The sequence below is a fragment of the Buteo buteo genome, chromosome 23 (assembly GCF_964188355.1).
Source record: "Buteo buteo chromosome 23, bButBut1.hap1.1, whole genome shotgun sequence".
Taxonomy (NCBI): Eukaryota; Metazoa; Chordata; class Aves; order Accipitriformes; family Accipitridae; genus Buteo; species Buteo buteo.
This window is the reverse complement of record NC_134193.1, coordinates 13795738-13867826: the sequence shown is the minus strand read 5'-3', so window position 1 is coordinate 13867826 and position 72089 is coordinate 13795738. Positions and strand designations below refer to the sequence as shown.

General features: G+C 44.6%; 1 protein-coding gene across 1 annotated transcript; it reads left to right on the top strand.

The window, feature by feature from the left end:
- The first annotated feature begins 21578 nt into the window (after window positions 1–21578).
- On the top strand, window positions 21579–43742 carry TNFSF15 (TNF superfamily member 15). Its single transcript, XM_075055344.1, has 4 exons — window positions 21579–21991; window positions 28725–28776; window positions 29391–29438; window positions 35412–43742. Exons 1-4 carry the CDS (start codon window positions 21794–21796, stop codon window positions 35837–35839), a joined length of 726 nt encoding a protein of 241 aa, XP_074911445.1. The 5' UTR covers window positions 21579–21793; the 3' UTR covers window positions 35840–43742.
- The last annotated feature ends 28347 nt before the right edge of the window (window positions 43743–72089 follow it).

Below are 72089 nucleotides of genomic sequence, written 5' to 3'. Positions count from 1 at the left end.
CTGCATGTAGCAATGGGTCTCTGCAGGTCTGCTAGCAAGCTGTGCAGGCAGGGCTCCACTAAACCCATGTTTCTGGTGACTCACGGCAGCTGCTGTTACTCTTCCTTCTGCTTTCTCCACCTCTGCTTATGGTCGTCATTTCAGAATTAGAAAAATGAAACAATGACGTATATAATGTGGCGTGTTGCTGCCTACCCTGCCGACCAGTATTGCTTCATTCTCATCCTCGCTCTCTCTTAATGGCATGTGACCATCTCTCCTCTTACACTGAGCAATCATTATCATTGCAGCTGTATCTCAAAGACACCAAAACATCTCCCCAGAAAATCTCAGATAAAGCAAATTATCTGGTATATAAACTTTTATGCAGTGCTAACTGGACCCATCACAAATCAATAAACAGAACTGTGTGTTGAAAAAGTGTTGTTTTGCTGGTCACTTCTCAAAGTTAAGCTAAGCAAAGCTTAGCTCAGGAAATAGCAGGAATTTGACTACACAACCAAGGATTGTTTTTCACTTTGCACAATATCTGAGACATGAGCAACTTGGTACTACAACAATGCTATTTAAATGATTATTAGTAACATTATCCTCTTTAATTAATCTGAGTCCTTGGCTGAAAGAGTTGTTTATGTATCTGTATACTGGCTGAACCGGATCTTTGGGGATCTCTAGCTCACGCTCCTGCTCAAAGCGTGACTGTCACTGACACTATGTCATGCTGGCCATGGCTTTCTCTGGCCAAGCCTTGACAGCTTCCCAGGGAAGTTATTTAGGCACCTCTCCCATGGCCTGTTCCTGTGCTGTATCACACACTGAGTTAAAAAGGTCATCTTAACATCCATCATCAAGTTACTAAAATGCAGTTGATGGCTGTGAATAGCCCCTGGATATATTATCTGGCATTACCAAGGCTTTTTGGCTTCCCTTTGCCAAACTAAACCAGCCCAGCTTCCTCAACCTCTCCTCGCAGGTCGTGCTGCCTAGGACCCTGAGCCTCTTCGTAGTCCCCATAGGAAGTGGAGAGGGAGGTGGTGTTGTATTCTCCCTGGTATGCAGTGATAGAACATGTGGAAATGGTTCAAAGCTGTGTTGGGGGAGGTTTAGACCTGACATTAGGAAGCATTTCTTAACAGAGGGTGTGGTCAAACACTGGAACAGGCTTCCTAGAGAGGTGATTGATGCCCCATGCCTGTCAGTGTTTAAGAGGCAATGCCCTTCGCAATTTGTTTTAACTTTTGGTCAGTCCTGAAGTGGTCAGGCAGTTGGACTAGATGATCCTTGTAGGTCCCTTCCAATATTCCCCTAAAATATTCTATTCTATTCTATTCTATTCTATTCTATTCTATTCTATTCTATTCTATTCTATTCTATTCTATTCTATTCTATTCTATTCTATTCTCCTGAGCCAAAAATGGATACCATATTCCAGATACAGTGTCACTCTCACCAAATGGGGGGGTCTAACAACACCCCTTGGTCTGCTGGCCACTCTCCTCCCAACTTTTATGAAGATATAAAGAAAATGTCTTCTTTTGTCATCCACACCTAATTTCATGTAAAGAGGCCTAAGTCAAATCTTCATCAAAACTGTAGAACACCCTCCACTTATTTCACTGGATTGGGATCAGGCACTCATACTTTACTGGCATTACCACAAACCTGGTGACACTGCCAGCTGCCCACAGAGCATAAGTCTGAATTCCTCTTCCCTGGATATTGGTGTTTTCCCCTCGCTGGGCGAAATGAACAGTGTCACCCTGCTGGGATTATGGAGAATGTTATCTCTTGCTGCATCCCTTTCAAGTACAGGTATGTGGAAAGAAGTTTATTTTAAATCCCTTTTTCCTTTGGCAGCTACGAAGCTCCCTGCAGCTGCAACACCCACATCATTCCTTGGTGCCTTGTTTGTCAAGGAGATGCAGAGCAGTTTCTCTGCATGGAGGTGGCCTTTTCAGCCACCCCCAGACATGGTGGAGGAGAGGAAACACTTCACAGAGGGTGTGTTGAGGCAAGCGACAGGACTTTCATCCCATGTGGTCACATGCGTGGACTTCCAGATTTTTACTATTTTCTTTTTTTTTTCCCTGCTGCATCTTTGCACAAACCATATGTAGAGATGGAAGCAGGTATTTTTTCACTGGAAAGGTGAATAATAGTGAAAGAACATAAAGCTTTCCCATATTTCTGGAACTTTCCTCTCCTCCTCGGGAACTTTTCCATCATGGCTGAAGACCTTTTATGAATTAAACAGGGTTGCCCCTCCTTCCTAGGCTCTGCTCCATCAGCAAAGTAAGCAAACTGAATGTAGTCTTTCAACCAAAAGAAAAAATAAAATTTCAATTTTTTTTAAACATTTTCTGACTTAACCAATTCTCTGATACATGTTAACCATGGACCACGTCCTCACTAGGGGCCAGATGAAGTCCTAGCGCACTGTGCTCATCAGCTTTTTCCCCAGAGCGTTCCCTTCAGGAAATGTGCAACGGGTAGCTGTCATGAAGTGTCCTCCCTGTAAAGTTCAAGTTGCTCAAAGTGACCACAGGGACATTTCTGAAGCACTAATGTTTCTGATTCAGCTTAGACGTAACCCACCCTTCAGATGGTGCTGAATGGTGGGGGAGGAGTGTTGACGTGAACTCATGGCACCTGTACAGAGGCAGTTGAAGGGTGCTGTGATGCTGACTTGAAACACCATACCAAAGCCTCAAATGGTCTCAAAGCCGGAGTGACCAGATGTGACTTGCTTCAACGCAAGACTGCAACCAAGAGGTCTTGGCACTCCTGGGCTCCCTTAGGAGTGGCACAGGCTGCCAGCAGTGAAAGGGAGTCAATACCACATACAAGCAGAAAAAGACAGTTTTGTCTCTTAGATTTCTCAGCAAAAGCCCTGTTGAGGACAACTACACAAAGACCAACACCTATTGGTATCAGAGGCACTGAGAGAGCAAGTTGTGTGGCTCTCAGAGTGCAGACCTCAGGTCAGAAGGTTGTCCCCAGCTTTGTTTGATGCAAACATATACTGGAGGAGCCTTTGTGCTGTTATAGCTTGCCAAGGAGAGCAGATCTGATTGAAATGGTAGGGGGGAAGTAACAAAAGGTAAAGCAATCTACCTCTGCAAAATCTGACGTGTGTGAAGTATGCCTAAGCCTCATCCCAGACCCAAGCTTTCACATTTCTGCATTTAGTCATTTCTAATCTAGGCTTTTCTGGAAGAAGCAAATGGAAAGCCAGATGAGAAGTGGTTAATGATTAGAAGTTAAGGTGTTCACTGGGGTCTAGTCCAACTCTCTCTGGTAACCTCAGAGGACATCTGGAATAGCTCAGAATGACAAATATGAACTAAGATCCATAGAAAGAACAGCAACGTAGACAGGACTGTACCACTGGGTTCATCTCAAACATTCTGCTGATTGCACCATATTCATACCAAATTTATCGTGAAACACCTTAAAATTCTGCTTCTATTTTTAGCACATCCCTTTTTGAAATAAATAAGATAAATAACAATACTGCACAGGAAAATAATACAACTGTTTCTGACCAGTGAAATCAAGGCATAGTAGACAACTCTGGAAATGTGCTTGTGCATATTGTGCACAAAATACTGTTTGTATTACAAAAGCCACTCTTTTTCTCATGGGAACAGTCTCATGCTATGACACCCATAGGTTTTATTTTGTCACTGCTAAACTGAGACGATACTTGGAATTTCCTTTGTGTGGGCAGTGTTCAGAAGTTTCACTTTGTTTTCTTCCAGTACAGAATGAAAAGCTTTTTCCTCAATAGAATTCATTAATTTGTCTAAGATTTAACTTCAGAAGAGTCGAGGTACTTCTTTATAATTTTGACGAAGACAGGGAAAAAAAACTTGATTAAATAGTTTGAAATTAAGTCAAATTAGGTTGAAACGGGACAAAAAAACATCATTGAAATGAAACCTGTGGGTGATTTTTCTTGACAAAGGCAGTGCCATTCCTCCAAGAGTTTTCAGTTCATTCAAGCAAAATTTCCTTCCAGAGGAATAATATTTTTATCAGAAATATTCTGGTCAGATCTGACATGGCTCAAAGTGCAGTGTCAAGGGATGGATGTGCCCTGGGCTTGAAGTTTTGCATCTCACCTTCTTTACACTAATCTAGTTTAGCTCTCCGAACTATGTAACAGCAGGCTGTGCTGTGCCTCAGTCTTTGGTGTTCGTTTTCTCTGCCATTTCATGTTTTTTAATTGAGTGCCAGATGAGCTGATCATTCCAGCACATGGCAAAGGCAGCAAGTGGCCTGCCTGAAACTAGGCAGATTTCTCTATTAACTCCAGTGATGGGGTTTCCATCAGACCAGTAGAAGACACCCATGAGCTAATTGATCTTTAGTTGCAAGAAATTTCCCTTAGCATTGCCAGGCCAAGTTTCCTTTCAGTTACTACCACCCCTCTGTCCTAGACAGTCCTCCTTCCTTTCCATCCTGGCGCATTTTGTTATTTTCACATTATAATTGCACTGATCGTGGTATAACCCTTCGGTGCTGCATAATTCGTGTGCACAACTTGAAACAACCTCCATTCAAGTGGTCTTGCAATGGACCTGAGAGGTGATACATGAATTTTTCAAAGCTGAGCATTGAGGCAGAGACCATTGTGTGGCAGCTAGATTTTTAACAGTATTTCAGCACCTATTTCACTGATGGGAATCAAGCATAATTTCCAAAAGCAACTAAATATGCTACATAAGAACCATTCCAGATGAGTGTCACTGCATTAGCACCAAGGAGCAGTATCCCGTTACATCACGTTAACACGGCTGGTTTCCCAATAACGTGAAACAACGGTACAAAAAAAAAAAAAAAAAAAGTCCTCTAAAAAAGGTGTGTTGGTTCTCTTCTCCCCAGTCATTATGGTAGACAGCATAAATTTTGTGTTACATGACCTGGGAAGACTTAGAAAGTATTTCCACGCTACAGCTGCAACCTAGACAGTACAGAGATTAATGTAAACAACGTTGATATTACAGGTGAAAACATTATTAACATTTAAGAAATGCCTGTTACTGAAGAAGTCTACTTTAATAATAATAACAACAATAAAACAATAGGAATACTAGCAATAATAGTGATAACAATTTCTGATTAAATCCTCAAGCGCTTCACAGCTAAGAAGCCCAGTATCATAGCTCACATTTTCCTATTGTAAATTCAAAGCCCAGACAAGCAAAGCAACTGGCCAGTGCAGAATGCACATTTTTAAGCTGTAGGTCAGTGCGCTGTCCTTTTCCTCCTCTTGAGGGCATTTTACGTAGTAACAGTAAGCAGCTCTCAAAGTAGCCTGTAATAATCTTTTAGCCACACACTTCATCTGTGTTTATGCCTTATGCTGCTTGCATTCTCCACACCACTAGTAATCCTCACTGAGTTTTCCTGGAAACCCTTCAATTGGACATGCTGCTACAGAGATGCTAGAGACATACATACACGACAGCACTTTATTCTGTTATTTCAGACAGTCTTCTCCACAGGAGCTCAGTAAAAATCCTTCAAGACCAAGTGCTCAGCAGCCTTGAAACACACAGAGCTGTCTAACCACTTCTGAAAGTTTTTTCCAAAGATGGTGGAAATGACCATGCCCCAGCGTGGAGGTGAATTTTGGACCCCAAGTGACAGCATTAGGCCAGCTGGGGAGCCACAGCCATCCCAGCGTGGGAGGGCTGCCCTCAGCTTCCAGACTTGCTGAATAGCTGTGTCCTGGCACTTCAGCAAGAGGTGGCTCATGGCGCATCATTACGCGCTGTAGGTGCCAGGGATTGTGCAAGCAGTGGTGGTGACTTCCAGGAGCAAGATGACTTCCCCGCCATGAGAACAGCCACTACAATGAGAGCTAGTCACCCTGTTTATATTAGCTGGCTGCTGTGAGCAGTCAAGCAGAGTTCAAACCCATGAATGAGGAAAGGGATGGATTATTTGGTACCCACAAGAAGCCCACTTTGTACCACGGTGTTGGGACATGTAGCCAAGCAGAGGCAGAGTAGAGGTGCTGTAGCCTCCTGGATCATGCTTGTGGCAGCACAGTCTGAGAAAGGCATGGAGGAAAATGAAAGAACAAACCAGACCTAGATATGGAAGAAGCCTTTCTATCTTGACTTACTAGGTTTTTGTCTACCAAAGGTCTGTGATATCCATTAAAGACAGTAGTTACTCTTTCCTTGTACTGATAGCTTTTCACCCCTAATGCCCTTTCATTACTCATTCTAAAAACCAGTCCTAGATGATTCATCAAGGCAGATTTTTCCCTTGAATCCCCCCAAGCTACCATGCTTTAGGCAGCTCCGGCAAAATCCAGAGGGCACAGTGGTGAGACATCACCCTGGGAGTCTGGGATTGTCGACTGAAGGATAGAGGAAGAACATTCAGTGGTGTAAAAATATGTTACTGGAATGACCCAGAGGACAAGAAAGGAGGGAGGAACAGGGAAGGGAGGGATTTGGGAAGACAAGGGAAATGGTGTGATTCAAAAAACTAGGGGAAAGTTCAATGGAGAAGTGAAATAGAGGAGTCTGCTAGCCTAGGCAGGGAGACAGGAATAGCTTCATGATTTGAGCTCATTCCTTTCATCCCATGAGGTGGGGAAGGCTGCTTTGCTAAAGGCTCGATGGAATAAGATAAAGGAAACACAAGGGCAACTTTTGTCCAGCATCTGCACGAAATGAATGCACACAGACAGTTTATTTCCATTGATCAAGGTTGTTTTGCTGAAAACTGTAGAAGTCACTACAATGACCCTCCTTTGGTTTTCTACAGCTTCATTACCTTAAGACCATTCCTTTTCTCAACAAATGAGATGATTTAGGATGTTTTTCCCCAGTTGCTATATTTCACAATTTTAGATAACAGGTAAAGTTTCTGGGAATGACGTGGCAGCCTGCATGGTATTTTAGCAGATGGAAGAGTTTTATTACACATTACAGACAGATGTTAAAGTTTTCCACAATAATTCATGTTCCAGCAACTAAAGAAGAGAGTTTAATCAACAATAATTACAAAAAAATGGGCATTAGTCCTTTAGCTACAGCCAACACCACACAACTTGCACATGACAAAGAGACTAGAACACAGGGCAAGATTATTTTGCAGATTTGGGAGAAGCCATATTATTCTTGCTTGATCCACCTGTGATAGCATAAGGGAGGGAGAGAGGGTGTGATTTGTGTCAGTTCTCTCATTCAAAGTGGTTTAGTAAGCCTTACACAACAAATCCTTTCCAAGTAATTCAAACTGATGCCCTAAACCCGCATCATTCAGATTCTCCAGGTATTTCTGAAAGTCCTGGTCCACATTCTTCAACTTGGTAGTAGTGAGACTTAAGGACAGAAAAGAGGCTAAGGAAAAAAAGGCTAAAATCCTTCTGCCTCCATCTTGTTTAATTTCCCATGGCATGTCTACAGCCCTTTAGCAATCCATCTGCACTTCCCTCCAACCTTCCCTGTACCTGTTCCCTTCCCACTTGTGGAGCTAGATGTTAACAGGGCCCACTATGCAGCTGAAAGAGAAATATATGCCCTTGAGAAGTCACTTCTGTGTCTGGAGGAGCAGGACATGCTTGGGTCTCAGGTGCCTTCTGGAAGGCCACATCACTGCTGTCTTATAATATGGCCAGAACACTAGAGTATCCGTGCATAAGTTACAAGTTGTATGTAGCAAGGTGAAATTAGATGAGGAACATAAAATATTTCTATCGTTTCTTCCCTTGCACCCCAGGATATTTTGTCTAATAGAATTATTATTTCCTCCAGCCTACAGTCCCACCTTGCTTCTATTTTAAGATTACTAAGGCCAGAACTTTATTGATCAATGTGAAACCAGAATTGATTTGCCTTTAACAATTGAATGGGTGAGAGTATCAGGGAACAGACTTTCTTTATAAGACACCTGCATGCTACCAAGGTCATATCCACCTCCCCTCTGGCATGCCATCTGCAAGCCTTCTTTCTCTACACTTGTAAGACTCAAAAATTAAAAATTCTTCCTATTATCAACAGTAGTGTGTTAATTTATAGGCTTCAAATCCCATCATATCAGCTAATAAAACATTCCAAAGGCTGAATATTTTGGCAAGCATTATGGCATGACATCTATATGTAAGTAGCAATGACTTTAGATGAAAGTATAAAAACAAGCTGATGTTTAACCTGGGAAATGAGATGCACTTAGAGAAAGGAGCTATATGACTAGGTATAATTTTGTGATAATGCACAGACTGTGTCATTTGCAGCTGTTTCTCGGCATATTCCCCATATAATACCTTTAACATCAACTACTGTCCTTTTGTTTTGCCATACCAGAGACATTGTAAGTGGGAAAAAATAACAAGCTGTTAGTGAATTTTGCTTTTTCAAATAATTCTTTGATCCCAGTTTTAAAAAAATGTAACTTTTACTGCTTGATTTCTGTATAGGTTAACCTATAACTTCTAGCAACTATAGCTCAGAGTCCAGCTCTACATAAGTAATGAACTTTAATTAGATCCAATCAGTCTTATCAGGTAGTCAAAAAGTCAACATTTTGATTGTGGCATAGTCACATCCTGTGTCAAGAGACAGTGATCCTTCTAAGAGCCACCGCTGTACTCCAGTAACCCTACTATTTCATCCACCGGAAATCTCGGCTCCAATGCTCAGTGCAAATCATTTCTACTCTTTCCCAGAGGCTATTGACTCACTGGCTTTGCCCACACAACAGAACTGGGAGAAGTGGCTGTTGCATCACTCTTCCAGGCTCATGGACATACTGGAGCACATGATGGCTCTATCTGCCCATTTGCACTCCCATAATTGCACATCCCTGAGCATTCGGAGGATGGTGTGGTCCCGGCTCCTGCTCTGGCCTGCAATGTGGTCATGGACTGAAAGTACACCCACAAACCAGGAATGGTGCGTATAGCAGAGGGCTCCTCATCCCACAGGTGAGATTCTGCCAAGAGAGCCCAGGGGGAGATATGAAGGATACAGAACTGTTGACAAGTTTCAGGATTTGACTCATTGATTTCCTTGGCACTTGAGAAAGGCCCAATTAAGAAGCAGCAAACTTCTGACCTCAGAAAGCAGCCAGAAACATTAGCCCCACAGAGACTCCTACGGAGCCTGCATCTGGCTGTTCCAACAAGTCTCTTTCCTCACCCACTCAAGATGTAATTTAATGACAGAGTAATAATGCCTTTCAGTCAATTGCCTCACTAACCACACCCTGGCAGCCTTCGCTTGTGCCGAGACAACTCCTCTCAATGCTCTTCCACCATCCCAAACAGGTAGGTTTCAGAGGTGCAACTTCATCCTAATTACACCACTACTTTTACCAAAACCTGTGCAGTATCAGAGCACACTTTATCTGGGTGCATTCAAGCCTGCTGTAAGCCAGTTTCTTGGATGTGACAGACCCACTTTCCCACCTCAGGCCTCCTAAACCTAGATCCTAGGAGCTAACCAGTTACCAGCCTCCACCAGGTCCTTCTGCACAGATTGACCATGAGATTTGGCCATCATGTCTTCCACAGATCTAGACTTCCCAGACTGCTCTCTTGTCCTTCTGCCACACCTACCCACAATGCCAGATGCATTCATAGTTCAAGCCTGTCTCCTGTCCACCTTAAGCACTCTCCTCTTGTAATGGGAACCTCACTGATCAATTTGTACCAGCCCCAGGCCCTTATAGCCCCTCTACATAGTGACCCGGGAGTCAGGCACTTCCCTTGAGATGTCCCATCTTATTATTACTCCCTTTTTGGTAGTCTGCAGTTAGGTTTGGTGCAGACAGTTATTTTCCCCCTGGTGAGTATTTGGGCAGTCAACCCCCTGCAAGTGCCATGAGGTTGCGGCTGTATGTTGTCCCAGGTTAATAGCTAGCCAGTGTAAGCTGCAGGCATATTCTTGCAGCTTGATATACTCTTCCAAACAATCATGGAGGAAACTAATGCCCAGTTCCCCAAACAATTCCGTTTATGAGTCTCAAATCAAAATCTTAAATAAAAATATGAATCTCAAAGAAAAAACTCAAAGCAATTGCATTGGAAGGCATGTATGCAAACAAATAGATGTCCTGATAGGAGACTTCCCTCCACACAAACATCACCTCAAAAAAACAGGAGGAATTTCCCAGCTTTACTGCAGTCCAAATGGTGCATCTCATGAATGCACTGTTTTTTCTTTCTGGGGAAGCTATAGTTTTGCTCAACTATTTTGAGCATCAGTCCAAGAAATATAGGCCTAATCTGTCAAAGAAAAGCAGATCTCAGGAATTGTTCATATGATATCTGCATTTCACAGATGTTGAGAGGCCCGTTGAGTTTATACTGACAGAGCACTTAAGAGTCCTTCACAGTGAGAAGCCACATAAACACCTGTCATGGTTTAACCCCAGCCAGCAACTCAGCACCACGCAGCCACTCACTCACTCCCCTCCCACCCAGTGGGATGGGGGAGGGAATTGGAAAAAGCAGTAAAACACATGAGTTGAGATAAGAACAGTTTAATAGAAAAGAAGAAACTAATAATGATAATAATAACAATAATAAAATTGCAATAATAATAATTATAAAAGGATTGGAATATACGAGTGATGCACAATGCAATTGCTCACCACCCACTGACTGACACCCAGTTAGTCCCCAAGCAGCAGTTCCCCCAGTCCCACTCCCCCCAGTTTATATATGAGACATGATGTCGGATGGTATGGAATACCCCGTTGGCCACTTTGGGTCAGCTGTCCTGGCTGTGTCCCCTCCCAACTTGTCGTGCCCCTCCAGCCTTCTTGCTGGCTGGGCATGAGAAGCTGAAAAATCCTTGACTTTAGACTAAACATTACTTAGCAACAACTGAAAACATCAGTGTGCTATCAACATTCTTCTCATACTGAACTCAAAACATAGCACTGTACCAGCTACTAGGAAGACAATTAACTCTATCCCAGCCAAAACCAGGACAACACTCAAGATGAATGCTGCATAGAGCTAATCTTATTCTTCTGGTAATTCTATAAAATTCAGATGATTTTGCTCTTCTGTTCAGATCTTCATAGCTGTTTATATCATCCCTGAAACATGAATCTGTTCAGCATTAAATATAGCAAAGCTTAAGTGAGTGGAGTCTTGAGTCAGTCCTTCCTTGTCCACATTTGTGTCACTTCTGCATTTGAAGCCGTGACAACATATTTTGTGCAACATGAAAATAATACCCTCTCTCCCCTTGTAATTTCCTTTCCCTAGTCCCATCTCACCTGTCATCCTAGTATGAGGTCGTGGTTTTCTTTGCTTACCGTAAGTAGCATTTGTCCACTGACAGTAGAGGCTCATGACTGACACCTTACAGACCTTACATAGTGTCTCTTGTTTTGATTTGCATGTCTTGTATTCTGGGCTGAACCACCCTTATGAATCACAATGAACTTTATCGTATATTAATTCAACAGAGCAGCTTAGACATTGCAATTTCCATGGACAAAAATCAAGGTCAGCCCTTTATGGATAGATGGAAAACAACCTTAATGCTGGCTGACAGCTAGTCTCAAATCATACACCAGGTCATATAGGTTAAATTTAAGGATAGTTTTGCAAAAGGGAAACATCATCCTCCATGCATCCAAATACATATCTACATACCTATCAAAAGGCTGACCCTGAGAGGTCACTGTCCCCCCAGCAAGACTTGAACATCTCCTGTATGCCTGGCAACACTCCCAGTGTATACTAATTGCTCTTCAGGAAAAAGAGGGAGAAACAGAAAGCTCTGAAGCACAAAGAAATTTACTGCACTTTGCTGTACACCTAACAGTCTGGTGTTTCTCATCTTTACAAAGCAATATTTGGGCTCCACTACCATGAAAGACTTGCTTTCGTTAACAAATACCAATATTTTTTACAGGAGGAGAATCAGTAGACAATGAGCAATTAACCTACTGCAAGGTAAATTATATAAGCTCAAACCTGGCTGATATTAGTGCCTGCATCTTTTTTCAGTGTTAGAATAATAAACTACAATTGCTTATCTGTACTTCACATTCAATGAAAAAGTACCCATGGTGGGTTTGTAATCTCTGTGTCAATAGAAGTAAAATCCCTTTGTATTAATGAAGACCATAAGGTCATGCAGTCTCACACATGGCTTCTAAGAGAGGGGGGTTGAAACATTAAGATCAGCCTGAAAACAATGCCATGTACAACTTTCATGCCTTTTTCAGCCTGCTTTGTTTCTGAAACGTGCATTTGCTTCACAGATTTAGAAATGTAAAACTGGTCTTGGAGAACTTTCCCATGCTATTTCCACCTGGAACCCTGAAATTTCTCATGATACATCATGTTTCTGAGAACATTGGTTTGAAGATCAGCTCCTGAAGAACAGACATGCACAACCTTTAGAAAACTGACTCTCTGGACTCTGTTGAAGTGCATTTATTTCTTACTCCCTAATTTCATTTGAGGTAGGGTAAGAGTTTTGTGTGGGCAAGCAGGTTGTTCAGAATTGCATCCAACAGAAAGGGCGTGTTGGAGGGAGGTGAAGAGTGATATGAGCGAGGAATTTCCCATGCCAAGTGCACAAGACAGCTGCCAGCAACCCCTTGGGGATACTCTTCCACAACCCACCTGGGGAAACCATAGAGGTATTACTCAAATGACCAGGTTTCAGGAAAGGACAAGTAAGTGGGCTGAAAAGCTCGGATCCGGAAATGTGTAATTAATACTGATCAAAAGAAGGAAGCAGACTGAGCATCGCCTCCTTCAGTGTGGGCACCCATCCTCTGCTGGTCATAAAGGTGTAGCCACACCACTCTGCAGATATAGCCTCGAGACCTGGCACAGTAACTCCATCTATTTCCTCGTGTTGGAGCTGTGACAAGTCACCAGTATCAGGGACCCACAGTCGAGTCATTTCCAGAAGTGTCCCAGCCCTGCCTGCTGTCTGCTGCCTGCAGCTGGAGATCTACCACAAGGGCATTTCCACAGGCATGTCCCAAATCTCCCAGCCCTGGTGCAGATGAAGATGTACAGGGCAAACACATACAATGCTTCCCCAAAACATTCCCTCAGCTTCCAGCAATCGGAGGCCCAAGGACTTCCTGAGACATACAAATTCTGAGTATTTAGTTCCCACAGAGAACTCCTCTTCTACAAACATATCTAGTTTGTGCTTGAACCAATGTTAATTTTCAGCACCCACAATATCCTACAGAAAGGAATACTACAGCTTAGATGGGGGGGATGTTGGGGTTTTTTGACCTCTCTCTTGCTGGTTTAGATTTTCAGTAAGTGCTAGAACCCATCCTAGCATTAATTTAATTGGTTTAGGTGATGGTGGCCATAAAGACCTGGCAGTGAAGGCTGATCATAAAATTTATGTGCAGGTTCCTGTGATGTTCACAGAACCCAGGGTGAACCAAGCTGTAGACATTCACACCACTAATATCACTTGTAAAATTTTGGTCTGCTGAAGACTGGGCATCCTGCCCAAAACCAGAGAGAGAAGGAACTCACTGGGGTTTCTTCCTGTACAGTTATTATGTTCTCTCCAACCAAACAAGTGCTTTCTCGGTATCATGATGCTTGCTAACAACTTCCATATAGTGACAGGCCATGGGTCAACGCATCTCAAAACTCACAGGAGGTCAACTGCTTCTCCTGGGCAAGGAGAAACTCTGCTGGCTTTGGCAGAGTCCTTCCAGCCTCCCGGCACTGACACACATGCAGGTGGCTTTCCCCTCACCTCCTCTCCACCAGCCCTACAAAGCAGTGCCGCAGCCCCTGAGCCCTGGTGAGCCCACGCCACCTTCCAGCCAAGCTCCCAGCACGTCTCCAGTGGGGCCCCAAGGTGGCTGAGCTGTGCCAAAGGCAAGTCCTGCCACCGAGGTCAATGCTAAGGAGTGATGGTTCCATTGCATGTCTCATGTAAGGCTCTAATTGCTTCTCTTTTGCTCTCACACATCTCCTAGGACATGGATAGCCTAGGACATCCTAGGCTCACTGGCTGGGGAAGGAGAGCTCTGAAATAAGTGCAAGTGAAGGATACTGGCCCTGTGTTTATTTATTTACCTGATGGGAAATGATCCAAAAAGACTCTGCCAAAGCGAGCCATAAAGCTATTGGGGAATGGTGTGAAGGGCAAAATATTTAATAACAGAAGTGTGGCAGGAGGTGTGTAAATGAGGAATAAATATATTCCAGTGTTTATTTCAGGAGAAAACCAGGGTCAAATCAGCAGCAGGAGATTGTCAGCACATGGAGAGACATTAATTACTCTCAGATGCAAAAGCTAAAGTTCTATCCTACCACATGCACAGAAGGACATAGAGATCCTGAGGTCAGTTTGTGCCGATTTCTCTTTCCTGTCTCTGCCCTTAGCCAGGGCCTGATGCCTGGGATGAGGTTAAGTGTGACCATACTGACTTATGCAATGTGATACAATATCCCAAGTAGACTGATCCTTCCTTTTCATCACAGATAATGATCTGATCCCCAAAGCATAGGGATTAACAGCCTGGATTTAGTTTTCTCTGCACTTGCTCAGCCAGAGGGCTCTAACTTTTGCAGAGTTATTCCCTCTGTGGCTCTACAGCCATCTCTGTTTGCTGTACAACTGAGACAAGTCTGACATCAGAACCTTTTCCTTTGTGAATAGGTTTTTCAGCACTGGAGAAAGGCTGCAGCTAAATCACAAATACGGTGGAAAATATTTGGATCTGACACAAAACTTCCTTTACAAAATTCCTTACAGCACATCTAGAAGAGACCTCCCTAAATTCCTGCTTCATCATGCAAACAGCTCTTTCTCATTGAGCTTTGTCTGAAACCACCTGGGGTTTGCTTCCTAATTTTTCTGTCCTGTGAGAGTGCTCCTGCACGCTTTGGCGATGCCCCTGTGGTTCGGAGGAGCAGGAGCAAGGGCAGTAGTGCAAATGGCACCCTGGCTCTGCTCAGCTCTGGCTCAACTTGCCTGGCCGGCACACAGGCATGCCGCTTGGCACACCAGCAGCATCCTGCCCCCAGCATTTCAGCCATGCCTGGGGCTATTTTGGCAGACTTGCTGGCTATGGGAGCAGCAGGCCTTGTCTGAGGAAACATGGGTCACCCCTACCCGGAAAGAAGACAACTCCTACTTCCCAGGTTTTTATGGCATGCACTTCACGTGTCGATGGCAGCCTAAAACTTGAAGCCCTGTCTTAAGACTGAAACAGGAATCACTCAAAAGCATGCCTTGGCAGACTGAGCCTCAAGGGTTTGAGAGCATATTAGGGCAATATGGGCCAAGACCTTAAGCTGAGACTATGTCACCATTGCCCTGCTGAGGGAAATCTGGAGTTTGGAGCAAGTGAGCTGCAAGACCCCCTGATCCCATTGCTTACACTTGACAGTTTCTGGGCTGCATTGTTCCCAGAGAAGGCTATAGGAAAGGGAAAGTCCAGCTGTGCCCAGCTGTGACGTATGAAAGGAAAGTAATGGCAAAGTCATTATTCCCCAATGCATGCCATATAATCGTTTCTATAAAATAACCAGGAACTGCACTGTATAATCAGATTTTCTTCATTTGTTTGCATTTACCACATAGAAACATGCATCACTGATGCTGTTTCATGTATCCTCAGCAACCTCACGATGTTCAGACAACAATAGCTAGCTGTGGTTTGCTTCTGATTGATAGACTAACAGGCATGTACAGCAGGGAGGCTGGTGCAGAGCAAAGAGCTCTGCTTCATTGGACCATTTGCTAGGGACTGTCAACAGCAAGGAGAAAAACAAAGCCCCGGATCATGAAGGGAATACTTTACAGAGCCAGCTTCCTTGTATGCACTGAAACAGATGGGAAAATGTCCAACTAACGTATCCCTGACAATACAAATGCATTCTTGCAAAACCTGAGTAAGATGCCACTCCAGCAACAGACGGGAATGAGCAGTGTATCTGTAAATCTATCTTGTAGTCAGTCCAGGAGAAAAACCTTATACAGCTGACGATTATATTATTTCCGGCTGATACTGTCTGCTCCCTAAACAACCTCATGAATGAGGAACAGGGTTCAGACCTCGCACTCATGCACAGGTACGTGCATGAATCTCACCCGAACAACAGTGGGGAAGTCCACCCTCAACTGCTGTGCACTGGTTTCACTGACTGATTTCAACTTACCTGTACCCATGTGGTCAGAAGTAGAGCATCTTCCCCACAGTATCTTTTTGAAAACCTTGCCTGGAGTTTGGCTAAGAATACTTTTCTCAGCTCTGTAATCAGTTGGGCCTTAGCTATTGCGAATGTAAATGGTAAATGATCTTTTTGGTTGACAGAACAATGTTTTGGACTGGTCTTTTTTTTATCATGAACTTTCCTCCTTATCTCTGACTATTTTCTGACCCTGGGAAACTCATTGGGAGAAAAAGTATAAGGAAAAGCAGAGAGTGTTATGCCTAGGAAGGCACGAAGACAGTGAAATGGTTTCAGATCACCAGAAATTAACTTCCATGTGAATAAACCACCTTGTGTTGCTGAGCTGCAACAACTCCTAAGTACATGCTGGAAGCAAAAGACCTTGGTCAAATGCAGAGAGTTCTCCTAGATGAGACCTAGGGCGCCCTGTACCTGACCTCTTCTGGCTTCAAGAGAGATTTGAAGAGAGAGACTAAAGTGCTCCTGGTCTCTTGAAGACTAAGGTGCTCTTCCCTTGTTGCATTGGTTCTTCCCTGTGTCATGCCACAGTCTTATCCCTCAGTCATCTAAAAGCTGCACATGTTAGTCCCTCCTGTGCTCCAGTCTTGGGCAAACCAAATAGTCTCCCTGGTGAGAAATCTGTCCACAGAACAGAGGATGAGTTCTTCCAGGGTCTATGTCCCACAGGGACCATGCTGGATTTTGGTCTCTTTGCTCAATACATTGCATCTAAGTTATTCTAGGAGACCTTGTGTCCTTACACTCCACTTATGCCATCCAACTTTGCCCCAGTGCACTCAATACAGGAAGTCTGGTACAGCACAAAGCATTCTCTGTATTATTTGCCTTTCTCTCCTTGTAGTAAAGGCAGAGGGGTGAAGAAAGGTTACTTGCGCACCAGAAGAGACCAAAGCTCTGGTCTGTCTGTGTCTCACCTGGGGTCTTGCTGCTGGGAAAAAATCTCCTGGCAGCAGCAGTAGAAGGTGAAGCAGTTCATCACGACAACAAATGTGGTGCCCAGTGCATCCACTTTAAATTCAAGAAATTCCAGGTTGCCTACATCATGCTGACAAGCACTGTGGTTTGCCACAGCACACACAAAGGGATAGACCAGGATTTGCCCTGAAAGAGTCTCATGGGGTCCCTGGCATGGTGCAGCTCCAATCCCTCAGCCCCTGCTTCCTCCACAGCCATGTGCTGGAGCCAAGGATACAGGAGCAGCATCCCCTTGGGCCATGACCTTCCCACGGCTTCTGACACCACAGGAGTACCGCCCAGCTGATCGTCTCACTTAGCGTGCGTGGGAGGGAAATGTGCTTACAGGACGTGCACCGTAGGGCAGAAGGAGGATTGCAGCAGCAAAGAGGTGGGAGGTCGTGGCAGGGACACGGCGGCTGGAGGTGGGGAACCATCCTGCACCCTCCCACTCCTTCCCGTCACATGTCATCCCCTAGCAAGGGGCAGCTCAAGGAGCTGGTCCCCATCTCCTGTCTGGTGACAAACTCAGTCTAACAGGGTAACATTTCCACATAGTGCTCAGCTATGTCCTGCTTCTGCTTATTGGTGGTCAGGAGTTGTGTAAGAATAATGACTGACCTGAAAACCCCTCCTGACACATGTCCATACCTGGCCATGATTATGGCAAAATCCTCACACAACCTTGTGCACAAGGGAGGACACAATTCCTCTTCTAAAGCGGTGCTGGTCATGCTAAGATGAACCCTCATCCTTCTGCCTTCCCTCCAGTCCTACTGTCCTCCGCAATTGCAAGCAGCAGGGCTTAAATTTATTGGATGTCCATGGGTTGACCTTAGTGTAGTAGAAATTTCTGCACCACTAGCACTCCCTGCTTTCACTATTCCCCTTGCCTGGCCCAGGCCACGAGCTGGCAGAAGCAGGCACTGCCCATTGCTCCCCATGCAGCCCCAATGCTCAGCTGCAGTGAGCCGAGCGCTGGAGGGTGCAGGCCAGCCACAGCAAAGCACAACGGGGAACCACCACTGAGTACGTGCCAACAGCCACAGCAAAAGGGAAGGATGAAATACCAACCCGGGAATTCATGACCGGTGCGGGGAGTGCTCAGCACCAGGTAGAGTCTATCCATGCTGCGTTTCTGTACAGGATGTCTCTGGTGGGAGACTCCAGACGACCTAGCAAAACACTGAATAGGAAGGATATGGCAAGATCAAGAGAAGCAAGTATCACCAGCTGATTCCTCCTCTCCTCCCAGCTGAAGGATGCTCTGTGATTTGTCTTTCTAAGAGGAATCTCGCAGAATTCAGCTGGAAATGGTGCAGATAAAACATTAACCATTCTGAACACAGTGAACAAAAAGCACTTTGAAAACCCTTAGAAAATGTGTGAAATGGTCTTTGAATGCTCAATTACTCTTTCTCCATACTCACTGCAAGCTTAAAAACTAACAACACAGCCATTACCCGAGGTAGACAAAGAATGAATAAAGATGCAATATGCTAAGTATCTTCCGTGCTAAAGACAGAAATACCTGTAATACCATCCTTGTGTATACTACTTTATCCTCACTATATATATATGATTTAGCTTACCTGTCCTCAGACAAAATGCCCTCATACATGTCATGCACAAGCATGCAGAAAGGACAAAAAGCACTATAGGAGGAAGAGAAAACTCAGCAGCACAGAGGTGGCATACCCCAGTGACAGGCTGTTTCTTTGGATGCCTAAATCCTTTCATGCTTTTTCTTCTCTTTAAAACATTTATATGTCCCTTACGTGTAACTCTACAGTAAAACATCTGCCCTCTTTAAAGCCTGTTAAACAACAGAGGTGAGCTGGATTGGTAACCCCTGCAGATTCCTCTGATCAGTAGAAACTAGTCAAGGATCACAGGCTGGAACACATCTGAGATGAGCAGGAGAATTCACCCAACAGTCAGGGCTGAGAGCTCAGCTGGTGTCAAAGAGGGACCAGCAGGAGAAATTTGAAGATTGCCATGACGGATGGCCAAGCAGGACTGCCCCTGTCCGCATTCTGCCTGCACCAGCCCAGCTCCGTTCACGGGAAAGAGAAGACCATCGTGGTCACCAAAGGTCCCCATTCCCTCTTCTGCAGCCAGCGGGTGGCCGGGAAAGGCTCCAGGTCCACAGTGCAGCACAGCTGACATCTGCAGACCTGGGTTTGTTCTGGCTGCTCTGAAGCTGCCTCGTGGAGCCGTCTTGGGCGAATGACCTCCTGGCAAATAAAAGGCATGCTGTGTGCCAGCCACACTTGTGCTCTGGACAAGAAAAAGAAGTTTCTCCCTCCTTTCTTGTTTTTTTAAGAACAAATTCTCAGCTTTGCTTCATGAGCCAGGTGCAGAGCATGAACCTGTTCCTGTCTCATCTTAAGAGCCCAGCCCTCGCTCTCCAGGGCTGTGGCTACGCATCCTCTTCCAGCCGGTGGTTTGCAGGTCACACACCACTGCAAGAAGTGTCAGGCCAATAAAAGCTCTTACAAGCTGTTTTAACTCAGAACTGAGTCCACTGGAATTGCTTAGAAAACAAAAACAAACTCCAGAGGGTTTGCTGGCTTACAGATTGGGGATATCTGTGGCTGTCTGCTTGTAAGGAACATGCTTTTAATATATATTAAGCATTTTGTGGCACTCACAATGAAGAGAAAATTAACTTTGACACTCATGGCCAAAATATTAGTGTTAGTTTTCCAGTACTCTGCCCTAGAATAAGCAACTGGGACCCCAGGGAATAAAAAAATCAAATCACATGTCTACACAGCACTTCCACAGAAAAATGAGTTTTCTTTCTACTGAACTTAGCAGCACCTTCCCACCCATTCTCTTTTTAAAATTTATGATAAATAGAGCCACGCCTGCCCTGAAATCAGTTCTGGGTGCTGTAAAAACAGAGTAGTCCTTGTCCTCAAGGTTTAACAGCCTAAATGAAAACAAGCAATGAATTAAAGAAGGAAACAAAGTCAGTCACTAGCCTAAGGTCACAGAGGAATTATGTGGCTTGGCTCGGATTAGAGCACATATCCTTTGGTGCTTTACCAGCTCTCTTGTCCCATCTCCCTAACCCATACTGGGTTTCACTATTGCTTTCTCCTTCACATTTTCTCTTTCCCTGGCCTATTCCCTGTCCAGTCTGCTGGCAAGGATCCCCTTCCCTGTTGCTGACAGCTTCAGTCATCCTTGCTAAATTATACATTCTGCTCAAAGCATGACTTTTAGCTTTCTAGCATATCAAGAGGTGCACTGGACTATTGCAATAAGAAGATTTCTAGCAGCGTTATTGAAGTGCAAGTGATAAAAGCCGGCTGAATTTTTATTAGGTCGGGTGGGGTTGTAGACAGACTGAGACATGACAAAATATTTTTCATTCTTTGGTATTATTTTGTAATAACAAAAATCTGAAATGTTTTTTCATGGGGAGGTGGGGAAAACCAAACCTTGTTGCTCTCTCACTAAAAAATAAGTAAGCTTCTATCCTGTTTCTTTACCCAGGGAAAAAGAAGTTTCTGCACATCAGTGTGTGTGCATGTATAAATCAAAGACAGTTTCAGTTTTGATGAGAACAATGTTTTCCCAGGAAAAAAAATTCCAATTTCAACAATCTGGATAAATCTACATGGCAACATCTCCACTGACGGCTCCTGCCAAGCTCTTCCTAAACCCCACCAAGGCCAGTGGATGGAGGGTAGGCTGCTGCTGTGTGGCAGGGAGCAAAGCATGCAGCTAGCCTTCCCCAGGAGAAGGGAGCCCCATCAGACGCTGTCTGAGCTTGTTTCTCCTAAATCAGTTGCTGAGCAGCTCCTGAGGTTGCCAATAGGCAGCAGACCCTTTTAATCAGAGAGAGCAGCTATCAATAAAGTAAGGTGACATAAATTTTTAGCAAGTGCAATAAAGTCACAGCTTTTCCAAGTAATGATAACATGCTCCTGTGAAAGCACAATTAAGGTGAGTCTGGAGAAGAAGAACCCCACGGCAGCTAAACACTCTATTTTAGGCCTGACCCTGGACTGTTTGGTGCAAAAGGTACATTGAGCAACCTGCAGCCCGCTGCAAATTCTGCTAAAACGTAGGAATGAAGCAACATTTCAGAGAAACAGACCTCTTCTTGGGGTCATTTACGATACCCTCGCCTTCCCTAAAGACTCTTCCCTTTTCTCCCAGGGCTGCGTTGAAGCCGCTGGGCGCCGGGACGCTGCACATTGTCCGTTTGTCTCTGCCGCTCGCTCTTGCTCTCCCCCTGCTTCTCACTTTCACTCCCATTGGTTTCATGTTCCCTTTACCACGCGGAAAACCTTTCAAGCTTATCCAGCCCAGCAGCAGGGTTTATCCTGGTTCCACCCACTGGGACTTTCCTAGCTTCCTTCTGCACAGCGAGGGGGGAAAAAAGCCAGACAGAGGCAAGCAGTAGGCACCTCGGGGAGCTCGGGGAGCCGCGGTGCTCTCTTTCCCTAAGCTAGGTTTCTATTGTAGGCGGTGCATTCCTTGGGAGGGAGGGTGTGTGTGTGTCGGTGCCTTCCCACACTCGGGGCAGCTCTTATTTAATGGGGGTCTCCATGCAGGGCAGACGCCAGAAGAGATTTTGCCGTTCCCAGTTCCCATCCAGGAACGGCAGCAGCTCGCATACCGGGTGCCAGCATGGACCGCGTGGCCGAGATAACCCTGGAGGAGACGGCTCTCAGGACCAACCAAGCCTCCAGGATGCACCTCAGGGAGGATTTGAGAAGGATACGGTGCGCGGTGCTGCTCTGCCTGCTCTCCGTGCTGGTCCTGGCGCTGCCCACTGCCTACCTGTTGGTTGGAAACCTCAGAGCCCCCAGCTCCTGCAACGGCCAGGTAAGAGGCTGACGGCCAATTTCTGTCCTGCCACGCTGCGAGGAGGAGAGTGCCGCGTCCCGCGTCTCCAGGGCTGGATTTGTTTGGTTCTTTTCTTCTCTTTCTGAATTTCTCATGTTTAAGGGAACGTGAGAAACTCGCTGTTGCATTCCTTCTCCATTACGCAGTGCAAATCTGCCTGGGATAAATCTTATTATTGTTTGGTCTTTTTAACTAACCGTTTCTGTTCCTCTTGTTTTCATTTCACTAAGGTCACAGTACCATGCACAACTTTGAAACTTTTATTGACATGCCGCAGGAAATGCTTAAGAAAAATTGCTACTTGATGGAAATCAAGAATCAGTGTCTCTCCACTGATTTCACCCATATTTTGGCACTATGGCTCATTTTCTGCCCTTCTTTCGGGTTAACTCTGAGACTTCCCTTGCCAGTGTCCTATTTCAGCAAACATCTGCTGACCGTGCTGTTGATGTCAGTGGGTCAGTGCCTATTATCCACCACTGGGCAGACAGCTACAGCTCTCATATATTATTAATGCAAACTCCTGCAAAGATATGATTTGAGACAATTAAGGAGTCTGACCCTAAATTTCACATCCCTTTTTTTACTCCCCATCAAAACTTTCTCTGGATCCAGGGATCTTCTCAGCTCTTCTCCTTTGACAGACAGCTAAACTCACTTTCTCCTAGAAAGACAAGCTTGCTGGTGTGGCTGCTTCTAATGCTCTTCTGTGACGCCCCACTCCTTCTTGTGCCAGACTGCAAACAAGTGCCTATATTTCCACTCTAGACTATGAACTCAACAGGACTGCCCCATGCTAGAAGGATGCATATATGCATATAGGTCTGAAGATTTAAGGTTTTAATTTTTAGCTTCAGATATGAAATTCCCCAACTAATTAGCCTGCTTGTATTATGCTCACTTAGGAACAGCAAAGGAAAGCAGTGTTAGTAAGTGGCCTCGAAGGCAGATTTCTAACCCGCCACACATTTAGTCTATGGATGTTTAGAGAGTGTGACAGCTGTACCCATGGCTGCACATGGGCACGCTTTTGGCTGCACAGAGACGTGCTAGCCCCTGTTTGACCTCAAGTCTGCACAGCCGGTGTCTCGCGCCTAAGCAATGCCAGCTTCTGGGTGCAGCATCTTCAGCGTTATCAGCTTATACCTTTGTGCACTGCTGAAAAGGTGCAGCAGCCCTGCGCGGTACCTCAGGCTGTTAAATCTGCCAATTTCTTGCACACGTGAAAGTGCATGTTACTGTGCTGACCCTGTTACTGCTATTTAGGCCAGCTAGAGTGGATGCGCACGGGGTGAAGAGGCTCTTTGGACAGTCTCAGCTGCATTGCTCTTTTTTTTGCGTCCTGTGAGGTTGTACAGAGCAGAACAGTTCAGTTCTTGAAATGAGCTTAGAGTGAAATAATAATGTTAGCCTGTTTGATTGGAGTAATGTGTTCCTGGCTCTTGACCCTGTTGGCAGAGTTAGAGGAGAAAAGTATTTTTGTGAGTGGGTTTGGCTTCTTAAGAGAAAAAGCTCAATGTAAACCATTAGATTTTCAATAGCCTGGGCTATGCTAGTGTGTATTTCCATGCATACGCACTGAATTATTAGCGTGTAGTATTCCCACAATGATGTAATGAGGTGATCAGATGAGTTACAGCCTCTGCAAGTCTCAGTGAGGAAGAGAAAAATCATCGGGCTGGCCGGCTGCCCGCTGCCTTCGTGCCAAGCTCAGTGGGTGGAGCGGCCAGCTACAGTTCAACTGGATCCTGCATTTTCTGATTTTTTCATTCACTCTGCTGGTGACTAACTGTATCGCCAAGGTTATCCAGCAACAGAGTGCAGATGGGTGGTTCTGTCTGCCTGTGTAACTTGCTGCTAATTCCCCAGAGCCATGTCACAGGCTAGACACAGGCGCTCAGCCCTGCAGCTCGGCATGGCCGTAGGCTGTTTCAGTCCGTAGGAACGTTTCTGGGCATAACGGCTCTCGGAGAAAATGTCTTTTTGCATTTCCTTCTGCATTTGAAGTGTTAGAACTGAATTGCTAAACGATGCCTTCCTCGTGTGCTCGTATCCCATTGATAGCCCAAACCAGGAGGACTAGGCTGGGACCAGACGTGTGTGCCAGAGTTCTCTGTGGCACTGGTTTTGGGGCATGAATGCCCTGGGCATACTGGGAGCAAGTGGGCAGACCCAAGTTTGCACCAGATGCGTATTCGCTTGCTGACCCTTGCAGCAGCGAGCCCGTGGGAGGAGTCCTTTCGTTGCCTCAGGACCAAAGCTCAGCCCACACTTGCCAGATTATCAGCTTCTCGTGCATTGGGGACAGTCCTGGGAGGAGGGAGGGACTTGACAGCTGAGCAGGTGAGGCAGATGTAGTAAATTCCTGAACCCGTCCTTCCTGGAGCAAGGAGGAGGAGAAGGGGAGACGGGGAAGGTTTGCGCAACAGGGGTGTGCCTCTTTGATTTGCCTGCGGGGTGAGGCAGTTTATTCATCTCTGCTTCTGTGTGGGTGCACATAGTGTCACATTCTGCCTCTGAAGGGATACAAACTCACCTCTTCCTCTAGAAATGCCCCTTTCAGGAGAAAGCAGGGCAAGTTATGTCATTACAGCAACATGTGTGAGCCACTGGTTGTCTGTCATGGTATAACATCTTGCACGAATAATTCAAGTCTGGTGATGGTTTCCCTGGACGCCTTCCAGGCTCACTACCCTGCTTCCCTTTTGGAAATAGAAATCACTTTCTTTTGTGCTTCAAGACAGTGTGAGGTGAGGAAATAGGGTTCTTTAAGCAGTAACACATGGCTTGTGTTCTTAGCAGGAAATATAAAAGGCTCTAGTGGTGCCCTTCCAGAGGAGGGGCCAGGACTGCTGTGCATCATTCCCCAAAAGAAGCCAAGTTTCTCTCTGAGTTTGCAAATCTAGCAAGGAAATGGCACAGCAGCCAGGACAGCATCTCTGGCTACCTTAGCAACCCGCTCAGCTAGCCCAATACAGCAGATCGTCAAGTCCTGTGGCCTGGAGATGTTGGTACTTGGGCTTATTTTCATGGCATCCTTGGCATGGCAGGACCACAAGCAGCACAAGGGAAATTCCAAAACCTGTCCAAAGGATTGCACGCGAACCTGTGTGCCATGTCAGCCTTGCAATGGAAAAGGGAGCTGCTGCAGTACAGGAGGAACTTTAAAGTCCTAGCTGCTCCACCTGGATCCTGTGTGAAAGGATGAAGCCAGAAAGCTAGCAACAAAGCTCAGATAAGGACTGCCAGAACATGCAGACATACAGAGCCAGAAGCCCTAATGGCCTGCCCAAATGGGAAAGAGACCCTGAAATGGCTTCCCCATCTGTAGGGAAGGAGAAATGCCTGGGGAGAAGCACTGAGGTCCACATGTGTGGGATTCCCTTTCCAAAAGCCAGCAGCAGTAAAAGTCCTGACTGGCCATTGCTGCTTGATGCATATAGTCCTCATGGGCAAAGAAGCTAGTGAGCACATGCCCTGGGTACGTGCTTACACTGGGCACTATAGTCCAGCCAAAAGACTCCCCTGGAGGCCAGTTTTTACTGGTGCAGGACAGGCCTCTACCAAAAATGCCCAGTCCAGGCCATGCAGCATCTCTGGAGCTAGCAAAATTGTAGGTGTGTGAACCGTGTATGACCTGCAGAGACCCTGCCCATAAAATAGTGTCTTGTGCTAAAGATGGAGTGGATGGAGGTGCTGGGGATATTTTGCTCATTAGTCTCTCTGCCTGCAGTGCCAGGCTGCTTTTCCTATGCAGTTCTTTATCACATATCCCTGGCCCTTCCTGGAGGTGCAAGAGGCAAAGCATGTGACGGGGATGTTCAGCCCTTCTTCTTGGCTTTAGCAATATATGGATATAAATGCAGTTGAACATTCTTGTTATCAAAACAAAATAGAAGTGTTTTGCATACTGCAGTATTCAGGGTAATTAGAGCTGGGTGTCTGAGACGTCATTTGTCTGCAAGTCAGCTGTAAGGTGGGATTTTCAACATGACTCAGTGCTGGTTACAGTCTCTCCACTGTAACCAAAGGGAAAGTTGAAGCCATGCTGTGAACTTTTCAGAATCACAGCTAAGCATGAAAGGAAAAGAGAGAAGAACACTAATTGTGTAAATGGTCTCTCTATTGTCTCATGCTGCTCAGCTCTCCCTCGCCACCTCATCTACACCGTCAATGTACAACATCTGTGCCTATTTAGGACAAATATTACTAATAACTGGCCATTATGTAGCATTGACTATTACTAAAATATTTTCTATGGAAGGTTTAGATTTGTATCCTTATCAAACAGCACAGTTATGGGAAAAAAAGATCTCTTACCTTTGCCAAGCAACAGAATGATTTCACATCTAGCAGCACCCTGCTCTATCTACCACGCCACGTTGTCCTTTAGCATCTATGAATGCAGCTCCTGCACCTGGAGTTTCCATCTGGCCTTCTTTGGAAACAAGTAAATTGAGGTTACATAAAAAGCTTCTTCCCAGTTTTTAGTCAAAGTCATTTTGTTATTTTTTATAAAGAAGCAGAATTCTTCTTGATCTCTTTCCCTCTTTCCCATCACCTCTGTATTGCAATATCTGAGTTTATATGAAGTAGTTCAGCAGAAGTTAGGCTTTAAATATGTAAACAGTGCCACAGAAGTTACATGATTAAATGTAGGTTTGTGATTGATTTGTAGCTCATTGCAGTACTTAGCTTCATTAGAAAATATGTCACTTGATAAATATGTAGGAAGTGTCACATAAATAATGGTGTAGAACATACTCACATGCATATACGTCTGGCCAAAAGCAAGGGGAGTGTTTGAGGGAAATCCTCCACACCTATTTGTGCTTCCCACCGGGGGAAGGACAAAGTCACCTGGCTATGACTCTGTCATGTCAAAAAGTATAGTCATGCTTAGACACCACAGCAAGCAGATGGTACCTTGGAGAAAGTCATTAGTCATAATGAAAGGCCCAGATATCTCATTGACAGCGCAACACCATTTCTCTCTGTCAGCCACATACTGAGCTTTCGCACCACTGTCTCTTCTAGATGACATTTCCTGCAGAGCAGCAGACTGCTATGGCTGAGCTATATATGTGTATACAGGTGGGGAAGGGAGAAAAAAAAAAAAAGAGAGACTTCCTTGCAGTTTTCCTTCTCCATTTTTTTTCCATCACACTGGAGCCACTATTTTAGAAATCAGGTTTTCTGCAGGAGCACATGGATGTTTACTGCTAGTAAAACATTAAAACATCTTTGGGCTTACTGGAGTAGCTAGCAGTCCCCAAACCCAGGCAGCCTGACTCTTCTCCCCCAAACACTCTCCTTCCCTAGGCCAATATAAAGTATCTATTTTCTACTTCTCCTGCAGTATTTGAAGTGAGTATTTGTGAGACACAGCCACCAGGAGATAGCTTCAGCATCTACGTGCTAATACTATTTCAGCCTGTTTATTAAGCAGTGTGCATCAAATCCTTAGCTGCAAGCTGATCAGCGGCAGTTTATTCAATGTATTTATTGTAGCTGTCCATAAAACACACCATACCGCACCAGCATGCTCCTGACAAACATTGCATGATAGGGGTTCCTGACAGCTGTGATAGTCCACCCTGAGCTGGCTGGTGCCCTGGGGAAAGCATAAGGGATGCTCCTCACACCCCAGGGAGGCTGGATCCAGAGTCAGCATCCCGCAGCATCCTCCAGGTAGGACCCACGCTGCTTTGCAGGCTGCTGTAAGAGGACTGGCACCTGGCGAGAAGCCACCGGCCATGCCCAAGCGTGAGTCAGAAGGACCAGCCCTGGTAGGCGTGTGGCAGGCAGACAGCAGCTTCCCTTTGAACTGCTCAACCTAAATGTGAGAACCACTTGGTGTGGCCCAGGGCCATGCCCTGCTGCCATGCAATGCATGTTGGCACAGGGATGTGTTATGAGCGTGCTGCTGTTCGGCTCTAGAACAAAACATAAGGGTAAGCAAACGTGAATCACCCTGCCTTCCCTTGGTGGAGTGTTAGCGAGCCACAGAGCTCACCCTCTGCCAGCAGCACTCTGACCTGCTCAGCTCCTTTCCATCTTCCAACGAGGCAACCCGACATTCAAGACAGACCTAAGCAACAGACTAACAGTCTGAAATAACACAGATGCAGAAAGAAAAGCAGGTGGAACAGCAGTTCTGTAGCTGATACACGTCAGTTAGCCTTTTTGCTGGCATTATGGATTCATTGAGCGCCTGCAAAGGCTCAGACCTGCTGAGTCTTGAGACAGGGAAGAATCACTCGCGTCACTCTGCTTGCTCTGTTTGCTCTGCACAGACTGAGGGACAGGAGCATCTCCAAGCAGCAGAGGTGCTGGATAGAGGTACCGCCACAAAGGAGGGTTATCAAAGGCTAATTCACACTGGCCACTCCGCCAGTCCTCCCCGAGTTATGCCAAGGGCTTGTCCAGCCTCTGAACAATACTGGAGTTTAACGCAACCACCACCACAGGATCCCAGGTTCTGTCCCTGGCACCTTTTCTGAGATGCAGGCTGTTTCAAACAAACAGCAGAAAACTCTTGCAATGAAGCAAAGCCCTGTCAGGGCTTGTCCTTTTATGTAAAAGCTCTAGCTGAGGTTGATAATATTACTGTGGCATATTCCATTTTCTGGGATAATGCAAACCAGACCCTGTGTGGAGGTAGTGTACCCCCTGGAGCCCAGAGCTTACCACTTGCAAATCTCTCCTGCAGGTCACAGAAGAGAGGGACTCTCGCTTTCTGAAGCAACGGGCAGTAACTGCTGGTAAGTTTGCCAGTCCTTTCCCCCATCCCAAACACCTTTGTTTACTGAGATTTTGCAATCACTGCCACAGCACGCTGCTGGCAGATGCCTCCCCACCTGCCCTCCACTCTCACCACCCAAATCTTTCCCAAGCCAGCTGAGCCAGGGCAGACAGAGGCAAACCTGGGCAACAAGATGCAGGGAGACGACTGGGGCCGTAGCAAAAGTGCGAGCATTTCTAGCCCCAGGGCTAGAAGCTCGCTCCTTCTAGTGCAGGCACAGACCTCCCCAGCAGCTCTCTGAGATCGGTATAACTCCCTGAACATGCAAAAGCATGGATTCTGGAGCCCATGCACACCACACCTCCCTTCTGTTCACCCTCCAGCAATTTAAGACATAGCCATGATGTGTCCTGTCGACACCGCAGCAGGCCTGACAAGCTCAGTCATTTGCAAAGGGATTTTATTACCTCACTGGTGTCAATAAACAATCACAGTGAATAACTCCCAACTCAAACATATGCAGAAATGGAAAGGGGCTGGACATGTTTCCTCAGTGGCATTGATCACCACTCACATCTCATTGACTTGAATAGCAAACACCCTTACACATTGTTTTTTCTTTTTCCCCCTCAGGTACAGATACACTTTCCAGTACAGAAAAGCCAAGAGCGCACCTGACAGGTAATGCTTGTTCAAAAATGAAGCATTTCCCACAGGTATTACAGCAGATGTCGTGGTGCAATAATCTTGGTTTCTGTGGGCCTGATAGGATCAGGTGTTGCAGGAAACATGGGGAAAATAATCACAGCTTTGCCTTGTTGACCACAACAGATTTACTGCAGCCTGTGTTTGTAGAAAAGGGCCCGCAAAGGAGGTAGTTGACAGAAACTTTTCTTCTTGCCACTTTTCCAAGCCATTTATTTCATTGAATGAGCAGCTCTTGTAACCAAACTTAAATAGGTGCCTGGTATCTTAGTGATCTGCTGAATCCCCTAGAAAAGGCAGTGGAAAGAGCCCAAGTGAGCCCTCACAGAGCAGTGAGTTGGGAAAACTACCAGTTTTGGAGCAAAATCATGTCAAATAAGACCAGTTTTAGAGCCCTTATTTTTCTGCAAGTTCTGACTTGCAATCAAATAGCCTCCTGTTTTTACTGAGATCACCTCTGACTCACATTGGAGAAAGCAAGGGAAGAGTTATGTCCAGCTGAACCCCTCCAAGCCCTTATCTTGTGTTTGGAGGGTGCTATCGCAAAGCACTGTTGCAGGGTGGGCTGCCATACATTTCTGAGGGGCTGCCAGCATTTGCAAGGCCACCATCTGACCACCTCAGCCTTAAGTTGTAACTGTCATCACACCAAGGACACTGTCCTGAGCCTTGCCCCATCCTCGCCAACTCTAACCACCTGGAAAATTGAGGTATTACCAGAGAAAAGGAAAAAGTTCATGGCTGGTTTCCATGTGGATGGAGCTGAGTGCTGAAAGGCTCTCCAGCTGCTCTGACCTAAGGCAATTTATACCTCTCAAAAATGCAGCTCACTGCAGAGGCTTCCCCAACACCCTGTGTGTTGTCCCAGGGGAGCACTTTAGTAACTTGAAGCATGCAAGTGGCATGATGCTTCATGCAAATTCACCTACAGGGTTATTCAGGGCTGATTTCTTTCCCAGCCTAGTTTGCTTTCCCTAATCCACATGCTCCTTCTGAATGCACATCCTTGGTCCCATCCCCTTTTGCACACAGGTTGCTAGAGCTCCAAAACTGACCTGTCCTTGTTCAAAATCACGTATTTGCTTAAGTGCAAGTTTGCAAGAGCAAAATAACCACATCTGCTAGCGTAAGTCTCTCTGTTTCCCCTGAATCCTCCCATGGCAGAGAGACCCAGAGGCTCCCAGTGCAGCTGACTCAGAAGAGCAGCCAAAACACAGCTCTGCTAATGGGAACTTCCCTGGTTTGCACAAAAGTCCATTTGCCACAGGGAAGCACCCAACAGTTTTCTTCAAATTTCCTCAGGCCTCCCATTTGCAAAAATTTCTTTGCTGTCATTCCTGGGCAGTCTCCCTGGGATGGTGCCCATCCTCTTCAACCTGCTGGTTTGGGCCAGTCACTGCTGGCCATAGCAAGGAGGATGAAGAGGAAAAAGCTAAGGGGACTTTACTGCTCCTTATCTGTGCAAAAAGGCTACACCCAGGCTGCTGTGCTATGTAGCCATCAGGGAACCTAATTTCCATGAACTTACCTTTGACCTTTTTTTAGCCCAAGCATATTTTTGGTGCTGTACCCTGTGGCAAGGAATTCCCAAGCTTAACAGTACATCACAGTCAGAAAATATTTCCTGTTATTTTAAACTTGCTGCATAATAATTTCTTGACTGCCAGCCTGGTCTTCTCACAAACCATGACTTGTGCATAGAAAGTGAAAGAGGAATAATTACTCCTCAGATCTTTGTTACATTCCCCCACTTCAGGTACCTTTTTCAAAGTGAAGTTGGTAGACTACAAACTCGCACTTGTAGGAAATCTCTTCCAGATCTCTATTCTCTCTGTCTTTTTCTAGTTTTAGGCACATATACTCTGAAGGTGAGAGCAGAGGAGCAAGAGGAATAACTAGCCACAGTACTTTCACGGGAATGCACCACTGAATTAGCAGTAGCAGAATGACTCGATGTTTTGGTCCCTGTTCCTTTATGATGAATTTTCCACCTGCTCTTGGCCTTTTTAACATATAGTGAGCATTTTGAACTTATCCAAACTGGCATCAAGATCTCCTCTCTCAGGGTGGCTAAAGCTAGTGAAGAATGGGACAATCCATGGGAATACCTAGCTAGGACTTTTCTCCATCCCCAGTCTCTCCTGTGCACTAATGTATATTTGGTGCTGACTGCACCAGGCCATCATCCCCTCTTTGAGGTATTTGGTTGCACTTTGGGTCAAGATGCAGACCAATGCCTATTCCTTCTTGTCACCAGCCTGCGACACGGCTGGATGAACTATGTTGCAGAAACCCCATCAAATAGCTGGCTCGCACTTATCGTGCTGCAATGGTACCTAAGCCCCCCACTAAATCTGGGTAGAACATCACTTTCTGGTTCCACTTGATTGTTGGAAGTTATTAAACTCCCAGGGCACATTCTTGAGAAACAGAGACCCTGCAGCCACGGGACCCCACAGTGCATGCTGGACAAGGGCTTTACTACAACAGGAGACTCAGGCTCTACTCACTTGCTGAGACCAGGAGTCTGGCATCCAAGTACAGTGTTCAGTATCAGGCTCTCACACTGGTGAGGGCTAAGAGTTGTAGAAGCCCCACAAGTTCAGCAATATGCCACAAAATGTACCCCAAAACTGCCAAGCAACAGGGATTCTCCAGCAAGGGACTAAACCAAAAGAGATTTTGGGAAAGGAGAAGTAATTTCACATGTAAGGGATGCCGAAAATTTATATTGGATGCAAAAGTTGAAGGAACGGTAGCAATGAATCCTTTATTAAAAGCAGATTTTATTTACTTCAAGAGTTAGCATATGTCACAGTTTAACCCCAGCCAGCAACTAAGTACCACACAGCCACTCACTCACTCCCCCCCACCCAGTGGGATGAGGGAGAGAATTGGGAAAAAAAAAGGGTAAAACTCTTGGGTTGAGATTGTAACAGTTTAGTAGAACAGAAAGGAAGAAACTAATAATGATAATAACGACAATAATAAAATGACAATAAGAGTAATAAAAGGCTTGGAATATACAAAACAAGTAATGCACAATAGAATTGCTCACCACTCACCAACTGATGCCCAGTAGTTCCCAAGCTACCCCCCCAAGGGCAACTCCTGCCAGTTTATATACTGGGCATGACGTCCCATGGTATGAAATACCCCTTTGGCCACTTTGGGTCAGCTGTCCTGGCTGTGTCCCCTCCCAACTTCTTGTGCCTCTCCAGCCTTCTCGCTGTCTGGGCATGAGGAGCTGAAAAATCCTTGACTTTAGACTAAACATTACTTAGCAACAACTGAAAACATCAGTGTGTTATCAACATTCTTCTCATACCAAATCCAAAACATAGCACTGTACCAGCTACTAGGAAGAAAATTAACGCTATCCCAGCCGAAACCAGGACAGCATAATAGGTATATTTGCAGGAAGTAGAGCTCCATGTATTTATGAAATAAATAAATGACAAATACAAAGTACAAATGCTGCTAGAAAAGGAGCCGTACTGTATTCAAAGGCACTTGAACATGCATTTTTTCCTCTTGACCAGTATTGAAAGCATGGGGAAAATTAGTTAAGTTGAAAATAGAGACCATTAATAGAGTGAGCTTTATCCTAAAAGGGACATTATAGCTGTAAAACTTGGAGTTGCCTAATTCTAGAAGTTATGAAATCATGTACTTCACTTGAGATGCCTGTTGGTTACAAAAAACATTTAAGAATTGAGTGTCCTTGACATTTTAAATGCGTCATTCTACACAGAAAGAAATATTTCACATGCAGCTTCTCTTCAATTTTCCCCCCAATTTTCCAAGATGGAAAAGAGCCCAGGACATTTCCTGGAAATATTCTGATCTTTTCTGATCCTTCCCATCTCAAATAAGATTTCATCTGCTACCAGCTGATCTCTGAGAGGTATTACTCCAAGCTCTTGTAAGCCTTAGAGTGACCCAAATGCTACTTTAGTTTTTGCCAGGACTAAGGCCAATCCCTAGACACCTGAGAGGTAGACGAGGATGAAGGCAGACCATGAGTACTTTAATTTTCTTTTATCCCTCTCTCTCTGTATCAGGCAAAGCTCCGTTGGCTCTAAGCCTCGTAGTCTTCATAATACTTCTATAATTTAGCTTGGCTTGCTATCACAATCCCTGTCTACTGTTCTCCCACACAGAAATACTCTCCTCATGTACTTTGCCTCCTGGAGAAAGATCAGAAAGATTTGATACTTCAAGCAGCACTGACAGGCAGGCTGAAAAAAACCCTGTTATTTTGTTGTGCTACTCAGAGAATATGCAAGAAATTGCATTCCTAACACCTTCTTGTCTCCTTACGGATTATTTATTGCTAGAAAAGAGAGGGAAACGGATGCCACTGGGAGCTGAGCACATTAGTTTTTCTGAATCTTATTTCACCCAGGATAGACCTAATGGTTATTGCCAAGAGAATTTCAAAGCTTTCCTTTACCTGCATTCCATTTGCCTCCCTGCCCATGCACACACAGCCCTTCCCCAAATACTGAATCAAAATCAACTTTAATTAACTCAAGCTCATGAAAAAGGTCTACTTTCCTGGAAATCAGTCGCCTCAATCTTTCTCAGCATTTAGCATGAACTTTCCAGGTTCATTTTAATACCTGACAGAATCTTAATGGTATTTATCCACTTCCTTTTCACTGCCTCAGCTGCTGTTCTACCAGAACAATTTTATGTGGCAGTCAGTAAAGAACAGAGAAACATTTTGCTTCCTTGCATAAAAATGAGTAAGTGCTAGGGCTTATTCTCCTGGCTGGTGTGTGTGTGTGAGAGAAATTAAAATGGTGGAGGAGAGGCGAAGAGAGCAGGGCAACAGTTCCCCGAGCCTTCCCCTGAGACCTCTGCAGCCTGGGGATCATCCTTAGCTTGGATCAGACTGATGTTGGGGTCTGGATTAGAGCTCTGCTTGTAATCAGTTAACCACAAGACTGGGAAAAAGTCTGGAGGAAAGTGGAGGCTAACACCAAGCTTACCGTTTTGTTCTAGCAAAGCATTTATATTAAAAAAAAACCAACAAACAAACAAAAAAAACCAACCAAAAACTGAGAGAGAGAGAGAAAAATGGTTTTAAATACAACGTGTTGCTTTGGAATTGGGCCTCCTGAAGCATAGTGGGGTCTTTTGAGGTTTTGGTAGAATCAAATGACACTGGTAAGCCAAAAGCAATTCTACAGCAAAAGCTTTCATTGTGAACACTCAGGAAGAAAAGCTTGACACAGGGGCTGACAAACCGTAACATCCTTCAGAAGCAACCTGGCAGGAAGAGAAGTTCAGGTGTCTCAGTTCTTGGTGATAGATCATGCTGATCATTGTGAAACTTTTGCAAGCACGATAGTGTCTGTCTAAGAAACCTAACTGCAATCCATTGCTGCTGAAGAAAATGATGCTTTAGTATTATTACTGTCCTGAACCATCAGGTACAGGCATGGTACACATGTGTATACTGTCCCAGCACTGGTTTCACTTCAGGACAAGGTTTTTACTCTGTAAATAGGTAAGATAGCACCCCAGACCTGCAGGGTAAAACCATCTGTATTGCTCCACAGTGCCATGAGACTCAGTCTTTAGGAAGGACAGTCTCATCATTTGGGATCTGGCCCACAACAAGGCCATCCAGTCACAGCATACCCCTTCGGGCAGCCTGCGCTGGCCAAGGTCTTCCAAAAACATCCTGGGCTTTCACTCCTGATTGCTCAGATCTGGACACGCTATGGACACCCTTTAAAAATATCACTGGACAGTTGGCCTGCAGCCAATTCACCTCCGTTTTTGAACTGTAAAATAAGAACATTTCTGTCCTAGCATTTTGATTACCCTGTTTAAATTGCTTGCCCTTAGGAGTAGAGAACTCACATTATGTTCAGCAACATATCCCCAGCTGTAGCAAACTAACCCATCTCTTCTCCCTCTCTCTTCCTCCCACAGTGAAGAGACAAGATCTCGCTGACACCATGGGAAACCATCTGCCCATCCTGCAGTGGGAAGACAAGCGAGGCTTGGCTTTTACCAAGAACAACCTGAGTTATTCCAGCAACGCACTGGTGATACCTGTGTCTGGGGACTACTATGTCTATGCTCAGGTCACTTTCCGAGGGCCCATTGAAACATACAGTAAAACAAATTCTGTCACTGAGATCATCACCAAAGTCACTGACAGTTACCCTGAGCCCACCCAGCTGCTGACTGGCACCAAGACCCTCAGTGAAAAGGGAAACAGCTGGTTCCAGCCGATATATCTGGGCGCCGTGGTCTCCTTAGAAGTGGGAGACAAGCTAATGGTCAACGTTAGTGACATCAAGCTGGTGGATTACACTAAGGAGCACAAAACCTTCTTTGGTGCCTTTTTACTGTAGGTCCCTGGCAGCAGCTGGTGGGGGCTTCCCTTCAGGGCCCTGGTGTGACCTTGCAGGACCTTGGCTTTGTGGGCATGCATCAGGGTTCAATCTCTGTGCTGTTATCCTTCTTCTGTACTGTCACCCCCCTGCAGCTCCCTACAGCCTTAAATTAAGGGGTAGGGAAAGCTGAAGCCACAGGCTGAATTGAACACACCCCCCCCTAAAAAAAAAAAAAAATCAAACCAGAAGAATTAAGGTCAGACTGGAGACAAAAATATATTTTTGAAAGTAAAAACTGAGAGCTCTTTAAAATTTTGTAATCTAGGGAGGAACAGTTTATACCTGTGGGTAGGAATATTGATCTTGAATATTGCAGCTAAGCTACATCACTAATTCCTCCTCCAATGTACAATTTCCTCAACCCAAAAAAGTGTTCTGAACTTCCTCCAGTGCTTCCAGTATAGTTTTGCATGACCCTTCTTCAGATTCTCAGTTCTAAAAGGTAATTACTTTTCATCATTTCCTTACAAATAGATTTGCTCAGTACTTTGCACTAACATAAAGCTCAGATTAATCATTAACTGCTTAACTAACCCCTTCCAACTTTCCTGTAAAATAGATTAAAATTATATCTTGTGTTTTGTAGAAGCTACCTGAAACTTTTTTTCCCCCAAGAAATTGCTTACAGCTCTTTAAGTCAATATACAGCCTCAAAACTTTATGTAGAATTTCTAGGGAACACACACAAACACTTTCTGTTTCAGCATGAAAGTGGAATCTCCCCCCTAGGTCGTAACATTAGGAAAACAGAAAAGACAAGGCAGAGAGAGACATGCAGCAAAATTTTCCACAATTTAAATCAACCACTAAAATTTTGAGAGAAAACCTCTGCAATGTTTTGCTTTCCATTATGTTTAATGCAAAGCAAGCACAACTAAAGAAATCACTGTCTTGGTGCTCCCCCTTGCATCCATTGCCAATGCTGCAGCGGTCCCCCAACCACAAGGGACTCCCCAGCCTTTCCCTTGGTGAAGGCTGGCAAGCAGTAGTCCCTACACAAGGTCAAAAGATCCAAAGACACAATCTTGCCATGCCACGACCAGGTGCGGAGCTCAGGAATGTTTAGCTTCCCATGTTGCACTTCGCTATTTTCATTGACCTTACTGTCTCTCAGGGAAATTCCGCAGCTTTCCTTCTCCTCCCACAATAAATACATCACTGACAATGACTCAAGTCATGTTCTCGATTTGCACTTCACACTCTTAACTACCAGGAGGTCTCACACCTGAGCACCTACCATCCAGCCATTCTGCAACAACCAGGCTTCACTCTCTGCAACTCTTTCCTGCCTCACCTCATTGGATTTCCTCTATTTTCCACTTCTTGGCCAGAAGTGACAGCAAAGCTTGATTGCCTAGTTAACGTTTCCACTCAAAGCCATGGTGGGGCCCAAAAGCACACTGTTAGTGTCAGGGAGGTACTGAGGTTGGGGAATACGTAGCACTGGGACAGAGGGTTGTAGCTGAAGAGCTCAAATGGGCAGAGAAGTTCTCTGGTGGAGACAGTCCAACTACAAAAGACAGTGTGTGATATTGCAGCCCAACCAGCAGTGAGACCGGGCTGCTTTGTCCACAGAGAGCCTATTCCTAGCAGGAGACAATTTATTTCTATATAAAGATCTGTTTGAACTAACATGGAAAAGTCAGTAGCACAGCTGAAGCGTAGAGCGTAGAGGAAGGCCAAGGCAGATTGGGGGTAAAGGGAGGAGAGGAGCAGAGTAGGAGGTGGAAGATCCAGGCAACACCAGGATCTCTGCCTCTTCATGGCTTGGTGTCTTCATGCTGACAGCATGACTATACCTCTTAAACCTAGCAGGTCTTTTATGTAGTAAATCACCTCAGAAAAGAAGGCTTTTTGACCATCCTTCCCTCTTCTGCAGTGCCTGGGTCCCATAGTAGGTCTCAGTCCTTCACTGTTTTATCCACACTGAGACAGCATTAAACACATCGCAAAAGCTAGGAGATTGTTCTCTTGCTCTGGCCTTCTTTCCTCAGCAGGTGTCTGTCTTGCTTCCAGATTCTCCTTGAGTCTAGTCATTGGGTGTTGGTCCACTATACAACACTCTACAACAACATCTGGGAGACGTTGACAATGTCCCTGCATCAAAACCTCATGACAGTTTGGCTTCCCATCCTTTCTTTGACTTGTCCTTCATTTTCCCCACATCCACATCTCAACTGTCCTCTTGATCCCTTTCTCCCACAAGCACCTTCCTGCCAATCACCCCAGTGCACAGAGAAAACTTGACATCTGAAAATAGGTTAGGATGGCAGAAACTAAAGGTAATGATCCTGCTAGAAAGTGCAAACACTCTTGCCCAAAACATCCTTCAATGTCTTTATTAGCTAGATTCACTTCCGTCTTTAAGTCCTTTCTCCTATGTTTCATCCACTTGTTCAGCCTTTTCTTTTAAGCTGAAACTGGCTGAGACAGGAGCAGTTATTCCCCATGTATGCGTTCAGCACCCAGCACAGGCGACCTGGCCTCATTACTTCTCAGAAAGGGTGTCTGGTCATTCAGTTCCTTGGCAGTGCTGTTCTTACTGCTCAGAACCCCCCCACAGCACGGTAAAATCTGGTGAAATCTCACTCTTGGCAGTTCAAGACAAGGTTATTCTCTGAGAAACCCTAAGACTTCCCATATCTTAGATTTTCTAAAGTGTTCTCTCAACATCCCATGCTAAGTTCTTCTGAGCTTCTGATCCCTTAGTTGTGTGCCCAAAATAGGAACTGAACTCATGAAAAGATGAAATTTCCAGCTCTTGCAGACCACCACGTAAAGCACTTTAGGTGACTAGCACGTGAAACAACATGGTAAATCGTATAAAGGGAAGACTTAAAAGTCACCTGTCCAGGACAGGTGATTCTCAGCAACTAGGTAGGAATGCTTCTGTGAAGTGTTATATAGGATGAATTTGGTTTATCTGTGGAGAAAATTGAGTGCAAATTCTAGCTGTTCTGAGACAGTTACAGAAGTTCAGAAAGCTCTTCATTTCTACAAATGACATGATGTAGCATTCTTTCGAGGCCATAACACAATCCTGATTGATAGGCTTGTATAGCAGATTTTCATAAAAACTGTATCTAAAATCATCATCACTTAATGTCTGGTGTGCTGAATGATGGTAAATATGAGGTCTGAGGGAGAAGAGTGGTGAATGCAGTGTTTGGCATACAATAGGAGAGCCTTCTATGGGATATATATATGTAGACATACATATATATTTGTGTATATTTCATAGAAGTTCTAGGAAGCCCATTAGCAATAATGAGCCTTCTCTACCACAAGGCACATAATTTGTGTCCACTGTGCACTAACGATAAATTTGACAAGCAAAACATTTCCTGCTGCAGCTCCATTACAGGTGTGACTCTCTTGATCCATGGCACAAAAGTATTTATTTTAGTCCAGTTGAAGCAAGCTTTTGCACCCCATTACACACACCAGCTTCTAGCACATTTAGCGAACTAGCACATAAAGTGCTAGTGACATATGACAAAGAAATATATCTGGCATTACTTGTTTTAAAGTGGTGCAAGCATATTAATCCACACATCTACCCTAGTGGAAATTCTCTCTTTCTCCCTTTTTTCCCCCTCTCAGTGCTAATGTTTCTGTAACAGTGACCACCAAATATAGTAAGTTTGCAGGGACTGATTCTGACCCTGTTGTATATCAGATATTCCTCCACAAAAGTCAACGGCATGAAGTCAGAGTAAACCCACTTAAGCGAGAGAGAGGTCAAGCTTAAAGGGAAATATCTCAAACAGACTGAACCCAAGCTGTGGATTCTCCGATTTTTCCAGAGCTAAATAAGGACAGAGGTGTTCTCAGAAATTTGTGTTTATTGAATTAGAAAATTTTCTTTAATGTAAATAATTTCTGGAGATGTGAAAATGCATATGTATCAGCATTTTTCAGTTGAATGAGAAGATGATGAAATCTGGTCATGTGAACAAGTGACCTTTCAGTCTATGTTCAAACTGAAAATATGTTTTGGTTTGGGTGGATGTGAAACTAAAACAATTATAAGAAAAAATCCAAGCTTGAGAAAAAGGGTAAAATAGGCAGCTCATGCTAAATGAGTTAAAAATACATGATCTCAGGTTTTGACCCTTACATTTCTTATGGGAAAAAAAAAAAAAAAAAAAAAGCACTTTTCAGAACAAAGCCATTGAAAGAAAAAGTAACAGATTATTATTTAACAGATTATTATTTTTTTAATATGAAGTCTGATAAAAATATTTTAGTTCTTATTCTCTAATCTCTTTGATCCTCAAAAAACTAACACTAAATAGTACCCAAATTCCTAAAAAGATTCACTTACCTACTGCTTCCTTTCCCCTAAAAAGCTAAGTATTGGTAAATAAGCATTAACTCCATATAAATGCAGAAGTAATTTAAATCAAACTATAAGGATCACAGCTCCAATCTTACCAACATATACTTGTGGTGTACTTAGTCCTGAGCATGTGGCTAAATGGGTATTTTTGTAAAAGCAAGCTCAGTTTTCTTATTTGGTGTATGGGAGAAGTAAAATCTACATTTCTCAGACTAAAAGCAGATAAAATGTTTTATCTGTGTTTACCCTCAACTACATCATTATAGGAGCAACCCTCCAAATCAAGGAGCACTTACATGGAACATCTCCAGCACATGTATGTTGGCAGGATTGGGGTCTAGAGGTGAAAAGCTGAAGGTCATGTTCCTTCCTTAGCAAAACATAACCCAAATGATGAAAAGGATGCTGCTGAGATGATTTTGGACATAACAGTTCAGTGGATATCAGGATAAGCAGAACCCTGGTACTAAGGGACACTACCAGGCTATGCTGAACTGCAGCACAGACTGGAATGGATTAAAGTATTCACTTGTGATTTTCAACACGGATATTTCAGAATTTTGAAGGAATCTCATTTTTCACCTCTGTAAGGTATAACTGACCACACTGTGCTTTGTTTTATTAATCTCCTGAGTGGCCCATCATTTCAGATGAGAAATGAGGAGAAAATTCATTCTTTAGAAGAATCAGAAAATGTGAAGAATTTTTGCCCAAATCTGGGTATTAGACACCAGTATAGCATTTTGCTATTGTAAGGAATTTTATAGAAGTGATTGTATATTGTCTTGTGCTTCAGTACTGATGTGTGTCTTTACCAGAAGAACTGACTTAGCTTCTTGTTTCCAAGTTTTATAGTAATAAAAATGCAAGTTAACTAATGTGACAACTTCTGATCCTGGTCCCCTTCCAAAAACACTAACCAAATAGCATGCTTAAGAGCGATCAGCTAATACAGCCAGATAATGCTGATGTACAAGTAACCTATTTTGTTGTGTGTTAACATGTGAATGATTGTTATTTTATGCACGGTTAGAGGTCCCTCACCAGAGTGAGCTCGGATTCAGACTTTCCCCTGAGGGCTTATAGAGACTTGCATTTCAAAAGGCAAAACCATAAAGGTGGAGCAGATTTTCTTTCTCAGTCCCTTTTCCCCTTTGCAGAGTAAGGACCAGCTGGTTCCCTCTTTTTGTTATTTCTTAGTCTATTTTGAAAAAGCAAGTCCTACGGAAAAGCAGTGTTCATCAGAAACTGCATCATAGCTGTACTTGCAGCCTGCTGAGTCAGGGACTGATAGTCCCCACTGAGCACCCAAGGGAGACGGGAACCACGGTATCACCACCTGGCCAAAAAGCCAGGTTTGCCCTGGCTACAACCATACCTAAGAACACCTTGGCAGCTTGGGAATTGAATGTTTACAATTGCTCAGCTCCTGGCTGCTAGGCACAACCTTGCTAGGAAATTTCGGCCAGATGACGGTCAAAGTCTTGTTTGAATGCAGCAGAGCTCTGGGCACCCTTAGCCATGTTCTAGCTTGAGCTTTGCTGTCCTTACACTTTCAGCATAATACCAGCATCTACTGGATATGTATTTCTTACCCTGGGTGGTGTTATTTTCAATTCCTCTGCTGTCAAGAATGCAAATTCTTTCTTTCCACTAGCAGAATTGAGAAACATTCTCCCATTGGGCATATTATTTTGTATTTCCAAAATTTCTTTTGTTTTCCTGGCTTGAACTCAGAGTATTGTATTTAAATTCCTTCAGAAGAGGTTTCTGGCTAGGGGATCTATGCTCTGGCTTAAGGAAGGTTTTCACTTGAAAACTCTGATGGAGGACATATGTTTACCCTGGTTTCCATCCACTTGCAAATACCCAAGATACTTTGTTAGCAGCCTCTGTAGAACAGCCAAGAGTTAATTACAGTACTAATCAGACTGCTTTCTCCTGTAACACCAAAAAGATGTTTTGGTTGTTGTTTTTTTTTTTTTTAATCCAATAGCTACCTCATGTTTACAAGAATAGCAAGAGCGAATTATAATATTATTATTATCTGTTTTAACTTGAGCCAAGCAGAATTCACTTCTTTTATTGCCATTTTACTCCATGCTTTGCACATATAGGGTAATAGCTTGAGTTAACATCTTCTTTGTGGTCTAAATACACTGGCATATACAGTCCCTACCTGCGAGCATTGTGCTTCATTTTGCCTACCTTTAATCATACAGAAGGTGTCTATTCTCAATAAATTTCTAGGTTTCCTCTCTAGCAAGGTGGGGGGGGAAGAGATGCACATTTCTGAAAGGCTGCACATGCTAGGGAAGATGGGGATAATGGAGGTGCTTCTCTCCCAGGGCTGCAGAGGCATGTATATAGTGTTTTTCTAGCTAAATGCAAGTAAGATGACAGCAGCACTCAGTGAAAGTGATAACTGCATTGCACTCACTTTCTCAGACAGCTGGATAAATCCACGCAGCTACTGCCTGGGCATAATACCCATAGGGTTTAGTGTTAACAAATATATACGTGGATGTGAATCTTGAGGGAACGGAGAACACCACTTTCATACAATGAAGTTGTTACTCTGTGAAATTCATCCTGCAGAGTAGGACACTACCCATGAAAGTTTAACAGTCCCCACCCTCATCTGTTGGCCAAGATGCCCAACCACAGCTGGATCTGCTACTTGCCAGCTTTGTTTTTGAATGAAGACTCCTTTTCCAAGCTGGGGACAAGTTCAATGTCACAGTTAATATGTCCAGCTTTGGGGAAGAGCTTTGAGTTCACTCTGGCAGGGCATGGAGACTTTGTCTCCTTAGCGTCTCGCAGGATGGAGCATAAGCTGAGATGAAGTGGAAGTGGTCTGCACTCACAGGAAGGTCCTATGCTATAAAAATTTCAGCTCATGGACAGGCAGCTGAATAAGGGATGTGTTTTCTAACACACTCAGCATCTGTCATACAGGTTCTCAAAGGAAATGAGGACACTTTTTGGGACCTGGTGCCAAAGCTAGGTACGATTCTCTTCAAAAATGCAAAAACAGGAGCCAAGTTTGTCAACAGTCACAGCTCCAAATTCATTTTGCCTTATAAGTACAATTGCTAAATCCTTTGGAAAAGCATGAAAGACATTGCCTGAGAAGCTATAACCTGGCTTATTAAGCACCATAAGTCAGGAGCGTTTGGGGGTTTTGCTGAATTACGAGCTAAACCAGCTTTCCAGATGCTCTCATTCTTGCACAGATCAAGATATGTTCTTTCATTGATTGTGGAGTTTTATATTAAAATGACAAAAAGGCACTGAAAGTGTTTGCTGCATATTTATTGGTACTGTACATATAGATGTCTTAATTTTATGTAAGAGAAATTGTAAAAATCATGGTATAAAGTTTAGATCTCTTTTGTTAGCAGCTATTTCTTTTAGAAAATAGCTTTGACACCTTCTGACAATGAAGTTTATGAATAGTTCATTACAACGTGCTTTGTGTCTTAAATGAAAAAATAAAAGCATTTCATTTGATTCATATTTATTCCTGAGTCTTTCTTTATTCTAATAAGCACCCACCAAGTGCTCATATTTACAGGTGGGAAGGGCAAACATTTACCCATGCCAAAGTGGTTGAAGTCTGCTGTGTATTGTGTTACACATGTTTTCTCAGATGTGCAGGGTTTTTTTATATAAACTATTAATCACAAATAGAATACACATGCAGAAAATTATTAATCCTAACATTTCAAGAACAGTGAAATTAAGCCCTATTCATCTGAGGACAAGTTTCAGACATTTTCATGAACTTTTATTTTAAGGTCTTTAATTAGAGAATTTTGATCCAGTGGCATATGATTAAGTACTGGGACTGTAATTTTCAGTTCCACACAGATTTAATTTTTTTTCTCTAGACATAGCTGAATCTCACCTTCATTTTTAAGGGTGCCTAACTCTCACTGACAACACCCCCCCAAAAAAAAGAAAAAAAAGAGATCAGTGCATCCTAAAGATTACACACCTTGCTCTAGAATGAAAAACTCCAATTTAACTGCTTTCTGCTCAACAATAAGATTATTTTGTGAAACCTCACTGTGTTTTGAGATTTCTTTAGAATTTCAGAACGTTGGAGCAGAACAGCATTTATTATTCAGAAAACAGGACTTTGTGTGAATTAACTAAATTCCTAATTCTCGCAATAGGATCCCTTTGACCACCCCCATAAACTGCTATTTCTGTAAAAACACCAAGAGGAAAAAATAATTCTGTTTTCTACAGTAATGAATTTTGCTCATGGGTGTCAGCTAACATTACAAGGGGTGGCTCCAAACTGCAGTCTGCAAGTCAGGTGTTAGTCTGGCTTCTTCTAAAGTCTGACAGAGATGGGTTGACTCTTTCTCATGGGTCATCTCCCTTTAGCTGTTCATTCCAGAGAGCTTAGAAACATTTCAGCACAGCTGAAGTTAAGAGGTAGGAATCACACTCTGAACATCATTTCTGAGCTAAATGAGCGCCTGTTTGGGTGGGCAGCTCTGGGCCCCTCAGAAAAGGCAGCTCAGCATTTCCCAGCATCAGAGCCTGAGGTTGCCTACTGCACCAGCTCCTGTGGCTGTTCTTCAGCAATCAACATGACAGCAAAGCGCCTGGCTTTCTACCTTCTCTCTCTGCCTTATTTGATGAGAACAAACTTGGTAGTTACATATGAAAGCACTGTCCTGCATGCCAGGAGCAGAAGGGTTCAGCATTCCCTGCTGATGGTCCAGCCAATCGATGACTGTAAAGGCACACCGACAGTTCCCTGAGTTTTGAGTTAATCTTTGCAGACAGGATAGAGGCACATTTCTGCATGCAGAGACCAAAGAGGAAGAGATCTATTAAAACATCATCAAGCAAAAAGCTGCCAGGGCATGGTTATCTGTGAAATCACACAACATAGATGTCTGCTCACTACATTTCCCTTCTGTCAGTGCCTGAAAGCAAAGGATGAAAAATGACATCCTTTCAAAGAGATGTTAGCAGGGAGCGCTGCCCATGCCGTAGCCCTTAGCAAGACAACTTCACTTTTTGAAGAAAAGGAAGTGGGACATCTGTATGTAAATCAGGGGAATCTCTAGAATGAAAACAAGGAGATATGAAACAGCTTTTTGCTATACCAGTGGGACTGTTCCTCTTTGCTACTGAATTATCTGGTGAGAAGGTGGGAAAGATATTACAGCATATGGAAAACGCTGATATCTGTGTACAAATATCTAGGTTCACTGAAACTAGACAGTCCCTAGGGCTCTGCTACCACTACCTTATGCATGGCAGCATCTCATTAGTTTACCTTCAGAGGGCATCCCTTTATACTTCTTTGATAGAGGAGGAGACGTAAGGAGGATTGAAAAGGACCTTTTCTTTACCCATCGGCTGCAGCTGATTCTCACGTGGGCTAAAAGCATAGTACCGATCTCCTGCATATCACACTATTACTGACCCTCTACAGTCATAAACTAGACTTCGATGCTTATTCATTAGGCACATTCTGTTGAGCAAATCTGCTATTCCTTACCCAGCTTCTAAAGTACAATCCCAATTTCAAGAAGGCTTTTATGCACCCATTCAAAGCCAAGTGCGTAACCACAAACCATTTCTTTGGCAAGTATAGCTTGCTATGGGAGTATTTTTTTGCCTCAGCAGGGCACCATGGGGTCATGCTTTCAGGTTGTAATTTTAGCAATGACAACATAGTTCTTTAAAGAGGTTTTACTTTTACTTATTTATTCTTGTGGAAAGTTCCCAAGACGCAGCTGAGCAAAGCCACACTATTTTTAGGGCAACTATATTGGGTAAAGAAGAGTGTTGCCACAAGGAATTTTCATGTCACTTCTTCCCAGAAAAGTCTTCCTGCATCACAGGGTGGAACTCCTAAGTGATCAGGCAAACTATCGTGCTACACCAGGACCTGCTCGATACTTTCTGGACAATCCCGGAGGAAGGCACGCAGGCTATGAGCGCGGCTGGAGCGAGTTGGCTGTGGCAGCAGTGCCACCGATACCCTGCAGATAGGCAGCGAGGACTGCTGCTTCCACCTGCACTGTCTTTCTGTAACCCAAGCCAGGCCACCACACACCCAGGACAGGGGAAAGGGGGCACTGGGCAAGTTCCTGGGCCACCCCAAGCCCAGCGGTTCTGACCTATGTCATTTCTCCACCCTCCCTTTAAGTATGTACATTACCAGGACGCAAAGCTTCAAGTGCTAAAGCTAACTGTCTTGATTTCATAATTAATGGGTTTATGGCCACCTTCTGGTGGGCTAAGAAGCTAATTGGTAACTTCCTATGTTGGGGCTGTGGCACCTGAAGATGGTATCTGCTCTCTAACCCCTCTACTATCCTTTCAGAAGGAACTGTGTCCCCCAACTCCAAAGGTTCCCATGGTCCCTCTGCTCCCACACAGTACACCTTTCCCTTTGCAGTAGAGGATACAAATTAGACTATTTTACCTTCCTTGTATATTAAGGTTTATCTAATGTCAGAACTGGTGGAACCAAACCAAGACTCATTCATTTAGGTTTATGTTTACACAGCTTAGAAATCAGCAGAAGACTAACAACTTCAGCTCATGCTTCAAAAAACACTCTCCTAGTCCTCTCTGAAGGTCTCCAATAGCCTTTTTTGACCTTAGGAATTACTACCCCAGCATCTGGGAATATCCCACCTTCAGTGGCTTTCTCCAAGTGCTGGGTAAGCAACCCTCTGCCCCTCAGAGTCAAATCCCCCCCAAGAATATTTTAATCTTAATTACAAGTACAGTACTGGTAGCATGCAGTGCACTTCATTCAGCTTAGGGCTCATCTCCAGAAATACCACTTTGACAAAATAAGGGGTTTGTGTGAGGAGATAGCAGCTTCAGTGGAAGGTCTTGGAATTCAAACACTCAACAGCACTCAAATGTGAGATTTGTTTCCAACATCCCTGGGGACAGACAGGGTCCTCACAGTGCTGGTTCTTATGGCACAAGGATCCCCTCCCGAAAGTCCTAACCACGCTCCAGAGAGGCTCTCAGAGCCCCTGACCCTTCCTCCAAGGGTCGTGCCACTAGAAAGTGATTCTTCTGAGCTGGAGGTTTTCTACGTGACAGGAACTGCAGGAGCCAAGAGCATTGCTAAGTCTACAGACAACTGGTGAGCACCAGAGAGCACACATCAGAGTAAAAGCCAGGAAAGAACAACTTCACAGACCCGTCTCACCTCTCCCTTGGTCTCCAGGGGAAGGAAGTACATGCCAAGGGCACAGACAGGAACCACAGGGTGCTCTGCCCAGGCTCCCAAAGGGTGCACCATGTCTCCCTTTGCCAAGCAGTACAGATAGAGCCCATGCCTCCCAATAGGCCCATTTGGATTGATACAAGCCATGCTGCCAGTCAGTAATCCGGACAGAGCATTCTCCCAATAAATCAAAGGCTGAAGACCCTTCAAGACATAGGGAACATCCTATAATACCAGACCATCAATTCAATTGACAACCATTCTTGAACAACAGTGGCAGAAGATGGTCTTTAGGGAGAAGATAGATGGGCATGTTTCTTTTCCCTCCTATCCTGTTGCATCCACACTCACATCTGCCATAGCAGTGGTTTCAGAGGGTACATCCATACCTATTCCCTTTAGTATTAAACTCATAAATAACAGGTCCATGAACAGATTAATCACTTTCTAAACTATTTGGTATTATTAGTTCCTTCAGTTTCCTGTGGCAGATTCCTTAAATTTTTTGCCTGCTGCGTAAGAGCACTCTTACCTGTTTCAACCTGAAGATGAGAACAGCCCTTGAGCCTGCAGCTGTGGCACTCACCTGGAGCACAGGAGACATGAGATCAGTCTAGTCTGGGACAGGTTCTCCTTTTTGGCCGAAGCTTTGGAACATGACAGTTGTGTGTCAGCATTTATGTTTCCAGTTGTTTATCATACAGCAACCTGTACCACATGAAAGAAACCTCATCAGAAGCCATAATCACACCCTCTCTCCCTCCCATATGGATACAGTGGCCAACCTGCGTGTCTTCTTGGCTACCAGACCAGTCCTGGAGCCACAGGAATTAGCATGGATGCTAATAACTCGCAGACCGATTGCCTTATTGCACCATGTGAGGCCATCCTCCAGCGAGCAGAGAGGTCCCTACCAGGGCCCTGTGTCAAAGGGGCTACCAGGACATCTTTTGCCAAAGAGGTCGTGGCCAAGTGATAGCATCAGCTAGCTTCCAGACTCTGATAAAAAAATACTACTGAGCAAGTGTTATTTCTTTTTACCATGCCATCCCCCCATTCTTATATGTCATTAATCTCTGATCTGTGAGGCAGAAAGAAAATGGAGATCAGCCAGGACATAGCTGGCTTGTCACTATTTTCCCCTTTATGGGTTTTCCCATCTGGCTCTTCGGCAAAACCAAATATTTCTTATTTTATTTCCCTTTTTCCCCCCATTCACTTTGGGACAGGCAGTTACAGAACCAGGGAGAGCTGGGAGCCCACCCTGCAGTTCTTTGAGAGCCACGCTCCAGGTATTAGAGAGGAGCGTGGCAGAAGGCTTCTATCTGCTGCAGCAGCCTTCCTACACAGCAGGGATTTACAAGGAATTTTAGAAATCACACCAATAATCTCACACGGTAGAATGACATCTCCTCACTCACCCTGTAGTCATCACTGTTAGTTACTTCTGTGGATAAGGACCAGAGAAAGTCTTTGGCTGAAGAAGTAAAGCACTAACTCAACTCAGTCATATGCAGCAGGAAACATCAGATAAGCATGAGCCTGAACCATTGTGTTACTTGAGTGTTTTTCACTTGGGTACTTAAAGGAGTCCAAACTGACTAAGTAGCTAAAATAAACACGACCATAAGCAGTTGGGCTCCCTCAGCTTCCCTTACAACCACCCCAAATAATACATTATGCCTCAGTTTCCCTCCATACCCTCAGAGATCAGCACATCCAGACACCCGAGCCCCACTACACACCAAAGCACCTGCTGCAAACCTCTCTCCTAGTCTGCAACAGACCACCCCCAAAATAACCACCTTTCTTTCCCACTCCCCCTTTCATCTTCCTCTCCAAAGCACACACCTGCAGGAGCAGAGCAAGGCAGAGGCTAATGGAGTCAATTAGGTCTCATTAACACCTTCTTGACCAAAGCAGGTGTTAGGCACCCTGTTAGCCCACCTTCATGTGTCACTGCCCTGGGAGGAATTTACCAACTCAATACAGGTTCTGTCTGCATCTCTGTACTGCACTCTTCAGGAAAATACAACAGTTGACAAAACCACACCAAAATGCTTAAACACTGCCTTGGTGCTTTCCATAGCCTTCTGAGATGTCTAGGATCCCTCTCCCCGCCAACCTCCAAGCCACGACAGGTTCCTATTCCCACAATTACTTTTCTGCCTGCACGTTTGCTCTGATTTGGAGGTGGTGAAGAAGAACCTGTCATTAGACTTCTGCACCCTTCTTGCAAATGGCACCCTGATCCCCATCCACAGATATCAAAAGTCTCTCACTTCACAAGTGAACTCCTTGCTCTCAACAAGAATATTTACTGCTTGCATCAGAGAACATATTACTTGCAATTTACTCTTTGTTTTCTCTGTACTTACAGCCTTCCCTTTTTGCGTTCAAGAACTTAAAACAACACCCTGTAAAACAGCCAAACTACAATGTCCTATAAGTGACAAATGAAATTAGTTATCAAGGATGACTTCCAAACACCACCATGTGCTCTGATGCAGTCACTCAAAATATTACTTGTTTTCTTAGGAATAACTGATGCATTCCCAGAAAATCAGGACCTTTTCTAGCTGTTTACTCAGAGGAGGTACTGATTTAACTGGACTCAGTTGGTCTACATCAAGAGAGTATCCGAGGCTCATTAGCATACTTATCCTTGTATCATTCCTATGAGATAGGGAAAGTCCGTTTTTGCAAATGGGGAACCATGGAGACACTGAATGACTCGACCGGAGTAACACAGGAAATCTGTGGTGGGGAAAGAAAAGGGAATCGGATAGGTCTTCCAAGGTCCCCCACTTGTCCCCTTCACCTCTCCCCTGTCCCCTGTCCCCCGGTGTGGGGTTGTCAGTCAGGGGGTAGTGAGAGCCCCTGCCCGTGTAGCTGGTTTTGCAGCCACTCCGCAGACTTCCCCCTCCTATCCAGTCTGAGTCAGCGGTGGGCACCGCGGTCACCCTGCTCTGCAGCACGGGCTGCGCATCCACCCACCTCTAGTCACCAAAAAGCATCGCTTGAGTGAGAAGCAGGAGCAGGGGCAGGAGCCCAGGAAAACCAAGCCCAACCTCCTGCAGGGCCAGCACAGAGCCTGGACCTTCACTTGGGTTCCCTGATAGTCGGTTATCAGCAGTGGTAATACATTTGGAAATACAGAGTGGGAAATCTCCGGCCCAGCTCCCAGGCACCAGGATGGGGCTGGGACCAGCTGGCTCTGCGGCATGCACAGTCCTTACACCACATACCCTTGGGATTGCCTGTTGTTACTGGAAAATACTCTCTGCTGGGGGAATACGCTACACTCAGGAAAGCTGTCATACATCTCCCCACACTCCTGCCTGGATTGTTGGCTGTCTCCATGGGGAAACTGGGGACGATGTTGGCAATGTTCCTCTCTGGAGGAATGAATCCATCCCTTGCTGGAAATGTTGCATTAGAGGAAGAAAAAAAAGGAAACAAATGAGTTTCAAAAGCAATTTTTGCTAGCCACTAAATTCAGAGTCTAGAGGGTTTTACTTTGAATTAATATGGGCTGCCTCTGCTCTAGGGTTAAAGTTATTGATCCAGTTCTTGATTACTGTCATCCGTCTTTGTTCCCGGACTTATTATCATCCATGCAGGGCAAAAGTCTCTAATTAGGGACTGCAATTTACAGTCTTACTCCAGAGAGTCACCAGCAAGGAAGCCGTCGGCATGCCAGCTGGCTGCCATGTCTTCGGGCCAGCTCAAGTCAGCAGGGAGCAGTACCGCTCAGGAGCCCTCAGGTGGGGGCACATGGAGCCACCCAAAACCTGCAGGGAGGGAGAGCCTTTCAGAGGTCAGGGCTTCCCCGGCATTTCCTCCGGGCTTCCACAAAACCACTGGGGTCACAGGGGCAGCAATAAATTCCAGTTGCAGTTTCTCGGAGTAACAAATATCTGTCCCAGCTTCGAGATTTGTTGTGATGCGAGTGAACTTTTAAGAAGTATTTATTATCTAGCAACGTGGCTTGATTTACTTTTAGCAATCCACATTTACTCCTGGTTATCCACTGCCAGTCCCCGGGGCTGAGCCGGGAGTAGCACAGGGCCAAGGAGACATCAGACCATGTTGCCGCGCCATGGCAGGGCCTCCAAGGAGAAAACTACTGGCATGAACTACCTTCAACAACTGTTGTAACAAGTAGGAGAGATGTGCACCAGTGAGTAATTACCGGGGGTGTTCAGAAAAGCTGTGTAAAGTCCCCTAAATAACATTCCTATGAGTATTGTGGGTGCCTGCACGTCACTGACCCTTACCCAGAAGGGGCAGGCTGCCGGAGCCCACCCACACGCGTGGCCATCATGCAGAGAGAAGCCCCGATCCTCTCCCAGATCTCATGCAATCCCACTGGCGTCAGAGGAGGCTTTCACACTGATGCAGATGACTTTGTGTCAGCCTGTAGCTCCCCTCACCCGGCTCAGTAGGAAACGTAAAGTCCAGCTGTTGCTGCTGTCTGTCCTGAGCATCCAGATAGATACCTCATCCGAGGAAACCACAGTGGTTTTGAGGCAGTATTTGTTCTTAGCTGGACTTCACCTGGCTATGATGTCAAGGCATGACTGGGTTACATCCTTGGACCCGCTAATTAGACACAGCTTATGGGACAAGAAATGCTGTCACGCAGCAAAAGATCACTTCCTGTAAATATTCTGATGCAAGGGATGACTTGGCAACTGCTGCACTCAAGAGATCCGGGAGAAAAGCTGAATTAACACCCCAACTTCTGCGGTCTGTCAAACCAAACAGAAAAATCTGTGTTTAACTGTGCTTGCTCATAAACGCCATGCTCTTGCTCCCAGGAGAGCAGCCCCTGCAACAGGAGCCCCTGCAGCACCTCTGCTCCCGATATGCCATGGCCAGAGGAAGCATTTGCCTTCTTGGAGCACCTTCAGAGAGAGGAGAGGGAAAATCATTACAAAGGAGCCTGGTTTCAGGGCTGGGGCTTCTGGCAGGACAGACTGACCTCCTGTCCCCTGGGACATGCAGACTATGCTCTGATTTTTCTAAGTAATTTTTTTTTTTTATGGGAAGCTTCAGGATTAAGTGTCTGAAGTATTATTTTCCTTGGTGATCTCCTTTTATTTGCCCAATCTCCCTTAAAATAGAAAATGCCTGAACAAAGTCTGGCAGAGCCATAAATCCTGCACATATTCAGTACGATATTAGGGTTGTTATTCTTTTGGGAGTTTTGGACGTTGGACCGAAGCTCTATTTCTGGCAAGATTTGCATCAGAACAAACTGTCTACTACAGTGAGTAGAGCCTGGATGACTGCTGGAGGGCTGGCTGCACAACAGCATGACTGGTGGCTCTGGACCATGTAAAAAGCCACCTGCACTTTAGCATCTGCCCTGACCGCTGCACCACTGGCAGCTGGGGGAGATGCAAAATGGACCAACAGAGAAGGTCTATCCACTGAACACTGCTCTGAGGAGAACATTGCTGAGCCTCGACAGTAAAAATGACATGCAAAAAGTGGCAGGCAATTGACAGGCTCAGCAGAGCACTGATCATGCTATGAGACATGAGGATGCGGGAAGGATTCCCATTTTCCATCTGCTTTTAGCCTAAACTGACCAAATGTTCACAAACAGAGGTTCTTATATAAGATCTCTTCTTGAGCAGCTCCTTGCTATCATTTTTGTCCTCAATTTTTTTTTTAATAGGATAAAATATTTCAAGGCATGCATCTGTAGGATGTTTGGGTTTTGACTCAGAGCTGTTAAACAAACAAAGCATGCTGAGAAAACTCAAAAAATCAAGGACATGAAAACTCTGGGGCCCTGTCTGTCCATCTCCTATGCACAGACAGCCAGGCTCCCTGCAGTTACCCCAAAGACTGAGCACCATAGACATCCCCAGGACCTCTCATCCAGGACCCCTGTGCATCCTTTCAAATACTCCCTTCCCTAAAGTGTCTTAAGCAAAATTAAGGACTTGTTTGTTAAAGTTGGAGCTAAGACAACTACACAAAGGGATGCGTTGACCATGGCAAAGAAGGACAAGAGATGAGGTTAAGCACAGCACAGAAATGCATGGAAATGGGTGGGAGAAAGGAAATGGGGCACCCAGTGGGGAGGATATGGGTGCTGAAGTCCAGAGTGATTAAAGCTGCTTCCACTCTGCAAAATAAACATGAAGCAAAACCAGGAGTTGAATCTGAGTTCATGCTCCTCCTTCAAGACCAGTGTCCCTGAGCAAAGTGTGATTTTCATTTTGGTATGTCTGTTTTGGGGTTTGTTGGGGTTTATCCTAGAATGGTTTGGGTTGGAAGGGACCTTAAAGATCCTCTAGTTCCACCCCCCCTGCCATGGGCAGGGACACCTTCCACTAGACCAGGTTGCTCAAAGCCCCATCCAACCTGGCCTTGAACACTGCCAGGGACGGGGCACCCACAACCTCCCTGGGAAAGCTCTTCCAGTGCCTCACCACCCTCACAGTGAAGAACTTCCTTACATCTAATATAAATCTAACGTCTTTCAGTTTAAAGCCATTACCCCTTGTCCTATCACTACACGCCCTTGTAAAAAGTCCCTCTTCAGCTTTCTTGTAGGCCCCTTTAGGTACTGCTTGTCCTCTTTCAAACCCAATTTTGCAAAATACATGGGGAAAAAAAATCTAAAGTATATGCTTCTTTCTGTATTTACTCTTCAGGTAAAAGTCCTCACAGCTTTGAAATGTTTAACCTTCAAACATGCTAAACTATTTAAGCAAGGAGGGAATGATGGGTTGAATTCTTACGAAGTAAGGGGTTTTTTCTAAGCAAGTTTAATGAGCAGGACACCAAGAAACTTGTGGCCTTAAAGTCCTGGTCTATCACACTCGAAAACACATCTTGCACCCCAGGGTAATTTCTGACATTTGATTTATCTATCTTAAAGTGGGATGAAAAATAATAATATAGAAGTTCACTGAATAAAGACACCCTGTAATTTTTTCTTTGAAAAAGGTGAAACAAAAACTTCTGTAGTTTCTAAAGAAATATATTTCCTTTCCAATGTTGATGTTTCAAAATGCCTCCCCCACAAATATTTCCTTATCTTAAAATGAGAAGTTTTACTCTGAAACATGATGCTTCCATGAAAAAAACCCAATTCAGTGTATTACAATGTTTCATCAGGATTATTGTTCTAGGTGAAAAGGTTTTATTCAACACAGAATTCAACATTAGATTCTGAACCCTAGTTGGTGGCTTTCTTTTAATACACATGTTCAAACCACTGCACAGAAGCACCTCACATGCCACAGAGAAACAAAATTTATAATTATAAGGAATTTAGTACACTCAAAACATGTCTGTATTTTGGTACCACCCCATCCAGTGCATACTGAATAACAAACAAACATTGCAAACCTCGAAGGAAAAGATATTACACCGTGTAGGAGGTATTCGTTAGCTTTATGCATACTTTTGCCACTGACAAGAAGCCAGAAAATGACTCACATTATTTGTCAGAGGAAGAAGCGTACAACTGAGACCCCTGAATGTATAAAAAATGAAGTGAGAAAATGAGAAAGAATTGAGAAATATATCAGCAAACAAATTTAAAAGACAAAAACTTTTGAATTTTACAAGGTCGTTTCCCCCAGAATATATTTTAGGACACCAAAAAGGAAAAAAAAGGTAGAGAAACCTTTGGTGAATGGGCAGAGGGGAAAGCCATACACAAAATTACCTATTTTCTCTTTCTGGTTGTTTTGCATTAAGCAACATACCAACTCACAACTGTAAATATACCACAGTGTGAAAATTTCATTAAAGCAATGAGGCAAGTGTAGCCAAAACGTGCAAAAACTGACAATTGGATCAATTCCAACCTCAGCAAATTACTGACATTGGCTGTAAAGTTGGGAGCGTTTTCCCCTGCTTTTTGAACAGCAATATTAATGTCTGCTTTGACCTTTAACAAATAACATCTCCAGCAGCCTGCTAATCTGCAGGGACCACCAAGTGTCACAACCAGATTTATCTTCTTTCTTTACTGTGTTCATTTGAAGCCTGTAAGATAGAGCTACTCCATGGCCTGGAGCCTCTACACAACCATAAGTAATTCCCTTGTCTCATGTTGCATTTACCAAACCTAATTGTCTTCGGCTTGCGAAGGACATGATATTCATTTCATTATTCCTGGTTGAGTTTTTTTGCTCAGTGTGCTGCTGCGAGATGTTTCTGTGGAAACACTGCTGTAGGAAAGGAAACCTTTGGGGAAACCTGGGAAGTTTGGGGTTTTTTGCTATTTACTCTTATCCTTGTCTTACATCATCAATGAAAAGGAGCAGGATGGTGTATTTATAGTTCATGAAGACAAGAAAACAGCTCTGAGATGGTTTTCACCAGTGGGTTTGCCTAGCAGAAACACAAGAGTCTGGCAGACTCCTCCAGCCACTGACGGGTGTCACACGATGTCAGAACACACCAGGGGAGCCCTGCATCAGTAGGAGCTGAAGTCAAGGCCACATGCAGAAATGGAGAAGTGGGATGTCTCAGCCAGCGACGGGCAGGATACCAGCCAGCACAAGGCATGGAAGTGCCAAGCTGAAACCTCACGGTCAGTAGACAGAGGAGAACAGTGTCACCTCAGACTACTTCTTCAAAAAGAAGAGTTTCATTAAAAAAAAAAAATAAAATCATGAGATTACAAATTTGTCTCATAACGTTAACCAGAGATAAGAAGTGAAGTGTTTTTATTTTTTTACTTTCTTTTTTTTCCCCCCTCCGTTTCAGTGAAAGCAAAGACTAAGGCATGCGGTACGTGATCTGAGTCCTGCCAAGGACACGTATGCCCCCACACGCCCTGCAGCACCCCTCACCAGGCAGGGTGTAGCTCCAGCACAGGGACTTGGAGGCACAGGGCTGTGAGCAACCCTGGACACGTGCTCAGCTTGGGTTTTGCTCCTGCAGCTTCAGCCAGCGAGACAGCAGCTTCAGTGACGCAACACCAGACAGGGTCCTGAGCCACGGAGTAGCACCAGCAAGCTCCCCAAGGACAGTCAGAGGAAAGCTGACAGGGATATTTGCCCGGGCAGTGCGTTTCTCGGGAGGCACGGCCAGAGGAATACAGACCTGTCCTTTGCCCTGTAGAACCCTAAGGAGGGCTGAGAGGTGGACCTGCCTGCTCTCCCTTGGGGTGAGTCACTGGAGACTGAGCACATGCTTTCACTGTGCGAACAACAGAGAAAAGGTGTTGGTTGGTTTTTTAATTATTATTGCTGTTGTTTACAGCAGCTCTTGTGGGTTTCCACTGAGTTCAATGCTACAACAAATACCAGAGAGTTGATTACCCTTAAGAGCTTGGAAAACCAACCCACGACTTAAGATTCTGCCAGTGCTGCATGCCAAATCTGTGGCACCTCTGTAGACATCTGGTTTTAAGAAGCTAAACATCCAACTCTTGCTTACCTTCAGCCACTTTTACAGGGCCTGGCGAGCTCCTTCACTAATCGCTAGTGACTTGTTCACAGCCTCAGAAGTCAAAAAGGTAAGAAACAACCAAACCAGAAGCAAAGAAGATGGTCACAGAATGCACCCATGCCAAAGCTGGATTGGCAATGAGGGCTCATGACTTGCAGGTCTAGTTTCCAGTGTCACTTTCCATTTTTTCAACCCTTGTGCTGCCTTTCTGCAGCTGGTCCTGAACTCCACCATCCTCAGCAGCGAGCCATGCTTCCTAAAGCGGATGCCGTCATGAAAAAGCAGTGCAAAAGTCTCCCAAGAAGACTCGATAGAGATGAGTAAGAGCAAGCAGCTTTGACCAGCTTCAGGAAGCTTTATTGCTTCAGGAGTGTTGCAAAATATGAGCAGCTTTGGCCTAGAGTGAAGAGGCAGGGAATAAGAAAATCACATGTACACATGGAAACACAACAACCCATAAAGCAAATCTCTCTCTCTCAGGAGTGTAGAAAACAAACACAAATGTCTTCTTGGCTAGGAGAAGCTAAAACAACTCTGCAACAGCCCTTCCGGAACAGTTCATAACACTGTATTAAAAGTCACGCAAACCTGTTGTTACACTGGCAGCACTTAGAAGTAAACAGGAGGATGCTGGCTGTGGTTTAGGTCAAAATCTTCCCAGAACAAAACTGAGTCTACCAAGAGAGCACGAAGTGCCTCTTAACGTCTGTCCTGGTTTCAGCTGGGATACAGTTAGTTGTCTTCCTAGTAGCTGGTAAAGTGCTATGGTTTGGGTTCAGTATGAGAAGAATGTTGATAACACTGATGTTTTCAGTTGTTGCTAAGTAATGTTTAGTCTAAAGTCAAGGATTTTTCAGCTCCTCATGCCCAGCCAGTGAGAAAGCTGGAGGGGCACGACAAGTTGGGAGGGACACAGCCAGGACAGCTGACCCAAAGTGGCCAACGGGGTATTCCATACCATCCGACATCACGTCTAGTATATAAGCCGGGGGGAGTGGGGCTGGGGGGATCACTGCTTAGGGAATAACTGGGTGTCAGTCAGCAGGTGGTGAGCAGTTGCACAGTACATCACTAGTATATTCCAATCCTTTTATTATTACTATTGTCATTTTATTATTGTTATTATTATCATTATTATTTTCTTCCTTTCTGTTCTATTAAACTGTTCTTATCTCAACCCACAAGTTTTACTTTTTTTTTCCCCAGTTGTCTCCCCCATCCCACTGGGTGCGGGGGAGCGAGTGAGCGGCTGCGTGGTGCTTAGTTGCTGGTTGGGGTTAAACCACGACAATGTCATAGTGTTTGTGCCTTTGACTGGGGCTACTGAAGGATGCCAGAGCCAGAACAACCCGCTCTCCTGTCCGCCAGACAAAGCCCCTGGATGCACAGGGGTATGACAGTCCCCAGCGCCTGTTGTCATTCCATTTCTACTGAGAGGCTCCCTGTCAGGCACAGAACAATGTTTTCAAGGAGCCAAGTACTTGGTCAGTCCAATCTGATTCTTAGGGAGGTTGGACTGAGTTGAATCTTCCAGCCATGGAGTTCAGGCTGCCTGAGAAAGCTAACCAAAAGAGCCATGGTCTTCTGTGACACAATGAGAAAATCTTTCTTAGATAGCATATTGCCTTCCATTTCTCGTAGATGCCACCAAGTGATCACCAGAGGCTGTTCTTATCTTTGGTCAGAGGCCAGCGATGGATGATGCGCAATGTTCCTCCATGAGTTCCAAGAAGAGACTGGTTTTCCCTCAAGTGTTCTGTTAAAAATTAGATGGGAGTAGGTGACCCAATGTTCTAATTGCTAAGAAACCTAATGCAATTTCCAGTTTAAATGCCAGGAAAATCAATCCCTTTCCCTCTTGATTCAAAGGCCTTACCTATCTTCAAAATGAACATCTTGCACTGCTGGTTACTGAGTATTCTCCTGCAGAACCGACAACGTGATTTCAGAGACACACTAACCGGCTTCAGAAACAACAAAAAAATATAGTGTCATTTATAAATTGCTTATTTAAATGACCCCACTATAAATACTGTCGTGCAGGTAGCAGCAAGCACACCTTGCCCTGTGGGCCATCCTGTTTCCTCAACAATGTAAACGATTTCAGACAAATTACACACAGAAACTTTAAAATGAAACTTGCCCTATTCAACAGTACAATGTTTGCAGTCAATAGACTACATAGCCTCTCCCTTCCTGTTGCAAGCAGCATCCCACATAGGGATTAATCATTCCTCAGAAATAGTACAACCAATTGCAGAGTTATTGGCACCTCTCCCATCTCATCAAAAACAGGGCTCTTGACATAGCTTGAGTCATCTTCCTAGTAGTTCTTTTCAAGCCTATACTCATCGGCTTCCAGGTGAGTGGACTTCTGATTTTCAGCTAACTATGACTTTGACCTCTCCAGTTTTGGCCAAACCAAGTAGCCTGCAAAGGAGGAAAATAGCTGGCTGTGATTTAGTGCAAGCCTCACTCCACTCCAATCAGCACAGCTGATCAGGGCACAGCAAAACAAATTGATTTGCCTTGATTTGCTTTAATAGAAGATTTTATTTGTTTTCATATTCTCTGGAATTTAGCAGTATTAGTCAGTGTTTAAGAGAAAGAATACTAAAACCAGAAACAGAATAAACAACAAAATCAGATCACTGATTGAACTGACATTCATTTTTTAGCACAAAATCTCCTTTCTGAGAAGTCACCTATTAAAGAAAATAATTTTCTGGCCTGTCTGTCCATTTTGGATATGCACTTACATGCAGGGAAGTAGCAAAATGCCACAGCTGAAGCAATGGCACTGTCATGGTCCTTGTCCAGGAGCTGCATTCCACGCTTCTCAGATGCAAGGCAGGTCAGGCCAAAAATTATTTAAAAAAGAACACATTTACAATGAAAAGGGCATAACTTCACTACCTATTTTCTTTTTCCAGTTGCAAAATTGCTTTTTTACTTGCATCCTACCAAGATTTGGCTTTGTGCAAAAGAACGGAAACCATAGTCAAATGAAAGGGAGGAATAAGAGAATGAAATAGGGTTTCAGCAGTGCATTGAGCTGCCTGACCTTAAACACATGACTGCTAAAAACACTCTCCTGAGCAGAATTATACCAGGAACTGAGATCTAAACCAAGTCTAAACCCAAATATCATACAGTTGTGTATGTCCTGTTCAAAAAATAAGGATGGATGGGCAGATGGACATACCTTTGCTCAATAACTTATACCCAAGCCTTACACAAGCTAGATATTCCCAACAGCCTCTTGCAGCAAGCTAAATGCCCTTACAAGTCTCCAGATCAATGGCACTGAAACAAAACATGTGGGACTTTTCCATCAGGGTCAAGTAAAAGCAACTGCACAGTTGAAATTAGATCCAGAGCATCTATGAACATGAAGTTTAGGTGAGAATACAAATTTGAATACTGTTCTCAATGAAGCTCTGTCAATGATTCACCTATGAAAGGGAGTCAAAGGCACAAAGACCAGAAATAGGGATTCAGGTCAGGGACCCAAAGCCAAGTTCTACTCACATCCATAACAAAATTCAGGATTTATCATAAAGAAAGCTCTTGCTGATGCCATTTCTCATTTCCAAGAGAGGTGGTAATTTGGAAAACTATGTTGTACAACCAAGAATTTCTCAAAACAAGTTCGTGTCTACTCATCCCTAGTGTTCACTTACATTAAGTAAGCAGTTTCCCTTGGCTTGGTCTGGCTCTTGCATTACTGCTATTACGTATGAGGCAACAGCTTGAATCTCTTCCAGATGAAATTACAGAAAGCTATGTATAATGAAATTTCTACCAACACTGAAGCAAAGGATTTAGTTTTTATTATACCTGCAGTGACTTGAAGCTCTTTACTGAAACTTTGAGAAGGGAGAGAGATGGGTAGAAAAAACTTCTTATCAACTTGAATATGTTTCTACTCAGTGTGGAAAAATGCTTGTGTGCTACTCTAGAACACACCAAATAAAGTTCACCATTCTGAAGTAATAAATACTTTTATTTTAGAGCATAAGTCTACAGTTCAGGAGCATACATGATCTCATTAGGATTTCCATCTATTCTTGCCTGCACAAGGTCCCGTCATTTGCTTGACTCCACAGTTCTAGCAGGGCTCTGCAGCACTGCTTGAGTCTGACGTGTTTTAGGATGAGGATGTCTCAGAAGATCAGTACATGCAGTTTTCCAGTCCCAAACTGAGAGGTTTTGTGGTTTCTTTAATGGTAAGTATATTACTAATAACGGGATTTTCACACATGTAGTAACCAAAAGAAAGGATGCCAGTTTACGGGACCAGAGGATTTCTACCCTATTATATGCCTTTAGGTCTAACATCAGACACTCTGTGGCACACATTTCTTTTTAAATTCAGTGCCAAAGGCACACTTAATTTTCCTAAAGCTATTAATTACAATTGCATAGATTTAAAATATCCTACAATGATATAATGGTGGACTAGAACAAATGAGCAATTAAAATGTACAGCATTGTATGTTACAGCATTAATTGTTCCAACATCATTAAAGACCTGCACTGTCCTTTTAAAGGGGTAAAGATTTCCAATGGCAGATGGAAGAATTGAAACAATTCTATACTCTCTTAAAAAGTTATTGGGCTTTGAAAATCCAATTAATTAAGTGCTGATTTAGAATTTTTTTTTTCAACTTTTGTTACTTTTAAATCTTGCAACTATTAATTCCACTCTGCTGGAGAATTTCAAAGAAATCTGCTTTTCTTTTGTGGAAATTTGCATGTAGCCAGTGGGTTTTCTTTAACAGAAACTAGGAAAACTCTGCATGCAGTAAGTGAAATTCACTCAAAAGGAGTCTAACACCCACCCCAGGATGGACCAGGCAGAGGACCACTGGCTCATGGACTCGATTCCTTGAGGCACTGCCCTGTGGCTATTCCTCCCTGTGCTGGTTATGGGCTCAGACTCGGTTCTGCTTTGGCATAAAGGTGGAAAACCACATTTCTCATACTCCTTAGGGAACGTCTCCATAATGAAATGAAAAGAAGCACCAAATAACCAAGCATGTGTCTCGTATCAGTTCTTTTATCATTAAGACAGCTGTTCCTCTTTCAGTCCTGTAGTAAAAAGGAAGTCAAGCTCCACTCAGTTATTGTTCTCTAAATGCTTTACAAATGCCAACAGATGTCAATGAAAAGCTTCATGGATCCTTCCTTGGGGTCCCCTTTCTAAACAGCTTCTGGGAGGAATTCAGACATGAGAAAAGCAGCGCTGCTGGGAATCCCTATATCAGATGAAGCCCAGTGGCTCTTCCCCAGCAGAGAGGAGGTGTAGGAAGGAAGGAGGGACACGTGCCTTTGGGCTGATAGGAAGCCAGGTCGACCTTCCCAGAAACACTTTCCACAGAGGGACAATAGGGGGAAGGGGAGGCAGAGAGACAGGTCCAGGGAGGAAAGAGAGATGCAAAGGGTGAACAGAGAAGCCTGCATTGGTGAGAGAGCTGACTATGTTGTAATCAAAAAGCTGCCTTGCCCCTTGCTGACCTTGCCCCAGTGGCATTCATACCCAGTGGTGTAATTTCCATATTCCTTTCAAATCAAGCAGTGACTTAGATCCCCAGGGTTGAGTTTGCAGGAGAAAGCTCATGGAAAATTTTAGATTCTTGCCCATAAGTAAAAAACCAGACTTGTTTAGGGAAGGAGGGTGGGAACCAGGTAAGCATGCCCAAAGCAATAAGTGATAAAGAGAATATGAAGAGACAAATATTTTGAGCATCTCCAACAGCAAAAACAGAGGAAAGTCTGAAGGAAAATGATATATTTAAAATTAGGAGGTGTTCTAGTGTGCCATTTAAATTATTATCACAAGATACATAGTGCACTGAAGTGATATTCTCTGAAGTGATACGCTAAGTCAGAAATTGTATGTTTTGTTCCATCTGCCATAGAGAAACTATGAAACAACAGTATTTGTCCGGGTCTCAGCCTTTGTTTGTTGCCATGTGGAATCAGGGTCCATTATCAAAAGTGATGAAGAGATATGAAAACACTGAGAAGATGCAAAATCGGTGCCTTCTAAACCACAATCATTAAAGACAGTGTGGTGCTGGGCCAGAGCCACACGCTGTCTCTCTGGAATAACGCCTTTCCATCCTTTGGGGCCAAGGACCCCAGATTTCCGTGGGGGATGGGAAGACCTGGCTGAGTGTGGCCCCCGTCAACCAGACCCAGTCTCTCCTGCCCCCTCTGCCCTAACTGCACAAGTATATCCACAGAACAAGCACCACACCTTTGGTGCAAAAGATGAATATACCATGGGAAAAGAACAGGGGAGATCAAGGATGCCTCTAACACTCTGAGTCCCCAAGTGACTTGTGCAGATCTCTCAGCAAGACTGAGCTTCTGAGACCCATCTAGTGCCTTAATCCTCAGAACAGTGTCCCTCTAAGTACTGATGTCTGCACTGATGTTGGATACGTGACAACAGCTTGCATTACCAGTATGGTCAAACATCCACTGCTACACAGACCCTGGGAAGCCGGGGTTTGCAGGCACTGTGCCCACATGCCTGCCGGTCTCTGGAGTCCCCAGGCAGCAGGACATGGGCTGGTCCTTTCCCAGGGGTGTATGCCAAGACATCAAATGTGCCCTCTACAGCTAGTGAAGTCCAGGCTCCTGAGCTGTCCACCAGACCAGTGAATGAAGTATCATGTCATCCTTTGTCCTGGTTTCAGCTGGGACAGAGTTAATTTTCATCCTAGCAGCTGGTACAGTGCTGTATTTTGGATTTAGTATGAGAATAATGTTGATAACACACTGATGTTTTAGTGGTTGCTAAGTAGTTCTTACTCTAAGTCAAGGATTTTTCGGTTTCCCATGCTCTGCATCAAGGAGGTGCACAAGAAGGTGGGAGGGATCATGGCCAGGACAGCTGACCCAAACTAGCCAAAGGCATATGCCATACCATAGAACATCATGCTCAGCATATAACTGGGGGGAGTTGGCCAGGAGGGGCCGATTGCTGCTTGGGGACTGGCTGGGATTATGCATCACTTGTCTTTCTTGGGTTTTATCTCTCTCCATTTTTGTTATCTTCCTTTTCATTACAATTATTATTATTATTATATTATATTTTATCTCAATTATTAAACTGTTCTTATTTCAATGCCCAGGGGAGGGAGGAGTAAGCAAGCAGCTGTGGGGTGCTTAGTTGCTGGTTCGGGTTAAACACTGTCAAAGAACTTGAGTAAACACTAAGTGAATCAGCACTTCCCAAGAAAAATCAACAATTTTCTTTCCTCTTCACTCAAATTAACTGCATGGTCTCTGGCCTTTTGAATTAGCAATTGATAACAGAAGAATGTTTATGTAAGCCATTGGTCAAATATCCCTCAGGTTTCCCATGAACAATCCTGAAGGAAACACAGTCCTGGGGTCATTACTATAACAAGATTACAAAAGAACCCATCTGGTTCTTAGCCTTTAATCCTAGCTGAAGGAGGAAGACAGACCATGATGTTTGCCTGTAGCCATGCATGTTCTGGGTTTGTGCTAAGGCCCTGCCATCTGGGAAGAGACGTGCTAGAAGATGCAGGGCTGGCCACGGTCCATTCTCCCTCGGTACAAGGGTTCCCAGGCTCACAGCACAGCCTGGGGTAAGAGGAGGGTGAATTGCTACTGCCTGACACAACGCTGACTTGCCAGCAGCAGGCGGCTGTCACCTTCTTCTTTATGGGATGGAAGCATCAGGAGACCAGAAAGGTCCCCAACCTTTGGTGTGATTCATTCCCAGCATGGAGACACCACCTTGCCTTGGCTTGGAAGTGTCAGATCAGAAGTATCCTGAAGGTTCCAGGTATTGTTTTTGCATATGTGGCAAACCCAGGCAGCCACAGCCGTGTTAGCGAGTTGTCTCAGACTGGGAATGCTTGAGTGTGTTTAACACACACCAAGACTCATAAAATAACTGATATTGGTCCTGGTCCACAGATTGACAAGGGGGTGAATTTCCCAGGCCTGCTCAGGCATGACGGACAGCATGCAAGTGAGGAGGTGCTCTGTCACCATCCGAGCTCTGGGGAAACCCCACGACAGTGGCACTGACCTCGTCCCAGGCATCTCTCAGAGCCATTGGCAGCAGCGTTGGCAGGACATGCACAGAGGGGCTCAGGCCCCTTTCAACATTTCCAAGGGGATGCTTTGTTCCCCTTCTGAATTTCAGTTAACTTTGGTCTGGACCTCATGAGGCACTACTCAGCCATGTTTACATATTTCTCCCTGAGATGTCAACATCACCTCTGATATTTCCACTGTTATTAGCCCTCTGAAGCACTGAGGTCTCCCACTATTTGTCACAAATGTCAAGGAAATAGAAGAGTGTTAAGCCATGACTTCTGGAAACAATATTCCTTGCTTAGCTGAACTCAGTTGCAACATCTTTCAGGAGATCAGAACAAAGCAAACAAAAGTAGCATGTAATGTTTTCTGCTTTTCTAGTGCTGAAGATGAAGAGAAAGCTCCCATTGCAAAAGCTAAAGAAAAACCCTGGCATCTTAAGGCCAAGACTCCGACATGCTGCAGGTGACTAAAGAATGCAAAAAAATAGTACTTTCAGAATAACACTTTTAAAATGCTTAGGGAACCTGCATGCTTAACTCCTTCCTGTCTCCCTTGAAAATCCCAAGCACGCCGTTTCCAACTTACCCGTTGCTGCACCAGCCTGCTCCCAATAAACAGACTGCTGGCTCGCAGCATCAGGACTGCTGCTGGGGAATAAGCTGTCCTCCCAAGCAGGTCCATGCTCCACACACAGCTGAGCTGGTGATTTCACAGAGCCACATATTCACATCATGTTACTCTTGTGGTAAGAGCAAGAATGTTGCATGAGGAGCCATTGGTAACCGGTGGCTGGGAGGAGATGTCAGGCAGGGTACTGGGACCTGAGCAGTATGCCTGGGATGGCAGTCTGGGGTAGCATGGCATTAGTACCTCTTACCACAAATGTATGACATGGCTTATAGAGTCACAGGTACAGCTTCCTGTGTCTTCAGGCCTGGAATAATTATATGAGAAAGACTGGAGTTTGGTTAATTGACACTGGGATTCAGAGCAGGCAGGGTGGAACTTGCTCAAAGCTCCTGTTCCCTGACACCACTCTAAAGAGCTTCAAGACTTCATTTTGATTTTGCTAAATGTTTGTTTCAAAATAAGGATGGAAACACAGGACATCTTTTAGCAATGCATACAACTTTATGTAACCCATTGGCTAAAGGGACTGATCCCCTGTACATCCTGCCAGGGAAATTTCCTGCAGCCCAGTGCCAGAAATTATTTGTGGACAAGAGCCATAATGTAAATAAGGGCTTACAGACAAGGATGGTGCCAGCCACACTTGTGACCAGTGCTCTCACAGCAGCTGTATCTTGTCCCAGTCTGCAGGAAGGAAACACAAGAAGTAACTGCAACAGCTGTAAGGAGCAGCTGTAAGGAGTCAGAGTTGCAAAACCTCCAAAACAGAACTGCTCACTTCCCGAATGCATCTGCCAGGCAGTCGGCATGGAAAGGGGAACCTGGCTGCAGAGCAGAGACCTGGCAACCTCAGAAATGCTGCAAAGAGAGGGAGGAGGTGAAGCTGAGCCACAGCCATCCTTACCATAATCATCTCTGCATGCTGCTGGGGCAGGGGGGGACGGACATGGGTGAGGAAGAATAACATAGCCTGAAAGACTTTGCAGTCAAGGAGTGGGTTAGTCTGGCCAGGACTGATCTGAGTTTTACTGGACTGGTCCAACACGTGATTGAAATGTGGGAAACACAGTGCCCTCATGGTTACCCACGGCCAAGGGACGTGTCGTTACAGAGGGAGAGGTATGGCAGTAGGTGCAACTCAGCCATCCATCAGCTCTAGAGAGAAAGCCGATGGAGCTGGATGCCCTGCAGACTAAGGAAAATTAAATTAAGTCATCTTCTACATGTGAAATGACTTCCTCAGCCCTGCAGGACAGGCTGGATGTTACAGCAGTTTTGACCTGAACCAGGAGAAGTTGCTAGCAAGAGGAAACTGCTAGGCAAAGGCTGAATAAAACCGTCCCCACAGCTAAAACACAGGTCAGGCATTTTAAAAGAGTGGCTTTCCAGCTGAGCTATGAAATATTTGAAATGTTAATGGCAAGGGTGTTTCTTAGTGCCCTCTCTATTTGTCACATCTAGTCGGTGCCACTTGTCTGCAGACGGGTGACCAAGCACAGAGGCCATCTAGCCAAGGGCACATCCCAAGGGGAGAGCAGACCATCCTCAGACACGGTCTCAAAGAAGCCCCGTCTGCTTAGGTGAAAAGAATATAGAAAAGCAAACTTTGTAGTAACCAGCAATGCAAACCCTATTGGTTTTCGACAGTCGCCTGGTAACATCCAGGTGGAACAACACTATGCATGGGGGTAAAGTTACAAACAACTTGGGTTTCCCTCATGCGTGACTGATCCTCTAGACAAACAGATGCCTTTGGTGGGAAGGAAAGGAGCAGAAGTGAATGTTGTGGTTGTTTCTTGGGGATCAGATTATACTGTATCGACTGAGTAATTTTTATCTGAAATCACATTACGGCCTTTTCCTTCAGAGCTTCATTATGCACAAAGGAATTGAACAGCAGCAGCTCTCCCTCCCTGGCACATCCTCCAGAACAAAGGTGCACACACAAGGGACACCCTCACAGCTCAAAAGACTGCAAAAGGGCAGAGGAACGAGAGCAGCTGAAGCAGCACTGACAACATGGCCCTGGCAGAGAGAGGGAGTTTGGGGACTGAGGGAGACTGGAAACAGTGAGCCAAGAAGCTATTAGCCCTTCTTTGGCTCCTTGTAGGCTCAGAAAATCAGGTTTTGATGAACAATCACCTCTTCCTCTTAGAAGAGGGCTGGCCATGCAGGCAGAGGAGGACATGCATCACCCTACCTGCCGCAGCTGTACCCACTGCTGCTGCGATCACCTTCACCTCTCTTGGTCCAGGCACCATCCAGCTTCGGAAACCTGCCCGCAGTTTCCAGTCAAACACTACAGGGAGAGCCACACTGAAGTACTCTGGACTGTATAAATCCTGGAGCCCTTTACCTCTCCCTCCCTCTTCACAGTCATTTGTGACGCTCCAGTCAACCTCAGCTCAGCGTGGGGCACATCCCTCTCTGCTGGTATAATACTTTATTTCATTTCTTCACTGATTTAACACCAGCGCATGTCTTTGAAATAACTCAGGTGGCCAAAGAAAAGCAGGGGGCTGCTGCAACTCTTTCTTATGCTCCTGCTCATCTCAGCTCATAAATTGGCTGCAATAATGTTTTAGTTATAAAAAATGAAAATATAGCTTTGCCATTGATCTCAGTACTATTTTGCTGAGCAATAAACCTACTGCCTGCCACTGAGCAAAAAGGAAAAAGCAATTACAAGAGATGCCTGGATGAATCTCCCAATCTGTCAATATTTTTGATGAAGACAAATTTTGTTGGTAAAGGCAAAGTTCCAGGCCTGAGAAAAAGGAGCCGAAGGGCATTAATACCGATAGAAATCGCACCACCAGAGTCATGCAAGGGAAGGCATATTCAGGAGCCGGGAAGGATGGCAAGTGAAGAGGCTGGAAGAGAAGCTCCATAGGTCTGTAGAAGAAATCAAAAGAACGTGTAGGAAGGGAGGAGGAAACTGCCTTCAAGGGAAGCATTTAGTAGGGCACTCCTCTGGGGATCAGCCCTACATCACGGACCTGAAAAGGAACTGAGTTAATAAAGAGCAGCTGTCAGAGTTTGAAAATCAGCCCTTCTTTGGGTCAGTAACTGGCACGCAAAGGCTAGGTCTTTCATTAAAGGCTCTAGGGCCAGGTAACTGCCAGCTCAGCCCAGCCCAGCAGCAGTGTGGAACCATGCTGGAGCCCAGACTCTGAGATGTTCCTGCCCTTTGGGAAAGAGAGCAAATGAAAAATAAAGCTGTGCAATGTGGGCTCACTCCTAAGTTCATGCAGCTCACAACAGCGAGCACAGGAGATGACTTTAGATCTCACTCCTCTGGCATGTCAGACCATCACTCTTACGATGTGATTCCCCTGGTCTGGCTCCTTGCTGGATATTTTTTGCTGTTGTTCCTGGGAGTTTTGCCATTAATACCAAGTGAAAACCTGTCCCATGGCATGCAGACCTTGCTCATCATATCTCCTTAGGATGTGCCAGAGAGAAACAGGTTAAACTGTGACAAGAAATTGGTATGAACTGGGCATTAGAAAATGTCCCGGTGGTAAGAATGGGGACATGCTGGTACTGATTGTTAGGGCAGGGTGGAGCCTCCTCCGAGCAGGCTTTGAGACCAGGACTTACAAACTTCCTTCAGGAATACATTGGTTTATTGAACCTACTTGAAGAAGGGATAGCTGCATTTCCAAATCCATTTTCTGTGATTCTCCAACCCCTAAGGGTTGATTCTGAGCACCTGGGTCCAGGCAGAGTCTACCCTGCCTCTTACCCTTGCTAGAGGAAGGGGTCAGGGGAGAGTCCCCTCACCCAGGTTTGCTCTAGTTCAAGTCTTTTTGCTTTCCCCTGCAGAGAAGCTCTCAAAGCTTCCCCCCACTAGGCAGACTCCAAAACCAGACGGGACACAGCAGGGACATGGTGGGGACGGTGGAATTATTTTCTCATAAATACCCCACCACTGGCCTCTCCAGGAAAACCTTACCTGTAGGATCCAACTGGAGGTGTCTAGCAGCTGTGCTCCTGCTTACCAGATGAGCAGAATGGACAAGGGCAGTGTGGTCTGATGCTCTGCAGCTCTTTGCATGGTACATTCAAATCCTGTGGCTGACTGGGAGGTGGATGGCTTCTTTCTGAAGGCCCTTAACAAGTGTAAGTTAGCTCTTGAAGGTGACCTACATTGGAGATGACTCTGGATCTCTGCCCTAAATTACTTCTGTATAGCCGCTAATGAACACTCAGCTCCTTTCCAAGTTCCTCCTGGTTCTGCTGTGTTAGCCTGCAGAGCTGGTCAGGTTTTCTCTGGTCTGTTGGCAGTGGGATGAGCACCATTAAGAATTTTAGACAAACTAGGTTTTAAGTCCAGTGCATGGTGCTTCCTGCAAATATGGTGCAGATACACAGTGATTTCACAACATGGAAGAGCAAAAATTTTGCAAAAAGTAGCAGGAGACTGTAGCAAAACTTGGGAGAGTTTTGTCTGAAGCTGACTGAAGGCTGTGTCTATATGCTCATTACTGAGAAGCAACTAAGATGGTTTCTCAGATCTAATTGTACCAAGGAAAAGAGGATCCATTTGCTCCTCTCTGTTTTCCTCCCTGACAAAGCCACTTTGGTGACCTGAACACCACTCTGCTCCTTGCCTTGCAAGGTTGACACCGGACACAGGCTTGGACAGGCAGAGACGCCTGCAACCTCCACCTCCAAACTGGATCCGCTCCACCCACTCCAGCACACGGCTCTTTCCCTCCGGTCCGTGGTGGCAGCAGGAGCATCGGGGCACCCCGTCCCTGCAGCAGCAGCTGGATTGCACCTGGGCAGGGTGGCTGCACCGCGCCGGGATCCTCTCCTTCCCCTGCCCCTCCACAAGCCAGTGCTGGAGGTTTAGCCAGAATTACAAAAATCTGAGAGAAATCTCTGCGTTTGCACCTGACTGTACTTTATTTTGCAGGTGCAGGGATCCAGCTTTACATTGCGGCGCTGGGAAACAGCTGTATTTGTGACTCAGTTAAAAAATTTATTTTTCCCATCTGTTGTAAAATTAAGGTCAAATCCATTAGAAACTTCTTTTCTTTGTAAACACAGAATAGAAAATTTGGGGAGGGGGTGTCAAATTAAATGTTCTCATGGGAATTAAACTTTTTACCTTTTTTTAAAAATCAAAAGGTATCTAAATTTAACATTGCAGCCTCATTTTGAAATATAATATTGAAAAGTTTTATATTGAAAAATGTTGAAAGGTAACACTTTGGTTTCAAAAGAAAAAAAATCAATGCAGAATTTGACATATTGTTTTGTTTGACCTAAATTTGAAATTTTAATGGATAAGCTATTCATAAAAAAATCTTGCCCAGTTCTAATTAGCACTAAGTGTTAACCATCAGTCAGGTGAAATAATTGCAGTCTTGAGCTTTGAACAAAATGCAAAAGTGGAATAACTGCTAATGCAAATAACTTTAAACAGGCTGACAGAAGTCTCCTTGCCAGGATGTTGCAGTTTCATTAATTCTCCATCAGTTTTCGCACTCCCAGAGTAAAAGAGAAGGCTGCTACAACAGTCAAGGACAACACAATTTTTTAAAAGCCCTTTCAGACCTGATAAAGAAGCAAGAAAGGGCAAAGTCCTCAGGCTTTCCCTTGTGTTGGCTTTTTAATGTCCTTAGAAGTGCTGATGGAGTTAGAAAACCACCAATGAACAATAAGAAACTTAAAAGAAAAGCCCAGCATTTTAGCAACTGCTTGCATATGCGCATGCAATCACACGTAGATCTCACAGAAGATAGTGTGAGTGGAAACATCACAGCTCCCTTGGGTGAACTGGCTCTGCTGCAGATTCAGGGTACCCGCCTAGACAAGGTGTCTGCACTGTGGTTCCAAAAATGCTGTACCTGTTGGTGCCTGCCTGGGTATCGCAGGCATTTTACCCAGGGAGGAATGGGAGCAGAGTGCAGGCTGAAAGAAAGCCCCTAGCTGCAGAACCCCAGGGCAAGGGTTGTGCTGGTCTTGCTTTGGTGTTTGTCGTCAGCTGAAAAGTAGTCACAAGAGCTAGTGTGGATGCTCTTTTTAATCAGACTTATGCTGCTTTAGTTTAAGTAAATTTAATTAAGCCTCAGCTAAATTAATCAAGCCCAAGCAAGCCATATGCCAAATTGAAACAGGAGGGGGAACTGACTCCATTGAAGCAGCTGGAAATTTCAGATATCTGGAAATGTTTGGAGCACCTGTAAAGGTTTCTGTAGGGGCTGCTTAACAAACTTATCTAAAGAAAACAAGTGCAAGTTCAGGAGGGACACACTGAGTGGGGCATCATGAGAAGGCAGTACCAACTCCTGAGAGAAATCCCATACTAGACAGGGAGGACTAGACAGCAGGGTGCTCCCAAGAGGCAAGGAGATGTTCCTTACCAAAGTGAAGCTTTCCAGTTTCCATCCTCTCTCCAAACTAATTAATCTGGACACAGATACACTATGGTATCTATGTGAGGCTATTATTTCCCACAGTACTTT

Coding starts and splice junctions, on each gene's coding strand:
- TNFSF15 (XM_075055344.1), top strand. CDS start 21,794: ATGGACCGCGTGGCCGAGATAACCCTGGAGGAGACGGCTCTCAGGACC. Junction 28,777..29,390: donor GCAACGGGCAGTAACTGCTG/GTAAGTTTGCCA, acceptor TTTCCCCCTCAG/GTACAGATACACTTTCCAGT. Junction 29,439..35,411: donor GCCAAGAGCGCACCTGACAG/GTAATGCTTGTT, acceptor TTCCTCCCACAG/TGAAGAGACAAGATCTCGCT.